Genomic DNA, 72,089 nt, shown 5'->3' on the forward strand with positions numbered 1-72,089 from the left:
CACTGAGTTTAATCACATAAGAGACCAGCCCAAAATAAACTGTGCAGCGTTGTTTCTTTTCTGGGGAGAGAGGTGGGGGAGGGATGGAGGGAAGAAGGGAGGGAGGCTAGGGCAGGGGAGCACGGGGGGGGGGGGGGGAAGGGGTGAGAAGAAACCAGACACTAAAGGGCTCCTGAACACTCAGCATTCTCTGGCTCTAGATTTATTAGAGATTTGAAGACAAGAATTTGCCTGTAGGTTCCCAACTCCCTTCTGCTGTTTTCCTAGCTGGTTATTTTGAACGTCCCTCTCCTGTCTTTGCCCCCCCTCCTCTGTTTTGAAGCCAAATAAAGAGGCAACATTAATGAAATAAAGCCCTGCTTCTCCTTTGATACATCATGATCACATTTCTATACTATTATACAGTAGGAGATCTTTTCCCCCCTATTCATCAGTCTCTATGGATAAGAAAGCCCATCCTCCATAAAGAAATCCCATCAGGTATCTTTAGAAACCCTCCATCAGAGAGATGCTCTGCCCTCATGCTGTGCAAAAGCTAATCTAATTAAGACAGGATCTGCTAAATTTAATAGCCTGCTATGAATTTTTACAGACATCTGGTAGCTGGAAGTTGGAACAGCTCTGGTATATCAAATTCATATTGTCCAGATGACCAATATCAGGGTCATTTTTTTTTCTTTTGGGAACTGATATTGTTTGGTTATGATGCTCTTTCTAAACTGTGATGTCCTACAGGTAAATGCCATGGCAGGAAGCTCTGGGATTGAGGCACCTGCCTCTCAGCTTCCCATCTGTATAGTAAAAACAGCCATGCTTCAATGTCTACACAGGACATATGAGGGGTGCTTCACGCACATACAACCTGTACTCAGATAAGCAAGCCTCCCATTTGCCATGATGCTGTCTTTCCTGACTGCTGAAGTTTTGAGCAAGGGGACCTGCATTTTTAATTTTATCCTGGGACCCCACAGGCAATGTACTGAGTCCTATATCCATAAAACTTTTGAATGTTGTTTGATACATAGTAGATATAAATGACAATAGGTATCTACTCACCATCTTTCCTTTCAGAATAAAATTGTAAAAACAGTATATTTGTCTCTAAAGAGATTGCATCTAAAGACAGTAACTTCCTAACCAATGGTTTTATGTAAGCATCCTGGGCCTTCCCTCACCAAACAAGGCCTACAACAATGTGTGTGGAGTAAGCAAATTATGTATATCCTATATTTTATAAATAACATATGTTAACATATAACTATATATGTGTGTGTGTGTTCAATTTAGTATGTTCCTATAAGTTTATATGTGTAAAACTAACCAGTCATCCAAAAATGACTATTTCTAAAACATAGGACAGTAAATAGAACTAGGGTTATAGAAGAGAAATCATGTTCACCTCATTTTATCCCCTTGTTTTGCTTTTTATTATGTGAATGAATATTCTGTCACATATATATATATGTCATGTATGCATATATACCCATATATGTCACACATGTATATAAGCCTGATTTTGTGACTCAAATCACCAAAATCCTACCAATACACACTTAAGATTATATAATATGCACAATGGGCATTGCTGCCTAAATTTCACCTTGTTGTCTGAAAAGGCGAAAGAATACAGGGCAGCTTCTTCTAAATCCACGTGTCCCACCCCAGACCTGACATTTCACGAGGCCACTGAGATTTTGTTTTCTGGGAGAGGAAGTCATGCAGGGACTCCCCACCCCACAGAACCTCCTGGGGTACCAGACTGTATATATGTATATCCACAGGCAACGTTCCTTGTCAAGCAAGAAAAAGGAGAGCTAGAACAACCCATTAAAGCGTGTCACTGACATTATTTTGCTCTGGGGCTCCTGAAAAACAAACTGTCTAATGGGCTTTGAAGAGAAAAGTAGAATTCCACAAAAAGCGTTTCCTTAAGTATCTGGTGGAGCACTGCTGCCACCCCACACACACACACACACACACAGTAGACCTCAGCATGAATGACCTTGAGCAATGACATATAAGGCAGCCCCTTTCCCTTCAGTCCAGGTAACCACGGTGCTTAATAATTAAGCATGCCACCTAAGTTCCTGGTCAGCACTTCTGCAGAGTGCTGTGCAGCACCCGACAGTGAGGAGTGGACAAAGGCCAGGCTGACTAGCCAATTCTCAAGATCTGATGGCAAGGTGAAGAATTTTAACTCCTTTCACCCAAGCAGTCTGGTCTCCTGCAACAGAGCCTCAGGTATTCCCTAAGTAGAGGGATAAAATTGCTCTGGTGTTGTTTTTTTCCATTGCACGGGGGCAGCTAGCATATTTAACCCAAACAAGAAAATGAAGAGAGAAGAGCTTTTTTTGCCCGCTGGCTGCCATGCAAGCTTGTGTGTTTCCGGATTCTTCTGCGTGACATAAAATGCTGCCTAGGATATTGGCCTCTTTAAGTGCTCTGTCTCCTGCCACAGCTCGACTCCAGTCTGCAGGGGACCAGACGAAATCTCTGTGCCCTAGAAAAGAGCTGCAGGAGAGTAGAGGTTCACCTCGTGCTGGAGGCTCCTGTGACCATTGGTGGATGTGTGAGGATAAAGAGGCAGGTCACCCGCTGACTACCCCGGCCTCTCCCAGCTGTGCTCCAGGGTCTTGGCCATTCTTATTTCCCTAAGCATCCAGCTAAGGGCATCCACTCCGCTGCTGTGGCTGCCAGGTCCTGGATTCGGCTGTGCGCTCATAAACACTATTGTCTGTGTGTCGCTGGTGACACCTGGCAGCAGGCCAACGTCTGGTGCTTTGCTTGGCTCACTGTCTGTTTGTCCTTCCCAGCCATACCTAGAACACAGAAAGGGCAGTGTGCGTGTGTGCGTGTGTGCGTGTGTGTGTGTGTGTGTGTGTGTGTGTGTGTTTAAATGCATAAATCAAGACGGTGGTTGGTATTATCCCCCTGCATGCTAAGTGGCCCGAGAGTCTTTTAACTCTAGGTCCCATCTGTTTCAGCCTGTCCCTTACTGCCACTTGCTCCCTAGTAAGCAGGCACAATTGCTTCGACATAGGCCACATAGTGTTAACTGTGAAGAGTGTGGATTCAGAAGCCAGATCTCAGGGGTTGGATCCCCGTGTGCCACTTACCTGCTCTTTAACCTTTCTGTGCTTCAATCTCCTCGTCAGTAAAACAGGGACCATAAAAGCTCTTAAATCATGTGTTGCAATAGAGATAAAGTGGCTATTATTTTGAACTGTTTGGGATGACACCAGTGTATAAATATTGGCATGTGAATGTTCCCTGAATAAATAAATACATTGCTGTTTCTGAGAAAGGGGTCATGCGACTTCCAGGGTGAAGCTTTAGTCCAAGAGTGCACTGGTGTGTGCTGGCAGGAGACATCTGAAGCCCTGATAGGATGCTCAAAGCCACATTTGCAACCAAGTCTCTAGGATCCTAGCAACCGATGATGTAAGCCGTGATCTCCAATAATGTAAAGGTACACTCCCCATTTCTGCTATATTCCCATACACCTATGAGTTTTGCAATCATTCGTGTTCCAAAGAATCCAGGAAACAGGTCAGAAGGCTAGCAAACTTGAAGAATGACTTTGAAAAGGTTTAGGTACTTGATTTTATGCTGCATGCTGAAACAGGAGAACCAGCAGAACAGTCCACCCCACACAAGGTGTTCAGAAACCAGAGGCCATGGGCCTGGAAATTATTAGTAAAATTCAGTGTACAGCCACAGCGGGTAAAACACCAAGCACCAAGAGCACACGGAGGTGACGGCCAATATGGTCCAGCATGAGGGGAACTCAGAAGGACCCCTGAGCGATTCCTCTCCCTCTGTAAAAATTCTTGTGCTGTCTAAGTTTCCCGTGTGGCACAAACAGCTAGACAAAGAGGCAGAATAATCAACGAGGTGTTTTCAGCTATTGACCAACTTCGTACCTTGTTCTCAGAGAGAAGACAAATCAGTCAAGAGTCTACTGGCCTCCCTGGCCTACTGCAGCCAGACAGATCCAAGGCAAAGCACACGGAAAAGTGTCCCTGAGTAAATGATTCAGATAAAGACACTAAGAAAGTTAATACTGGAGGGCTAAGCCCAGACCAAAGAGACCTTTTTTTTATCAGTGAGTTTTTTTTCTCAGATATTTTTTCAAGTATGTTTCTTCAATTCTTCCCGTGTCATTTAAAATCTCTTCCCCACTTTAGCACACTCATCTTTATCAGTTTTTGTTTATCTTCCTACAAAGTCTCTCATCTTTTCTTCTATAGTGTCTGCTGCATTCCATAACTGATAGGATATCAGTGAGACAAAGACATTGTTACTTAAGTAAGACTTAAAGAAAAATTCTAACTGGCATTAGTAGGACATCACCTCAGACAAAAGACAGAGAAGTCTTTTCAAGTGCGTGAGAAACATTTACCAAAATAGATCATAAACCACAACACAATGATTAAAAATAGATCATAAACCACAACACAATGATGATTAAAAATATAAAAATCTTGTCACCCATATTGAAACTAAAGTAGAAGTAATAAAAGGCAGACGTCTTTAAAAGAAATCTCAAAATACAGGAATTTTTTCAAAACTCAACAAGTAAAGAGGGAAATGTTTTTACCCAATGAAAATGAACACAGGCTACATCAAAATCTGTGGGAAACAACTAGTAAATTGTTTATAGGGAAATTTATTTCAGTAAGTTCCTCCATTAGAATATTTTCAAAATCTCTGATGTCAGTTATTTCATCTTAGACATAAAGGAAGTGGGAAAGAGCCCAAAGTAGAAGAAAAGAATAAGAAGGCGCAAGTATGAAGCACCAAAATAAAAAAATTAAGGAAAATCTTTAGCATAAAAAGCTATTGAGTTCTTTTAAAGATCAATAAGGAAACCTCCAATGAGTAATAAACAAGAAGACAAAACTTGTCAACCTAAACAGAAGTAAAGATACTGTATTAGTTTTTATAAATTTATAAGTATATTATGGCTCATTAATTAGCATGAAAGAATTCTATGTACAATTTAATGTCAGTAGTTTTGAGAAGTTGAGTGAAATAGACCCACATTCCTGAGACACACAAACTAACAAAACACATTCCAAAAGAAACAGGTAAATTGAGTAGTCCCATCTGTTGAACTTATGGGTAGATTTTTTTTTCTTCAAAGGAAGTTCAGGATCTAGATGACTTCCTGAGTGAGTTCTAACAAAGAAGCCCTGAGCAGATCCCTCACACACTTCCTGGAAAGCTGGAGAGACAAGAACGTACTCTTTTCCACTCTACCTCATGAAGCTCACAGCCTTGCTATTAGAAACAGGAGTAGTTCTACGAAAATAAAACTCAACCCCAGTACCAAAGAACCACACTGACAAATAGCTTTAGCAAATATTAAAAACATTGATCTGGATCTAGTTTTGCATGCTATAACCCCAGCACTCAGTGGGGTGAGGCAGGAAGATCTTGAGTTCAAGGCCAGCCTGGGCTGCAGAATGAGACATTGTTTCATTTTTTTTAATTTCTAAAATTTAAATTTGGAGGTAAGTGAAAATTTGAAATACTAAGACAAATTGGGGTTTATATAAGACATCAACAGAAAGGGTAGATTTTATTTTAATCAACCCAGTTTATCATATGAACAGCTGAAGAAAAAATATTTGTTTCTATAGATGTAGTAAAAGGAGACAGAGGCTGTATATTGGTGGCCATTACTGTGTTCTTTCCATAGTATAAAAATGAGCAATCATATTAATAGTCTCAGCAAACCAGTGCAGAAGCACCTTCCTTAATCTAAAAAGGGGCATTTGTAAATCTCCTACACCTGAAACTGTGCTGGATGGGGGAACTGTGGTCTCTCCCTGAGAAGTGGGTACAAGGTCATTTTCTGCTGTCACTATTTGTACTGAATATTGTGTTGGGGGACCTTGTCATTGTATAAGGCAAGAAAAATAAATAAAAGCCATTAAATTAGAAAGAAGAAAGATTGTAACTAACAAGCAAATTTGCAGGAGCACACGGTTAAAATGTCAGTAAAATTTTTTATCACATTTCCACGTTAGTAACAGAGATGAAAAATTTAGAGTAAAGAAAAGCCTATGAAAAGGATGGAAGACATAAGATGGGATGAATCGAACAAAGTGTGAGCAAGTGCCTTGACTTATAAATCGTAAAACGTGGCTTTGAGTCTCATCAAATTACCTGAACAATTGTATCCTGCACATGGCTGTGAAGGCCCAAATGGATCAGAATGCAATTTCTTTCCAAAGTTGTACACAGGCTCAATGGAAAATTAAAGTCTTTTTAATATAATAATTTCATGAATTCTTTGAGAATTTGAGATTTGCATAAAACATGTTTTGATCATATTCACTTCCCACTCTTCCCTCTAACTCCATCCAGATTCCCATCCCACCCCTCCAAACTGTATGTCCTATTTTGTATTTCTTTTTAATGACTTGCTGAGTTCACTTTTCGCTACCAGCACATACAAGGATGTGGGGACATCATTAGAGCATAGCTGACCTACCAGGGGCCACACTGATAATAAAAACGTACTCTTCCTCCCCAATAGCCCTCAGCTGCAGGTGGGATGTGGTCCTCAGTCTCTCCCCAGACCCGTGCTAGGATGTTGACTGGCTTGGTCTCATCCAGCTCTTATGCAAGCAATCACAGCTATTTTGAGTTTACGAGTGAGGCAGTACTGTCATGTCTAGAAGACACTGTTTTGTTTGGGCCCTCCCTCATACCTGGCTGTTACAATCATTGCACACACACACACACACACACACACACACACACACACCTTTATTGATGTTCCCTGAGCCTTGGAGGAAGTGTGTTTGATCAAATTCTAACATACTTATTTTTAACTATAGACGTCAAGATGTTGATTCAAAAGAGTATACAGAAGTAGAAAGCGTCTAAACTACCCCTCAAGATTTGAACAATAAGACAGACCAGAATCATACTCTTAACACTACCTTATTTTACAATATCTTTTAGGAAGGCTTGTTATTGGTATAGTTTATAGATATAGAGATCCATATTGTAAAATAAAAATCCAATAAGGAACCTACAAATATATGGTTAATTAATTTTGGCTAAAGTGATTCAGTAAATGATACAATTCACTGGTAAAAGGGTGATTTTCTTCAACAAATTCAGTCAAGGCAGTTAGATGAGCAGGAGTGAGCCAGCCTCCATGGTAGCCCCAGTGATTTTTTTTACTTTACTTTTGAAGTCTTGTATGGATTCTTCTCACTTAGTTGGAGCTGAAATATGTGACCATCAGATTATGGCAGATGGAAGGTGAGAGATGTCCAGGAAGGAGTGACTCTCAGAGTGTGAAATTAGGTCATTTTTAAAACTTCCCTGCTCAAAATATTTGAATAACTTCTTATCTTACCCAATAAAACTCAAGGTCCACCTTGGCTCTCTGACCCCATTTCCCACCCCTTCTTCCCTTACTCTGCTGGCAAATGGACTTCACTGTCCCTCAACATCTGCCTTGATCTTAATAGCTCAGACTTGCCATCCGATAGTCCTGTGGCCCCAAATCTGTTTCCCTGAAATGATATCATACACTCCTCAACATGGGGGTACACTTACAACTTTACACTATGCTCTGTATCTCATCCTCGATTTCAGTCAACTGAAATAATTATTATTGATTATATTGGGCACACGAAAATGCCCACCACGGGGCTGAGACGATGTCTCAGTTGGTAAATTAATTGCTCTGCAAGCACGAGAGATAGAGTTTGTAACCTCCATACCCCTGTAAAGGCTGGGTGGATGTGGTAGCTCACCTATTATCCCAATCCCCGTGGTGATCAGTTTAGCGATACTTGCCAGCATGATGAGGTACCAGTATAGCAAAAGACCCCGCCCGCCACATTACAGAAGGTGGATCATGACTGAGGAAGATACCTGACATCAATGTCCAGCCTCCACACACAGGTTCACATATAGAATCATGTGTGCCTGTACACACATCTGCGAACACACACACAAGGATATCATAAATATACACATGCGAAACTGTGTCTAGCAGAAGTGTGGAATGAAAGAGGAGAGTGAGGTCTTTGGGTCAATTTATTACTTTGCTCATATTGTCTTTCCTCACTACTTGGGTTGTTTGCTCAGCACAAACCCCTTGATGCTATCCCATTGGTGGTGCCATCCCTGCGTGGTGTCAGCAGGGAGAGTTTGTATGGCCGCCATGAGCTTTCTTCATCTTAGTTAGTTATACGTGGCTATTCTCTAGTCCCACAATCCATTACTGCACGGCGTGCTTTCCCAACGCTCAAGTCCTGTAATTCCCCTTTAGCTCAAAAGGCTATACACTAAAGACAAAGTCATACCTCCATGATGCTCCAAACAGGATGTCTGTGGTTTAAAAGACTCAGTGAGGAACTGCCTGGAAATAACTTCTCAACAGGAACAAGACTGGTGCTGGACCACATCCTCTGACAGCCCCCAGGGATGGGTGTCATCCCCACGCCCTGACTCTCCCCCCTTCAAAGGAATCTGTGCCTTAGATTTTCAGCCTTCACATCAATCACAGAAATCTCCAACAGACACAGAAAAAAAAAACAGTCTTTCCGGATGTGATGTACTGTGATGTTTACCATTTTGAAAGAGTTCCTTCCTAGTCTGCTGCACAGTAAATCATCCATTTGCTTCACTCAAGTCACTTCTCCTAAGACTCCTGTAGACGCGATTCTGTCACTCCCAGGTGACAAGCTGGCACACGACAATTTATCTCCGCCATCCACCAGTATGAAAAGCTGGTTCTGCGCTTTTTAATATGAAAAAGGAAAGAAAACAGGGAGAAAGTTGCAGCTCCGACTTGTGAATTCATCAGGAGCTGACTTCATGAAATCTTCATGAACAGATTCAAGCATGGACTGGGTGTAACTCATTCAGGCAAACAAAATGCTAAGGCAACATGAAGCCTAAAACAAAAAATACCCTAAATTTATATAGTCTAAAAATTTAGTCACCTCAGGCAAAATGAATACTATCATTTCATCATATCCAGGCCTATTTGTAGACACAGAGAGACGCAGGTAGACAGCAGCAGAGGAGCCCCACTGGACGACGGTGACAGAACACTGGATTTACAAACCTTACTGCACATATAACATTCTAGTTTCATTTCTGATGCTGTGATAAAACACCCCAACAAAGAGTGACTTCACCAGAGAAGGGAGTTATTGGGCTTACAAATCCAGCATGAGGTTCTCCACCATGGGAAACTTGGGGTAGGAACTTCAATTGGCTGCTTACATCCATAGTGAAGAGCAGAGAGAAATGAGCATATACAGATTCAGACCTTAGCCAGCTTTCTCTCCGCAGAGAAGTTAAAGCAATCAAGACACCCCCACAGACACGCCTGCAGGCCAGCCTTACACACACAACCCCTCCCAGGCTAGCTTCAGACTATCACATTGACAATTGAAAACGACCGAAGCCAAAAGCTTGTCCTTGGATTTGCTTCAACAAAGGCAAGAGACGATTTGACTCAGGCGTATGATGGGCATCCCTTCATCAGATATTTTTCTAATATATGGAGGTTGCAGATATGTGACAGGTTAAAGGGGCCTAGTGTGTGTGTGTGTGTGTGTGTGTGTGTGTGTGTCTGTGTGTGTGTGTGTGTGTGGACAAAGGTGCTTTTCCTATGCTAATAACTCTAACTCCTGCAGTCCTCTCTCTGCCAGGGTCCCGAGCTGTGCTGTGTGGACTGCAATGTTCTCCTTGGACTTCCAAGAGACTGCTCTGCATCAGGCTAACAGCCAGGAGAGGCCACAGTCTGACTGAGGCCACACAGACAATAGGGGGCCGGGCAATGGAAGGCTGTTTGTCCCAGCTACCATGAGAGAGGCTCTGAGGCAATCTTCCCATTCTTCTCCTTCCTCCAGGTGAAGAAGCTGAGACCTGGCCAGGCAATATGCTTGCTCATCCTGACCTAGTGGTGTGCAGAGCCAGACACAGAACCTAAAGGAAACTCTTCTCCGGCTGGGTCTCCGACATTCTACCCCCGGGGCTAAAATCCTGCCGCTCTGGTCCAGTTCTCCTGTCTATGGGGAAGTCTGATGTACTACACACGGCCCCTCTGTACCCTGCAAAACAGCTGAGACCCCACATGGCAAGGGGGATGCCAAGTCTCGTCACTGAGGCGTTTCTGTGAATGCCAAGGAGGGCTGGATCAGGACTGGTTCTATTTCTACAGACACAGGCACCAGGCTGCCGCAGCTCCCATCTCAACGGTGGTCCATGCGTGCAGTGGAGTTCAGGCTAAGCAGGGCGCTGACACGGTGTTCTGCTGGAGTAAAAGCATTAGCGTCTAAAACACCTCACACACAAGAGAATAGACACAGAGCTGTGGAGACCCCAACTGCACTATGTGAGACAACGGTCACTTTATCTTTCTATAAACATTTTATTATTAATTAATTCAGTAATAAACTTTCATTTAGAAAAACTTGGGAAGCCCCCCCCACCTGTGAGATATGCAACTGGGAGAAATGTAATACAAACATAAGGGATCATATTTTGGTCACGTGTGGTTAATTTTCCTTAGATAAAATGCCAAAGAATATAGTATGGAAATGTCAAAATTGCCTCAGAGTGAAAAACCCAATTTGAATATTTATGTACATGTTTCAAGTTGAGGCAGTTCAGAAAACTGTTTAATAAAGACAAAAGGATTCTGCTGTTTGTACATTTTAATTTGCAAAACAAAGAACATTCCATAAATGTGATTTAATTATATTATTACACACTTTATTATTCATGCATCTTACTTTCTATAACCCAGACAGCAAGACCAGTGTTGCAAAGTTTCAACATTGCCACCAATCAAACCACTTACAGTAAGATGTAGGTTAACCGGCACACCCTGCAAATGGATCAAGGGCAAGTGTGTATACATAGACATGTGTGAGAGAAAGAAAGGATATTTTTACCAACCGAGATAAAAATAAAATGAAATGGACCAGAACTGCAGGATACATTTAACTTTTGAAGCTTTGTGTCACTGCCAGGTACTTTCTTGTTCAATGTGCTTGTTTGTCAACTCTGAAAACTGAGGCCAGGCTGCTTCTATTCCCTCTTGCGCCCCATTGTCTAGGTTCTTCATAGCTGCTTATCTCTCAGATGTGCAGGAAAGTGTTGTTGGGGTATTCCCTCCAGCTCTTTGCATATATGGTCTTGGAATATCATGGCCAGTATAAATGACAGTTCTATACCGCTTTGCCCTAGGCTGTCCCCTTTACAGGTGTGTTTTTGTTTGTTTTAATTGTCACTCTGAGTGTGTGTGTGTGTGTGTGTGTGTGTGTGTGTGTGTACTGTAAGCATGTCAAAATACACAGGTCAGTACATTAACAGTGGTAAAATTATCTTGTTACCACCTCCAACATCTATGGCTAGAACATTTGTTATCTTGCCGAACTGAAACTCCTGTGCCCATCAGACATGAAGTCCTAATTCCTCTCAGCCACAGACAACCACCACTCAACCCTCCATCTCTATGATTTTGAGTAAGCATTTGTACCCATTAGACAGAAATCCACATTTCCTCCCAGCCCCAGACAACTACCACCCAACTTTCTATCTCTATGGCTTTAAGTCTTGTGTCTAGTTCTTAAGATGGCATCAGACCAATCCCACACCTTATTGAGACCGTGTGCTGTTGTTTATCTTTTTGTCACCAGTTTATTCAACTAAGCACAATGACCTAGGCACTCACCCCGTGTCAGGCTTTCCTTCCATTTTAGGCGATATAATGTCTCACTTTATGTCTTTGTGGCATATTATCAATGTGACACTTGGGTCACATGTCTCTGGATGGTAAATCCCACCTTGGGTTTCCATTTGCTTGTTCCCATTTTGACCATCTTTAGGCATGGCAGGTCTTCTCTAGTCCCACAGACCTCAGCAACTTCTTTCTCAGTCTACCGGAGAGCCAGCCTTCCAGTGAACATGATGGTGTGTGAGTCATACACTCCTTGCTAGGGCAGGAACAGGAATAATTAGTCTTAGAAAATGACTTCTAACTCAGATACAGGTTTCTTCTGAACCTTTAGCTAATTTGGGTGCAAATTAAAGAAATAACAACTTTTCCATGTTTAATAGTTTGAACTGAGGAGCATTTAGCTATGGTATTGACCCACAGACTCTTTTGCAAACAAGGGCACCAAGAACACCCTCACAGGAATTAGGTAGGTTCCCTTCATTTGTTCATCCATTCATCTCATAAATCTGTACTGAGAGCTTATAGTTTCTGCCAGGTTTGACAGAAAAAGTAGGAGCATCACCCAGGGCTTTGGTCACCATGGTGCTTGTTATCTCTAGTCAGGTCACAACTAACTAGATAGAAATGTAATTTCAACATGAACATGTGCTGGGTATAATTAAAACTCTGAAGGGTTTGACACTTTAATAGCTAGCAGCAAGGGAGTCTGATAAAGATCCCTTTGCGTATGCTGCGGAGGGGTAGATAATGGGAATGGATTGATCAGGAAGGAGTGTGGAGAGTTATGTGCAGAAAGGGGGAGTGGAGATGGAATAGATGTCCTCATATCTTTCCCTTTACACTCATTCAGTTAGTTAGAGTCTACCAGTCAATGCATTTCTCTGTACACAAACTATAGGAATGACCATATGAGGCACTAGAAATGCAATGACAAAACAAACAGGAACCTCCCAGCATGAAGTTTATATCCCATTGCTAAGACACAAGAAATAAAAACACAAAGTTAAAAAAAAGCAATATAAGATATTGGCATATGCAAGGGATAGGAAAAACCCTAACTCTCAAAATGACCCATAACCACACTATGAGGAAACCACCTTAAGCAGGATTGCCAGATAATGCTTCTTTGAGAAACAAGTGTTTAAAAGGAGCCCCAAGAGATGAAAAAGAATAAAGTGTCTGATGAAAGGGAAGGTAAAACATTGTGACCAAAAGCTGCATGAGCAGAGCCAGGGATGGATGTGGGAGACCACCGACTACAAACGGTGGGATGGAATGTGGGATTTGTGTCATGGGAAAGTCATCCAGGTCTTGGCAATGACTTCAGGGGCTGTTGTTCCTTCTTAGTTTGTTTGTTTTTGGATGTTTTTGGTATGCAATCTGAGAAGCGATTCAACATGATTCCTATCTTAGGAAGAATGTTCTTGATGCTGTGTGGCTCATGGCTCAGGGAAGCCAGAGAGAAACAAACCGAGGGGAAGATAGCATGTCTTCCTGGTCTTGTTTCCTTTGGGTGACCCCCCAGATTGTAAGTCCTCTTGTTTGGTTTTATTCCCCCACTGCACTTCCAGGGCCTAACTGTGTCTGGAATGGGAGAACACACTTGATAAATACTCATTGTTGTTATTCAATGGGTCATTGGCCCTTCGAGTAGCACTCCTCAAGTGTTGTCTTTACCACTTGAGATAATGACTAGAATAGATTTGCTGAAACAGTATCTGCAGCGGGATTGTCTCGTTTAGATAGACTTTAGAATTCTTGTGAACATGCACTCTTATTCAGCTTTCAAGTGAAGATTGAATGTTTGGGACGAGCAGTGAGATAGCGGATCACTACAGCTTCATTACCTTTTCAGAACAGACTACGGGGCATTTACTTGCGTGCTCTGAAAGATCATCATAAAACTAAACCTCACTTGTCAAAACAAACAAGCAGAGTAAATTCCAGGAGGCATTATAGCTTCAATAGCAATTGCATTATTTTTACCAGCTAATTCATAAAGCAGATAATTCATTATGGCCCACCCCTTTGTAAATACACTGTGAGACACTATAGCATTCATACATCACTCTAGGTGTTAAACAACCATACCAATCCCTCAATAAAAGTGTTTTATTCTCATTACTGTTGGGTAAATATGCTGCCTGAATAATTTACTTTTTCTTCTCCTCCTAGGAATAATATTCTAAAGGTAGAAGTTTAGAACCAGAAAACGGAAAAACTAAGTGAGATTACAGTCTTCTATACTTTAAAGATTGAGGTATGTGTGTGTGTGTGTGTGTGTGTGTGTGTATGTGTGTGTGTGTTCTACATGTGTGCACGTAGCTGAAGAGGCTAGCAGAGGACATCAAATCTCCTGGAGCTCGAGTTATAGGTATCTATGTGTCAGCTGACACAGATATTGGGAACTGGACAAATACAGTCTGGGAGAGCAATATGTGCTCTTGACCACTGAGCTGGCTTCCAACTCTAAATGAGAAAGTGAATAACTATCAGCCATTCAATTTGTAACAATAAGACATTTGATACTGAAAGCTCAAGCTCAATACTTCATATTCTTGAGCCCATTAGTCACCCAACATGCAACCATTTCCAGGCTTTAGCATTGTTCAAATAAAGCATCTCAATGACTATGGAGGTTTTGCTTTTGTTTTTCTAATTTAAATGGTTCATATTCTAAGTTATTGCAACTTTTAGAGAAGACAACTACTTTCAAAGGGGTCCTTATGCCAAACATGTTTTGATTTGATTTAACATCACAGAAAAAAAATGAGCCTGATAGGTATGCAACTTCTCTTCCAACTCCAAGTTTCTCCTGGATGCATGGTGTTGAGCAAGTAAATTACTGATGCTAATGTAACATAATGTTTGGTATAAGGTTGACTGGGTCAGTCCCACGAAACTGATTCATCCTCACAAGTGAGTAAATATAAAAAGAGCCAAACTTGATTGAGAATCCCCCCTAGTTAACTATCAATTTGACACAGCCTAGAGTCACCCCAGGTGGGAGTTTCAAATGAAGGATTGCCCAAATCAGATTGGCCTGTTAGCACGTCCCTGGGGGGAATTGCCTTAATTGCTTATAGATATGTGATGGCACAGTCCACTGTGGGAGGGACAATTCTCTAGGCAGGTGGGTCTAGGTGACATAAGAAAGCTAACTGAGCGTGAGCCTATATGTGAACTGGAAAGCAGCATTGCTCCGTGGTGTGTGTTTCAAGTTTCTGCTGAGTTCCTGCATAAATTCCCTCAGACTGTGACCTGAAAGAGCAAGTTAAACACCGCTCCCCTCCCCACCATGTCGCTTTGGTCCTGGTGCTTCTCACAGCAACAGAGCGAAACTAGAACATGTCCAACTGGAGTCCTCTAGAGTATTTTGAGCATTAATAAATGGGAAGAAAAATTCATTGTGAAACAAGAATATGTATCTTGATTGTGATTAAGGCCTCGAATGGGTCATATTTCACGAGCATAAACACCATGCATCAGGCTAACATTATAGCAAAAACAAACAAACAAAGGGTACATGCTGATTGTTATGTTGACCTCTGCACATTTAAAATGATAGTCTATGAGTAAAACTACCTAAGTACCTTGAAATGACCTTTAAACAGGAACGCAAAACCAATGATCTCCCTTCCTATCATTATTTCATTGAAGTAACCTTACTTACTCAATAATCCCATTCTGATAGTTACCTTCCAGGTGCTGCGCTGGGAACCTCAAATGGACAGAGCCTCTGAAGGAAGCACAGCCCTCAAGGAACCAAGAGCTGAATGGGATACTGACATATAGTTAAGATGTTATAGTAGAACTACCACCATTAATAGTGGTCAAACCTCAGCCCAGTATGGGTAAAAACAAGATTGAATTTCTGGGCTTCTTTGTGAGTAGGCAAAGATATTTCTGGAGTCCTTTGATAAGGGTATAGGCCTGGTTTATCATGGGGATTAAGCACCATGAGGCACAGCGGAACAGGCTACCACAAAGGGTCTCTCATCTTTAAGAATTTCTAGATCACCGTCTACCCGTGGTGCTGGAGAGACGGCTCAGTGGGTTAGCACGCACTGGCCGAGTTTGATGGCTTGAGTTTGAACCCCATACACCACCCAAGTAAAAGAACTAAAGGTGGCCACACAAACCTGTAACCACAATGCTGTGGGGGTAGGGAACAGAAACATAGGGATCACTGTTGCTTGTGGATCAGGAAACTGTGCCCAGGTTCAGTGAGAGACCCTATCTCAAGGGAATAATGTAAGAAGTGACAAGGGTTAGGCCTCTTCTGTCCTCCATGTGTGCTCGAAGTCATACTTGCCAGTGTGTACACCATACATATATATATCGTAGTTACACAATACATACATACCTATACACACACATAACACACAAAAATGCACCCACAGGTAAAGTGGCCTCAGTGTACTGCTGGCCTCGGGAATGGAACAGTTCATGTTCAGTGCTTGAGGTGGAAGAAGAAGACCAAACTGGGGGAGCAGACCCCAGGAGAACTTCCAGGCCCACTCTCAACTTCCAGGTGAGTCTTGGGTCTCAACAGACCTAAGAGTTAAGTTGCCACAAGGAAAACAGTGCTTAAGGTTCCACAAGGCCATCTCCTTCCTCACTCAAGTCAAAAAATCTAATCTGAACAGTTATCCTGGGCCTCTCTCAAATTTTAATTCCAGTTTCATCAGCTTGGAGGTTTAAGGGCTGCGGGACAATTCAAGAGAGACTGATTTATCTTATTTCTGCCAGGGGAGTCAATTAGCCTGCGAGCAGGGGCAGAACTCTGGCTTGGGCGCTTCCTGAACACAGTGTGGGGATAGCTGGTGGAGGGAAAATGCAAAGCTGACAACTGTCTTCATGCACCAGCCCAGGTACGGGCGATGAGGACCTCAAGTGAGCCTCCACTGCACTAATTAGGCGACAGTGCTGGGGCTTGGCCCGGAAAAGAAAGGGAAGTTTGGAAAGTATCCAGAGGACACAGCGTCTGTATCCCACAGGCTCCAGGGACTGGCGGTGCTTGCGTCGTGGAAACAAAGCTAGGAGACAGCATTAAGCATGTGTGTGGGCATAATAAAGAAGAGGGCCAGGCAGAGGGGACAGGACAAGGTGAAAGTGTCAGACGTCGCAGAGGACAGGGTTACACTGCTCCCAGACGCAATCACTTCCCCACACCTTGGGCTTGGAGAGGTCAGCGCACTGGAAGAGATGATTCCATTACTGCCTGGCAAAAACAGTCTGGCCTGCTGAGCACAGGGAGAGATGTCCAAAACCCTTGGGAGCCACATGTCCCCTGTCACAGTCCCCTAAGGCAAGAAGAGCATTCTTGTTCTTTTGCTGGTCCTACTCCTCAGCCTCCAGAAAGACTCACAGAGGCCATGGCTGTGTCCCGGAGCCCAGAGGGGAAGCTGACTCTTGGTGAATGACAGGCCCAAGGCAGGTGCTTCAGGAGTTGCCTTTTAGATATTTTTTAATAATAAAAGAGGTGCAGAAATAATTCATAAATAATTCAAAAGCTAGGCAGAAGTACATAAAGTACAGACTATCGGTGTCCAATATCACAGTCACAAGCACAACATGTAGTTCCCAGCAGAGGGAATGTTGCCCAGTGCTGTGAGTCTAATACAGCTGGATTTCAAAGTCTCTGGGGGCAAAAGCAAGATTGAAAAATATACCACACTAATAACCATTTTATAAGACTGTATATAAATGGTAGCATGTCATATAGATCATATTAAAATATATACTACTAAATCCAGCACCATCTATCTTTATTTGCTCTTTTAATATGGCCATGAGAAAAATTTAAATTAAATAAGTGGCTTAGATCCGTGGCTCTGGTTACATTTTTCCCTGAGTAGTCTTGAACCAGAACCCTTCACTTCCAGCATTTCTGTTTGTGGGATAAGCATATGACACATTTCCTCTCTTCTTGGAGATTTTCTTTGTTATAGACACAAATGGAAACAAAGCAGGGCTGGGGCGATGGCTCGATGGATGAGGATTGGGCAAGCATAAGCCTGGACATTGGCTCTGCAGGCTGCATGGAAGCATGGAGTTTTGTAGGTGAGCCCTTGTTAACCGGGAGACTGCCTCAATCTGTAAAGTGTAGGGATGACTGAAGAAGTCACTCCACGTGAACATCAGACCTCCACATTACACAAACGCTCTCATACACATGCACTTTAAGAATCTCATATGCGTTTTCCTGAAAATGAGTCTGTTCTCTCCTAACGGTATGTCTAGGTGATGGTTTGTTGTTGGTGAAACATACACTTCTCTCTTCGTTACGGTTATATGGAAGTTACATTACCACCCTCCAAATTCTCTTTCCATCATCCTTTTGACAGATCATAGGTTTACCATACTTTTTACTTTGCAATAACATGAATGCAGTACACATGGAATACAAGATCAGAGGTAATAAGGACTTTTTATTGTTTATAAGCAGACTATGTATGTTGTCCAGGCTAGCCTATGTAGAACTTCCTATGTAGCACAAGCTAGCCTGGAACTCATGACACTCTTGTTTCGGCCTCCCAAGTGCTGGGATTTCAATCATGTGCCACTATGCCAGGCAAGAGGATTTTTAATTTCAGCAAGAAAATCTTTAAAAAAGTACTCAAATTATATTGCAACCAAGTATGCAAATATTAAATTGTCTATATTTTTGCTGATCTTTGAGATTTTTTCCAGATTCATTCATTGCTCTCTTGTCATTTAGATTCATTTTTTCTTATAACTGTTTGGGTTGGGTGCCTCCACCCCACCAGCCCCTCCTTTCAACTAGTTCAATTTCTAAGCAGAAAAAAATTTCTCCATTCTCCAACTTCAAGTTCAAATCCCAAATTAGCATCCTGACTTTTTCGTATTTTCCTCTGTGTCCTCACTTTTTGGATGAAATCTCGAAATAAGCAAGAAAATAAATAAGAAGCCCCTTTTTTGCTCCAGTAACACAGCTGAGCTGTCTATCTTCTTGCAATCATAGAAGCAGCCATGCTTCAGGAATAAAGATGTTCAGTGCCAACTTGGAGCACAGAGTCTATTCTTTACTCCAACATATTCTCTTCCTCTCCGCCAACTCTCGGAGGCCCAGCTACCCCTTGTCAATCCTCTTGCTCTTCACATAATTTTGTCATTAACTGCATACAGTACTATGTTAGGACCCATAGAGACTCTTTGTATAGTCTAGAAATCAATTCGCTGTATGACATACATGTGTGTCTGTAGATACAAAGATATAAATGACACGTGTTTTAAATATTTTGTCCTAAACTTCCACTTTTTTCAACTTTATATCTTTTACCAAATATAGAGTTTTGAATGTTGATTTATCAAGCTGTTCTTAACTTCTGTGGTTTGTGTGCTTAGCAAAGCTTTCTATACTTCAGAAGTACAGAAATAGACTCCTATTTTTATTTTTGCAAAACCATTATTGAGATGTATTTCACATACATTAGAACCCTCAGACAATCAGTGATCATATGTCTGTGTGCTGTGTGTAGTATGTGTGTTTTGTAGATGCAGAGTATTTGTGAGGGTACTTGTGTGTGTGTGTGTGTGTGAGAGAGAGAGAGAGAGAGAGAGAGAGAGAGAGAGAGCATGCGTGTGTGTATGTGTGTGTTTCAAAGGTCAATGTTGATGTCTTCTTATATATCCTGTATTTCTCTCTAGCTACTTTTTGAGACAGGGTCACTCTGGGACTCAGGGTCTGATGGGGACTTGCAAAGTCAGTTACACTAGTTAGACTCTGGCATCTGCCTGTCTTACCCCCTAGTGCTGAAATTATCGAGTTGTACCATTGTGTCCAGCTTTCTTATGGGTTCTGGGACTCTTATTTGAGATTCTTGTGCTGATATGGCAAGCATTTCACCCACTGAACCAGTTTTTTTTTAAAAAGAAGAGTGAATGTCCTTGATTTAAAAATAGCAACAAAACTAACTAAAATGCTCCCAAAGCCCAAACGTTTGCACCCTGGCATGGTTCACAAGTGGAAAATTCCATAACTGACATCCTGTGGTAGGTTGCAGTGAAAATGCAGGCACTTAGAAATATTGCATAGAATTCCCTTCAAGCAATGTAGATCTAGTACACACAGAACGCCAGAGAATGCTGTCTTCAGATCTGAGGTCCACTCCATGAGAGTTTGTCACGTCAGCCCAGTGCTGCGGTTGGTTTGCTTTTTTTACTCCTAGCCAATGGGGGGGTATTTTGCCATATGACTAAAAACATCCAACATTTTTGCCATGTGCCTAGTATTCCCTAGGATATTCCAGTATATAATCAATTATTCCAAAATTTAGAGCAAAATAACCACAAACCTGTCTGATCATTTGAAATAGGGGTTATTCAGCCTACGTGTTGACAGTTTTAACAATGCTTAGCACAGTTTTAGAACTTTTTTTACCTCTTTAGAAACAAGCACTTCAGCTATCACTCCCCAATGTCCCCATTACCCCTAGTTTTTAGATTAACACTTGTTTATCTGTCTCCATGGTAACCAGTATGGTTGACTCACAAACAGAATCATGGTGCACGGGCTTCTCTATATCTTTCTAAAACTCAGAACTTCTGGTGCTTGCTGCAGCCTGTGTCTTGGCCCTTGTCACTCTCGATGGCAGATTAGTGTTCTGCTGTGTGGACAGACCACATTTACCCACACGGTCACCAGCTGCCCCCACCTTCCTGCTACTATGAATAGCATCACTGTGACCATTTGTGTGTGTGTGCTTTTGGATAGCGGTACATCTTCCACTTTCTTAGCTAGGTCCTAGGAACCAACGGGTCAGATGCTGACTCTGTTTTTGAGGCCCTACCAGGAAGTGTTCCTAGGCAGCTGTGTGCTGCTTTGCCTTCTCGTCAACAGTAAGTAGAATGGAGTTCTAGTTGTTGTTTTTTTCTCCAGTTCTAGTGCCAATGTTCACCCCTAGTGCCAATGACCTGCCTAATCATGGGACCTTTGACCAGGCCCATTGTACGAGGTGTAAGCTCTTCCCTGTATAGAGGGGGCCTTAGATCCAATCAAAAACCAGTTGGCTACCCCACAACAGTTGAGGACACTATTGTATCAGCAAGCATCTCTTGTCTGAAGTTGGCATTATAGCAGGCAAAGTGTAAAAGTAGAGAGGACTATTGCTGACTTGCCTTCTCTAGCTACCTGCCAGTGCTATGGTTAGCCAACAGGGAGGAAGCGTCTATTATTACTTCTATTATTTTGAAGCTGTGAGATAGTTACAGATCTACTCTGTTAGTTTCCAAATATATAGTTGGTTGCTACAATATCATAATTGAAGCATAGATTATCTTTCTTGGCCAACTTAAAAATTTTCTTCATCATACCATATTTCTCTCTGGAGCTCTGATTAAAATGTCCCAGTAGGAAACTTTTAGGTCCAGGTGTTTCTAACATTATTCCTGTCAACTATTGACACAATACTGGTCGATGATCTTGGCTTCTTTCAGTGCCATCTCTGTTATTGTTTTCTGTCTCTATTCTCTTCTGGAAAAGATAGAGATTAGAACTTTTGGATCAAGCCCTATACCTCAACTTTCATTTCATGCCTTCTAACTCTCCATGCATTTCCATTATTCTCTGGGAGAATTCTTCAATTTAATTTTTGCACTAATTTACTGTTCATTTGTGCTTTTGTCTGCTATTTCCAAATCTTCTATTTGATTTTTTTTCACAAGTGAGTGAATGCAATTTCTCTTCGCATCTTTCTGAGGATATTAATTTATTGTAAAAGTCCGTGGGCATGCCTCCGTGGCAGGGTTCTTTTTCTGTGCCCATTTCTCTCCTTATTCTTAACTCAAAATATTCCCGTGACAATTGTCAGTGCCTATATTTCTCTGCCTGAGGGCTTCCTCTGGTCTTATGAAGCCAAAATGTAGGGAGGAATTAATGAGGATGGAACTTGCCCTAAAGCATCCCCCAGCCAATGAATCAGGGAAGTAGGTATGACCATTCCCATCATGGCCATTGGGAAGGGTAACTCCAACTCCATGTTTCTACCCTGGTCCTGAGTTTCTGGATTCAAGTGGAACATGTTGGTTGCACAATTACAGTAATACTCCTTCTTTGTGTCCCATCCTCCTTCTCTCCCCCTGTCTCCTTCCTTTCCAAATGCATTATGTGCTCATGAATTCTTCTCTCAGGATACACTTCCTGGGAACCATGCTAAGCCTTTCTCTCTGCTAATTCTATTCCCCTGGATTTCACTTCTCTCATTTTCCATGTTTCCTACCTAGAGCTTTGGGATTAGTAGGTCCAATATGTTTGTTTATCTTAGTTTATCTTGACATGCCTCCTACCTCGTCTATTTATAATGGGAAGTTCCTCATTGGCACCACCACCCATATTTTCCTGACCTTTCCTCTGGTTCTCCTCTAAACACCAACTCCTTAGCCACAGTTTCTGACACGTTTCCTATTGGAAGTAGCCGACACAAGCGCTGTGAGCAGCATCAAAAGCCAGGAACGTTTTATCTGATTGACACAAAAGTAATAAGGCTCCCTGGGTGGGTGGAGTAACACTGTGTCATTTGGTGGGATCTGCTTGAGCTCCAACTGCAATTCTTTGGCAGTGAAGAACTGTGGTTGCCCATCATCCTGGGGCAACCACACATGCTCTCTTGGTTGGGGTTAGGGACAGTACTGCTGCTTAGGGTCTCTTCCTGGGCAGTGTCATTTTAAAGATTCAGGTCAACCAGTAAACCTAATAAATGTAGAGGATTAAAAAGACATTTAGAAAGCCCCATTCCAGCAAGAAAGCAAACCGTTGCTTCCTCCGAGGGCAAGCATAGTGTCACACCAGCATGAGCACTTTCTGAAGCCCCAAGAGAGCATTTGCGAACCTTCCAGCTTCTCAGGAAATGTTCAAACACTGCTCCCATGGGTCCCTTATCTCCAAATCCCAAGAGGAACACAGCAGAACATCCACTGTCATTCTGGTTGAAGTGAAGCACAAAGCAGTTCATGCTCCTTGTGCCTCAACTTCTACCACAGCTACCTCCACTTGGGGCTTGTTTGAGGGTCTAAGAAAGCCTTCCCCACTCACAGGTCCTAACAGTTGTTAAAGTTTGGATACGGAAAGTTCCCTAAAAGGTGTATGTACTGAGTACAAAGAGGCTTTGTCCTCGAGGATGTCCACAGGACATTTAAAAGAGGGGACTTTAGGTCACTAGGGGTGTACCCCTAGCAGGAATTAAAGCACCCCAACATCTTCCTCTTTCCTTTGTGTTTACTGGTAATGGAGTGATCCATGTTTTCCATCATGTAGTATGTGTCTTACCCAGCTTTTCCATTCCACATATATGCCAGAGATCCCCCAAACGGGGCTTTTTCATCTCAGACTGGAACTTACAAAGCCATGAGCTTTATAATTAGATTATCTCAGCTATTTTGTTGCAGTAAGAGAAGATTTAATAGCAACGATATTCATTCTTTTATTATGAGTTTTAATGTATTCCAAATATGACACATAAATAAATAAATCAATACATCTATATTGAGCTGAAAAGTCACAATGCTTTGAGGGTCGTCCTTCAATAGTGGCTTCGGAAGTGGGTCGCTGCAGCTATGGCAAGGCAATTATTGTTCAGCTCTGGTTTCAAATTGTGTCTTTCAGTGAAAAGGAAGGAAAAGGAAGACAATTGTCTTGGAAACAGGGGTTTGATATCAGAAAGCTAGTTTCCAGGTTCTTCAACCTCCCGTTTGCTTATCAGGTAGAGGCCTTGCTCCCTTAGAGAGTTGCCTTTCTGCTTCAGCAACAAGTACAATAGGGAAAGGGGAAGAAGTAGTCTTGGATGTGGAGAACAGTAAGACACAAAAAAGACAGAGAAGAGGTTAAGGACTTGGTCTTGTTCCTTTGGCTGACAGGGTAAATGGTGAGGGCAGTAGGAGATACCCAGAAGTGTGGACCTCTGCATCATTTCCTCAGGCACAAAGGATGACAATATGAATAGCCTCACATAAGTATGACACATATGCCCTTCATGGCACCAGAGTGGTGACAGAGAAGAATCTTGTCTTAGGGAGGACAAGAGATAGAGTTTCTTGTGTCTCCTCAGTTCCAATAGTACATGGAAATGATTTGGATATCCAGGTCAAAGGTACATACAATGTGCTGCAGTGTTTATGTTTCCCTGAAGCTGAGGCACCAGTGGAAGAACCTTAGAGCCTCAGACACAGAGACATCATCATAAAGCTACAAGCAGGCTCATTCTAAGACGATTCTGTCTCCCTAGGAATTGGTCCTACTTTGAAACCCTTGCTCTGGCCATAGTATTTCTTTCCAGTATCTTTAGCATCATTCATTCCTAGAGTGTTCTGTTTGTTCCAGGGAAAGTGCTCAGAGAACCTAGTGGAGGAAGACCTGGAGGACATAACCTTGTCTGGGTCAAGTCTACTGACAGTGAGGTCAGACTGTAGCAGCTGCCACAAGGAGGTCAGCTAATCTAGAAACTAGACATGAGGCATAGCTATTATCCACAGGAGAGTTGACCAATGTCAAGGTCAGAGGTGTTGGTCATGTCAAGAAAAGGGTGTGTATTACTTCTGTGGAAACACCAGTATGGACTTCATTCTCAGCAAGATACAGGGGACCCTACTCGCCTGAGGAGGATACCCCCACTGTGAGCACAGAAAATCCTCTTTTATCTAAGGGAAAGTAGATAAACTCTAGGGAGCCTTAATCCATTGTCTTTTTGCAGGCAGCTTTCCCTCTAATTACAGAAGATGAGAAGCCACGCTCTGGTTTGAGATGAAAACTCATTCCCACATAGCACCAGCCTCAGTGCTTAAAGAAGAACTCTAACAGACACCTTTAGACACTGCATGGCTCTGCTCTGTTCTCTCTTAAACTTCAGATGGTAAACTGTATCAATATTGACGGTGAAATTACTCTATATCCGGAGTCACAAATGTCATGAACATATAAAATGCGTAGCTTTGCGCCTATATCTAGGGTATGCAGTGGGGAGGAAGGCATAGGGTAGGAACACATGGTTCAGAGTAGAAGACCTAGGGCTTCTGCAGATGAGTAGTTACTTAACTGCAATTATCGTGGGAGACCAATGCGTTTGTCCTTTCCTTAGCTCCCCATTTGTCCTTGCTTAGGATGGGTACTCTTAGATGCTGCTATAGATGGCCTCCCTACAGTAAAAGGCTATTAGTAGGATTGCAGGATGGCCAGAGTTAGAGCAAAGTGCACCTTGCTGGGATGAAGGACATGGAGTCCTCTAATGGAATTGCATTAAGGGCATACACTCTGTGCGGGATTATAAGCATTCACTGATGTCACATGAAAGACACCTGATTTGGCTGGACCCAGCTTCTCCAGGTCAGAGAGGACCGAGGCGGCTGCTCAGCCTGCAGGTGAAGAGATGGTTCAGGCCAATTAAGAGTACTGGGAGAGCTGAACTGATAGAAAGAGATCATAATAGCTAGAAGATGAAACCATTAAAAGCGGGTGAAAGAAGGAGAGCATGATCAGATTGAGGAGAAAACACTATTAGAGGGAAAGTACTCTATTTCAACTCTGTTTCAAAGGGGCCTGGCAATAAAAGCAAAAGAAAATAAAACCAAAAGGTAGCCTTTCCAGAACCTCCCCTGTCCTCATTTATGGAGCGACTGCCTAGGACTTCCGCAAAGAGAATAGTGACTGAGTTTTGTCCCTAGGGACTGGGCACATTTCATGTTGCACCCTTGGGCTCTCTTGGGCTAGATGGCTTTTTTGGAGCTTCAGGAGGGTTTGTTCTGGTCTCATGCAAGTTCAACAAGTATTGGACATCAGGAATCATCCTCTGGCTTATCTTTTCCCCAGCTGCTAACTGTCATGGAATGAAATGTCTTATAAATCCTTGGCTCTTGCTCCCTGGCTTGAATGTGAGATGTCCTGTGTTTGAACTCTTGGGCCTCAGCTGACAATGCTGTTTTGGAAGGTGGTTGGAACCTTCAGAACTGGAGGAAGTGGGTTATACTGGGAGTGGATTTTGATCTGTTAAGACCTGGGACCACTTCTTGTCCACTCTGTTTCCTGTTCCACCAAGGAAGGAGGAGCAAGAAGTGACAACTGCATATTCCTGCCACCGGGAAGCTGTCTGCCACCATGGTTTTTGTTCTTTCCTCCGGGATGGGTAGCATACTTTCAAAATGTGAGGTAAAAATAAGCCTTCCCTGTAGCTGGAATTTCCAGTCTGGTCCCACAGCTGACTGGCCCCAAATAAACACACAGAGGCTACATTAATTATAAAACCGTTGGCCAATGGGTAAGGCTTCTTACTGGCTACTTCTCTCTTAATTATTAGCCCATAACTACTAATCTATGTATTTCTACATGGCCTTATCTTACCAAAGAACATCTGGCACATCCTTTATTCCCGGTCTCTACATGGCACCTCCTCACAGCTTTTCTCTCTCTCGTCTCTCTCTCCAGTCTTCTCTTGATCTGGTAGCCCTGCCTATGCTTCCTGCCTGGCCATGGGCCAATCAATGTTCTGTTCATCAACCAATAAGAGAAACATATACACAGAGGGACACCTCCTATCACTTCCCACACTCAAGTATCACCAGGCATTTCATCACAGCAATGGGAAAAGTAACTGATACATATTTTGAAAACAACACACAAGATTCAATCCTAAGCTACTATGAAAAGATGGCACAACATTAGCAGACCTGCAGAAGGACCAAAGTCTCAATTGGGAATCTTCTGGAAATCCAGAGTCCCCCATGGTAACATCCGCATCTAGTCGTGGAATGGACAACAACCTTCTGCGTTGCCAGGAACTTGACTCAATCCACCAGATAATAAGTTGAATACATAACACATGCTCCCTAAGTTTGGCAGTAGAGTTAATGGGTGAGTTTTAGAATATTGGATAGAAACACTCAGTTCCAGACAAGAGTTTCATACCAGGATCTTTCCAAGAGAGATAGCACAAAACCTCTAAAATGTGCCTTGTCTGGTAGCATTGCATTATGCATTCTCTGAGCCTTTGATTTGTATCTGAGCCCTAGTGAGGGTTTGTGATTATCAGGGCATGACCCAGGCATCACATACGAAACATGACAGGTGCCTTCTGTCTAAAGAAACAAAAGGGAAAGAACTATAGAGTCCGTGGAAAGCAGCCAAAAGGTACAGTTCTGCCTACACATCCGTTATGGAAAACTAGTTCTGTGACAAGACCAATGCTGAACATTTTTTATGTGTAGCTGATCTCGTATCTCACCCATGATATGACATAGTTATTATTTTTATTTTTTCACAACTGGGTGAGGTAGAGAAACTGGTGTCTGCTCACACAGATGCGTTGGCTGGAGCCAAATAACCAACCTGGCTGGTTCCCAGGGACAGGCCCCTGACACCTGTGTGTTGGAACCACAGTCACGCACTGGTTTGTGGGTGGCCTGATACTAATCCTGTCACTTCCCTTGGGTTGACATTCATAATCCAGTATGGCACTGACATTTAGGCATGCGGAACTTGGAGACATTAAGCCAGGGACATGTGCTACACAGGGACGCTGAACTCCAGGTTCAAAAGGGGAGTGATGATAAAACTCAGATACGCACAGCAGGGACCTGATGTCATTCCCGGATCCAGAAGGCTCAGGTGGGAGACGGCATGGGTACCAGCACCAGCACTCTTCGGGTCTGCATGGATGAAGAGACCAGCCAGCAGAGCCAGACCTAGAAGGACACAGAGCCACCACGGAGCATGTCTGAGGATGTCAGTCACACGAAGAGAAGCAGAAAGAAGCCTCCTGGCCTCCTCCATCCCGCCAAAGCTTCCTCCAGCACCAACCATCGGTTTAACCTTCTAAGCTCCGGCAGCAGCTGGCTCTCTGTGTCCTATCATTTCAGCCTGACACTACCTCTGTCCCCAGAGTGTGTGCTGTGAAGTCACCATGAAACTGTTTGTTGTCACAGAGGCCTCCAGTTTTGGACTAATTCTGAGTCGTTCTTACTGGGGTTTGCTTCCTGTGGAGGTGTTTTTGTGAGAGACAAATCTGTTTTTAACTACAAACTTAATCGGTGCCCTTCAGAAAGTAAAGTGTTGCTTCTGCTAACTGTCTCCGCCCGCTCGCTTTGGAGGAGACAACGATGGTTGTGTTCTATCTGCATGGCCAGTGGCTCTCAGGATAGGACTATTTACTCTGTGGTGGTTTGAGTGTGACACCCCCAATAGGCTCTCCCAGGCTCTCACTGGCTCCTGTGTTTGAGCCCTTGGTGCCCAGCTGGTGGTGTAGTTTTAGGGAGGCTGTGGAACCTTTAGAAGTTGAAGGAGGGGTTGGAAAAGTTGAACCCTGAGGCCAGGCATTGAGGGTGATCGCTGGCCTCTGCTTCTGCCTCTTCTCTGTCTGCTGTGGTGATGTGACCATCTGCTAAAACCTCTAACTGCTACACACCAGAGAGATCTAGCTACCGTGTCTTCCACCTTGATGGACTGTGCTTCTAAATTACCCTTCCCTCCTTCCCTTCCCTGTTTCTTTGGTTGGGATCTTTTGCTATAGCAATGAGAAAAGCTATATTATGCCCACTGATTAAGCATATGCTAAGTATATGCTCCACATTGGCTTCTGCACTCCTATCTATGACCTGAACCTCTCCCAGGCATGTAGCATTCTGAGGGATGGGGTCAGTGGAAATACTCTGAGTAACTTATGGCCAAAGGTGACTGTTATAACAAACACTTATTGTTCCTGTTGTGGCTGAAAATAGGAAATGCTCATGATCCGTAAACCTTGAACGTACTGTTAATTATCAGGTAGCAGTGTGACATCAATGGCTTTGTCTGCTTTCCGTTAGACCCTTTCATAAGCATAGCTGAGAAGGCAACAGACGACGACAGTCTTTAATGTGAATTTCCTGGGAGCCCGTGTCTACTCAGCATTTTCCTTTATTCCGGTTGTACTAGGTCACCTGCTGCCCCAGCAGTGAGTCCCTGTGCCTTTGATCAGTACACTGATGGGGCTTTCATAACACTTGATATTTGTAATCAGAGAGCTGCATGCAGGCTATTGTTACATATTCAGAATGTGCCTCTCCTTTCATGGAGAAGGAGAATGTGCCCCCTGATAACAATAGAAGTGATGGAGACGCTCGATGGAAAAAGCAAGGTTTAGAGCGGGACCACCTTGAATTTAAGTGCCTGGGACAGGATCTGCATTGCCCAGAATGACGGACACAGGCTGGTATCTGCGGAGGAAGAAAATGAAGTGAGATCACATGAAATACAGGCAAACTTTTATCTACTACAGAGAAAGAACCTCCTGGGAAAATAGGGCCCTGCTAGGAAATAGTACGGGCATGAAAGGTGATTTATGTTTCCTGTAGTCGGTTCTGAGCTAATTCCCAGAATGGCATGAAGGGATGCCAATTTGAACAGAAGACAAACTGTGCTCTCTGTCCATTTGAAATCATATCACCTACAAGGGTAATACAAATGGCTTGGATTTTTTTTATATTCACTTACTTCTAAGGAGGTCCAAGGGCTTCCTACCCATGAGCTCATTTACTAGCATGCTGGGAACAGTGTTGCCCCGTGTGCAAGAGAAGTGCCACTTCCCTGGGTAGAAGAGAGAGACACGCTTCCTCTATTCCACCCCACTCTATTTAATCCACTCCACACAGGCCGAAAAATATGCTGAGTGGCTGGCCAGATCTAATATTCCCATAAAACAGCAGGATCATTCAGTCCCGCAATACGGCATGACAGAGTAATCACAGCTACTCTGAAGGCAGACAGGGAAGGACTGCCAAGCTTGAGGCCAGCCTGAGCTAAAAGTGAGTTCAAGTCCAACCTTGGAGAATTAGTGAGACTCTGTCTTAAAGTAAAAAAGTTGCATGGAGTCAGAGTTTAATGCGAGGCCTCAAGTCCAATCCCCAGCATGGAGGGAAAACCAAACCAAAGCCAAACCTTCCATCTTTCCAGCCGTAAGATATATGTGAGTTGACTCTGGGTGGACTTCACCAAGCCATTGCACCTTTCCAAGCCTCGGTTTCTTTGTGTGTGAAATGTGTACAGTGATGACCACCTGACAGAATTATATGAAACAGAATTGTCACAGGTACAATGTCCCTCAGATTGGCCATACACTTGATGTGAGAAAGACCGTGACACTTGTTCAGACGTATTTAGTTGAGCCTAAGCCCAGCATCGTGCCTGCTTCTCGTCGCCCATTCTCACTCAGACTTTTACACCCTTTCCAGCACACTTTGTGAGCTAAATTTAGAAATTCAGAGCCTGAGTGTGGACACACACATGAGAGTCCCAGTGTCACTCTCCCAACCTAGCCCTAAGCAGGTGTCAGGGTCCTTCCTTCCTGTACTCTCCACAGACACTTGAGAAGCTGTGTTCACACATTCAGAGTTATTCAGCTGCCAATTCCTTACCCCTAACTGTCCTGGAAAGTACAGACAATTCCAGAAGAAAAACAGACAGTCCTTGAAAACTGCTTGTATGAGGCAGGTAGAACATTAGTAACTGAAGAACCCTCCTGAAAACTCAATCTAAATGCCCTTAACTATTTAGCTGCCCCATCTCATGGGTCCCTGTCATATACAAAGCACCACTCTAGCCCCAAGTAACCAAAGCCTACTCTTGGGAACCTACATCATACTGTAGGAAAGATACCTTGACACACCTAGGATGCAAGTCAAAGTCTCCTTCTAGGAGCGGCTACCTACTCTATTTTCTTTGTTAGCCAGCCCAGCTGGCTTCAGAATTAAGCTAGGGGACTCGGGGGTGGTATTTAGAGCCCTCTGTTGTCATCCCATGTTGAAAATTATATCCTGAAATTATCTTTCAAAGGAGAGGGACTATTGACTTTAGGAGAAAGATAGAGCCAAAAAAAAAAAACCCACTTCTGTTTTTTTCCCCCATTAAGCTCCCCCTTGGCATTACAGATTAGTTATCATACTACTTTTTAAAGTCTTCTGAACTTTATAAATGCAAAGCAAATGGCTTAACTCTCCCTTTTTAAAGTGGTTTCTACATTTTAAATGGCCTTTAAATAAAACTGCATTCTCACACTTTAGAGCCACAAAGAAAAATTGCTGTGTATTTTTTTTCATTGTAAGTTTCATGGATTGTCTTTTCAAACCAAATATATTTATTTTCCCATGGATGAAAATAAGAATCAGTTGTTTTCATGCGCCTTCACTGCAGACAGAGCCCTTGTGCTGCAAATCACTCTGTAGAAATGACTCCTGCAGGTGTGTGGGGCCATTCCCCAAACCTGCTAGAAAATTCCACGATAAACACCCCATCTCCATTCAGATGCCTCTCTCTGGGATCTACCCTGCCTAGTTCTAAGCAGACTATGTGGAGAGGACGTCTTGTCTGCTTTAGCTGGTTATCATTCTTGTTTCCGAAGGATTTCAGAGGAGACCATAAGCTTGTGACAGAGTGAATTTGTGATCTTATCCAATCATCTGGGCTGTTTGCAAAACTTCAGTAGGTGGCAGCGTTTTGTTGATAAATGTTTTGTTAGCCAAGTGATCTCATTTAGTGCAACTGTTGCAATATTAATAAACTGAACTTATGATCGTGTTTGCCAGGACTGGAAATATTGCCATTCTATGCAGCGGGTGCTCTTATCTGAACTGACAGCAACATCCATTGTGTTAGAGATGGAGTAGGGTGCCTCAGAGCGATTGTGTGTGTGCTGTTATAAAGAGGAGTGATAGAGGCAGGGAAAGGAGTTGGTAAGCAAGGCTAGGGAGGAAGAAAGAGAACATGAAGGGATTGAGATAAGATAAGATGCAACCAGCCAGGTTACCCATGACCTGGCTGGTTGCAATGAAACTCTGGGGTGACCCAAGTGGGCATCCACTTCTTGGATGCCCTATGCAACTCCAAATGACCCTGAAGGTGACGCTGGAAAACGCAAAGAAACTGGCCCACAATGCTGGGTCTAGGAAGCAGCTCAGATTCCCTAAACTTGTATGTTGTGAAGCAAATGAGAATGCCTACATCTTCTCAAGGCTGGACCAGTGTTCTGGTTCCTCTCCAAATGAAAACTTCAGTCAGCACATCCCAACTGAATCACAAGACAGGGTCAGACCGGCCTCTGGGAACGGAGGGATGGCAAGCCCTTCACCCGAAGCTGTGGCCTGTCACAGCAGCCTCCCTCGGGTCTCATTATTTCCTTGTGTAGTCCCCCCACTTTGAGAGTTGTGAAGATCTAGCTGAGGATGCCTTAGAAACTGTCCACTCTGAGAGGGTGTGAGGTACCTTCCCATTTTCAAAATGTTCCCAAGTCAGTCCCCCCAGCATTTCAGACGAGTCTTTGTGATCACAGACACCGAGTTCAGAGCATAGACAGGTTCCCCCGCCATTTCTTCTATTCCGCTATCTTCGTATACAAGAAAGACAAGTTTCATCAGCTGACTCAAGTCTTTCCCCAGTAATGGCGCCTTGTCAGTTGGATGGGGCACCTGTATCAGTGTCCACTGCAAGTAATCCACATGCTGTGTGACCTCTGTTGTCTTGAACCAGTGGGTTATCTGTCATCTCTGCTTGGACTGTCCTTTTGTAGGTAGAAGGGCCCAGCCCTATACAGACTCCAGGAGCTCCATTTAAAGTAGTCAGTACAGCCGGGCGGTGGCTCACATCTGCGATACCCTTACACATGCCTTGTATCACATGAGGAATCACCACAGATGCAGTGAGTGGCTCTCTTTCTCCAGGTTGTCAGTCCTTTGCACACAAAAGCCTGTCGCAGTCAACTTTGTTTATCCCCACCATCCAGCACAGTGGTTTGACAAGGAGATTTCTCAGAATTAACTAGTGAATTGATGCCTTTACATTATACATGAGAAGGATAGCTTCAATACTTTGTGTGTGTGTGTGTGTGTGTGTGTGTGTGCGTGTGTGTAAATCTTTTTTTTTCTGTGATACTGTGATTGCATTCTTTATTATGGTGAGACACACATATATACCATTTCAGACACTGAAGCCTAAGATTCGATCCTCTGCGTGCCTAACTTTTTTTGGATAATTTATCCTGCTAAATTTACTTTAGTTTTAATTAAATTATAATTACATCATTTTCTTTCCCCTGTCTCTTCCTCCAGCCCCTTTCATGTTTTCTTCATCTCTGTTGCCTATCAAAGTCATGGGTCTCTTTTTATTAATTACTATTATTATATTCATACAGATACAAATAAATAATCAATCAATAAATAAATAGAATCTGCTGGATCTGTTTAGCATTCCTTGTATATATATGTTTTTAGACTTGATATCATGGTATTGGATAACCAAGTAGGGAACTCATTCTGGGGAAGACTAATTTCCCCCATCTCACTGGGTATTAATTTCCTATCGCTTTTTATCTAGGAGAGAAACCCTGTGAGATTTCCCCCCATTTGTTTTTATGTATGGCCAACACCCATGGAGGTCAGAGATGGCATGTGACAGCTTGAAACCAGAATTACATATTGCTGCGAGCTGCTGTGATGATCCTGGGAATCAATTCATGGACAGCATGTGTTCTTAACCACTGAGCCATTTCCCCTGCCCCCGCTTAGACAACTCTTAAAGCCTTTCCACACTTCTACAAACATTTTTCTAATACTGATTTATTGGCTAGGTCACCATGCCACAGAGTGTTTGGGAAATAAAAATTGTGTAACACGCCATTCATAGCAGGTATCCATATGTACATGTTTCCAACAGTTCAGAAAGAATAGTGACATCTATGATGAAAGTGTTACACAAAGTTAGAAAAGATGGCAAATTTTTTAGAGAAAGGACTAGAGTTCATAGCATTAAAGCAGGACACACTTATTGAGCACCTGTTATTTCTGACCAGTCCTTTAGATATATAAACTCAGACAGGAAGGGGTTTTGGAAAAGGCATTGTGGTAAACCTCCAACTTTGGGGAGCTGTTATGATCTAGCTTGTAAAACCATGTGAGATGTTGGGGAGTGGAAAAATAATTTTTGTTCGACTTCTGTTCTATACCATAAGTGTCATGATTATGACATTGCAATGTGAATGATAGCCTTCCCTCCCTCCACTCTCTCCATACTAGACAATCAATGCCTGCATGCATGCACACTACATGTCATGTATGTCTACAGTGCCATGGAAAGCTTCACATCTGCCAACAGATGCTCATAGCATAGCTGTCCATACCCACACTTAGATAAAGGTTTAATTTGGAAACAAATCATCACTGGTGTTTCCTGCATCTAGAAGATCCAATAAAGTCTCAACCTGTCATTCTGATTCAGCAGTATTCACTCTCTTCTGGAAACTTTGTACCCAAGTTGACACACCCACGGCTCATTTTAGAACAGTCACTAGTGCAGCAGAGCCCCATCAAGTAGTCAAGTCATTGGTCACAAGATTCAGGGAGCAACCCATACCTCCATTCTTCCATGATTTGCCTCCCCACCCAAAATCCAAATTCTAACTGGTTGAACCAAGCAAGTTCCTCCTCCTGTGGAATGAAGAGAAAACACATTACAGAAAACGTGCATCCCTTTATCTCATTTTGTTATATGGATGACAAAAATAGAGTGCATGATTATGGAAGACCAAACAGTATTTTTTGTGGCTTGTCTCCCTAATTATATAGTACATAATAGTATGCTACTCTCCTAATTTCACATCTAATAACAACTGGCCTAATAGAAGGTCTACAATTGGCACAGCTAACTAGATTTGAGTGGACACTGGACATATGAGAAATACTACCCTTAATTTTAGACAGTAGCTACAGAGCACTACATAATATGAAGAGCAGGAGAAGTCTTTGAAGACTCCCACTGCTCAGTGATGAAATTACAATTTGACATCTATGCTAGTTCTCCCAGGTCTCATTATTTAAATGACTTATTATTAGAGCATTGACCATCAAATGAAATTAATTTCAAATCTGACACAAAGTGACATTGCAAAATTCATTACAAGAACCGCTTTTACTTCACAATCGAGAGGCCCATGCAGTTGTCTTAAGTCCAGGAAACCAATGATGCTATGTACCAGAAGGAGCAGTGGGCAGGAGACTTAGATGCGGGTACCAGCTTCCATTCTTGTTCCAAATTAGATGAGTTTATGTAAATTACTTCTTTTCTCTTGGCTTCTGTTGTCTTACTGGCAAGAAGAGGCCAGGCCTTTGCTAAGCACCCTCCAGCCTTAACATTCTACAGTGTTGCTAGCATTCTGTGATACTGGCCCAAGAAACTCCATGGGAACCTATTGGATTTTACTTTTCATTCTTTCCAAATAGACATAGCCAAAGCTGACTGGGTGATCAGAATGCTGGCATGGTATTAGAGTGATGACTACAGATGAAAGTTGGGAGGAAAAGATCTGAACTGTTGAGGATGGATGCATAGACCTTCTTCATCCTTATAATCATTACAAGTAGGGTTTGACATCCACCACTCTACCTCACTGAAGTCATATTCTTGCCAAAGCCAGCAAAACCCTCCACAGAGAGAAACCCAAGTGTAAATTCCCAGTTTCCATCTCATTTGATGCATCTCCTCATCTTTTAAATAATGTCTCTACTTAGATTCCACCACACAAGACTCTTGGTTCCATTTCCCACTTTTTTTCTTGTCATTCTTCCACACTCTCTCTATCACTTTGATTTCTTATGAAGGATATACTTCAAGGATGATCTAAAGATACACCCTTACTTTAAACAAGGTACAAAGAGAGGAGACCCCCCTTTTATCTCCAGCTATATAATCTTAATTCCATACTCAAATATTTATCTGTTTATTGATGTCTGAATACATAGCAGAATTACTGATTTAAAATATTCAAAATTAAACCCTTGATATCCCTACTTAAATTTGTCCCATCTCAGTAAGGGCTTTTTTATCCTTCCAGATGTGGAGCTAAGAACAATGAATACTCCCTTTATCATCCCATAAATAACCAGTTAACAAACTACATTGGCTTTACTTTCAGAATATAGCTTTAATAATATCACCTCTACTACACACATACTCTATCAATTAATGCAATCTCCTTCTTCGGACAGGTTTACCTATTTTCATTTTTACTTTCCATAGATTATGATTAATATCACAACCTTGTGGATCTATCATGAGGTACTTCAAATGAGGCGATTTCTCTGTATAAAAGCCTATAATAATTTCCTCTCACTCAGTTTAGAAGTCAGAATTTTCTTTGTGGCCAAAAGCAGCCACATAAACTCTTCCTTGGTCTCACTTCCAATTATATCTCATGTACTTTACTCAATCATCTCTGGCCATTCACCATCCAGGCCTGTTTGCTCCTGGAACATGTTCAATATATTGTTGCCTTTCAGCGTATTACCAATTATACCCTTTGCCTGGAACTCTGCCTGTGGCTTTCTTTTACCATTTTTCACGTATTAATCAACTCTCACCTTCTCAGGAAGCATTACTATTTCTACTTTATAATTACAATTCAGCCATCCATGTTTGCCACATTGCGCATTCCTGATTCTGTAGACCAACATCCTTCTGACACACAGATGCTGTATTACATATGTACACTGTTAGCTCTACTTAGCTTCATTACAATGTAAGCTAAACAGTTTTTGTTGTTGTTGTTGTTTTGACTGTTGGATTTTATTTGTGTAATGCTGTATCTCTAGCAAATAGGAGATTTTCTGGCACATAATGGACACTCAATTTTATTCAATGAATGAATTTCTCTTTTTCAATATTCCAATAATGCCCAAGTATTATAGTAAATGATGAACTGCTCTAATATAAGTTGTGGAATGTCTGCAGCCATACCGCCCTGAATGTGTCCAATCTCATCTAATATTAGTTGGGGGACTAAACAGAGAAAGGAGTAATACCTTTGTCTCAGTATTTTAGTTACAGTGATTGTGATTTATTTTTGTATTGAACAGTGAAAAGGGCCTTATATTGGAAGCCAGGTAAGACTGATGTCAAATTCTGGTCATGTCACTTGTCACCTAAATAGTCTTCAGAAAATTTTCATAGCCAACTATGAAATTGATGTAATGAGGGAGCTTTGCTACCACTCAAGGTTTTGGAGAAAATGATAAGCACTGATTTATATAGTGTGTAGCACAGTGTCAGGTACAGACTGGTTTCTTGATACAAGTTGTTTTGAGTGCTTGAATTGCATGAATTAATCAAGAGTGCTAAGGCTCATGTAAGGTTCAGTACTTAACCCCTTTCTTCCCAAGAGAACACTTTGATCCAGAGGAGAAAGCTTTGCAGGAGAAATTTCTAGCATCAGCGGCAATGAAGGATATTTTCACTGTCAATGGAAGGAAAGGCAAAGGAGAGGAATGGGTGGGGAGGGCATCTCCCAGGCCTCCCTACACTCTGTGGGAATCCAGTCTCATTAGAACCCCACTTGTCCACGTGTCTAGGTGCCTAATAGAGTGAGAGACTCACTCAAGAGACCATCCGTGACTTCTATAACACCGAGGCAGAGTGTCTTTGAAGATGAAAATCCTAACAGCATGCTCCCCACAGAGATAAATGCTGAAAGGGAGAAAAGACAAGCATGCAGGGTAAGGGCAGGGTGAGGAGAAAGAGATGAAACAAAAACTAGCCATCGTTTCTGGTGTAATAATTGCTGTATTAATACCTGAATGCCTAACATACATGCCTGGTGGCATGTTAAATGAGAAATTTCAAAGACTGTAAATAGAAGAATGATGAGACTACTTGACCCTACCAGTTGGGATTCACAGGCAGCCAGCAGTTGGCATTCATAGACTCGTATTCCCCAGCCCCCACCCGTGGAGAGACGCTGGCTCCTGACATACCCTTCCTTTAATAAGCCAATAAATATTGATTCCGACCTGGTTGCCACTTGTTCCCCTAACATCTTCTTTCATTCCAAGACTTCTGGAAACTATAAAAAGCTCATTTCCAGATTCCAGCTTGGCTAGAAGGACTTGGTGTTTTCAATCAGATCTCCCAGAGGTCTGATAGCAATCGTTATGAATGAGAAAAGGCATTTTGTATTCTTCTCTGCTTGCCAGCAGATAGATGGAGCTGGGCTCACACCACACTAAGGCTAGGTTGGGATTAAAGCTCTTATACCTCTTCTCACCTTGGGAGGGTCACAAAAGGTGTGGGGCAAAAGTGGTCTAATAGCTAAAGGGTGGGCCAATAGGTACTTCAAGGTGGCTTTGAAACCAGATTCATGATCAAATGTTGAGTAGTGAGTCATTTTTTGTTCTTATTAGGCACCCATCCTGGCAACATAGCTATGAAGAAAATGATTTTCAAACAATATTCATGATGATGAAACTTGAATTTTAGAAAAAATATATGGCCATATGAGCATACTTGACCTATGTGTTGAAATAATCATTATTTTCATTTTTCTCAGGATCCTAGTAGTTAATAGGAATCTGTTAAGAACCTACTATACACTTAACATTGATGGTGTAGAGCATCAGCAACAGACAAGCAGACAAGTATAGTTAAGAATTAGTTTCCTTACTCTGAGAGATTTCACTAACTAGCAAAGGGGAGGAGAACCCGTATTCAGTCTCTAGCCCATCACATTTTGGGGGCACACTCCCATTAGAGACTCTGATGACAATAACCAAGAATTCAAGCACACATGTAACCCTATTTCATTTTATAGGTTGGCATCCTTACTGGGACCTCCACATCCCAAGATGAGGGTGAAGCTCTCATCACATTTTCCTACGGCCTTTCCTCATTCTTTGGAAATATATGCTTTGAGTTCCCAATTTGTCTAGAGCTATCTATCTGTCACCTAGTAATACTTTAAGATAAACGAATGGGTTAATGAGAAGAAATAGGGTGTGGGTGGAGCAGAGTACTGTAAAACAGTGTGCTGAGCCTACCTGGATGCAGTGAAGTACAGAGAAGAAAGGTCCATGTAACTAGAAACTGGGATTGCTGCTATGAGAGCGCTTGAACTAGAACTTGACAAATGGACAGGAAGCAAGCAAAGGGTGAGTGACGTCATCAGATCAGGCATAAATGAGGTACTATTGTAGGAGAATAGTGTGATGTCCTAGAAATAACAATGAGGATATCAGTTGTCCTGTCTACACTGGGAAAAGAACCCATATGAAGAAAAACAAATAAATAGGCTTCCTGGAATCAAGTAACACTATAAAAACGGTGATTGGAAAGCATGTAGAACCAGGGAAGCCACAGTATCTCGCAGCTTAGGTCACTATCAAAGCTATCCCGGCCTTGTGATGAAGTTCTCTCAATTGCTTTACCTTGTGTTGCTTTTACATCCCCTCTTCAAAGGACAGGACAGCTGTTTATCCTTGGGAGGGCTTCCTCAGACAGGTACAAGGTGGCTAATCTCCACTCCATTGAGCACTCCATGCTTGCCCTCTAAGCAACCCTTTGAGTGCGTGTTGACCCAGCATCCAACTCAACATAACGGAGCAGGTACAACTGTATTTTAAAAATGTGAGAGTATTCTCTCTGAAACTTCTGAAAAATTCACAAACCCATGCCTGTGAGATGTGCATATACTTCCACACATTATCCCAGGGGGGTGGATATCACAAGGAAGCGGCAGCTGAAAAAAGTCCTTTGGTTGGGCAGGGTTGGAGGAAGGCTTTGCCATGGACACACTTTCACTGACCGTCCTCGTTTCTGATGGCTATAATTGACTCCAGAGAGAAATTCCCAGCATCTTTGTTCCTACATGTCTTCCCTATCTCTAATGCTAGGAGAATACATGACCACAGGGATGAGGGATAGCTGAGAAAACTCATGGGAAACAAGCTCAGTAAACAGAGGAAGTGGCAGAACCTTACCCTGCGAAGGATTTCTCACTTCACAGGACTTAAACCAAGGCTCTGAATTACTCTTCCTACACTTGCTAGAGACAAGCACACTGAATACCAAATTGCAGCCATCCTCAAAACTGCGCACTACTTAACAGCCAAGATTAATTATAAAAGTCCCATCTACTTTTAATAGCCTTCTTCTACAGTGAAACTCTGCATAGAGACTCTGAGGACCTGTGTGGAGGACAGGCCTCATCCGATAAAGTAATCATACCCATTCATCATTTGTGGCTAAAGGAGAGCAGAGACTTAGGCCAGAGTTGGACATTCATGATACTATCTTCCTCTGTACCATCTTCATATGTCTGTATACAGGTTCCTTTTTTTAAAACTTAATCAACAAAGAGGGACAGTATAAAAAATTATGAAATGTCAAGGAAGACATAATCACTGAAGCAGGGGATATTCTGCATGAACAAGGCTCATGATCACTCACAAAGATGTTGATGTCCTGATGTCTATTCATTTATCTGCTGAATCAAAGGGTTAGTGGAAGAGTGGGGGGAGGATGGGGAGCCAGGCATGATTAACAATAGGTGCAAGGCAGGATGAGCTAGATTAAACTGCTCCATATGCAAATTATACAAGCCTGATTGCATCAAGCCATGCACAGTTTAATGAGGGTAGTAAGATGCCTTTATCTCTGCTTGGATATGTTCCTAAAGGGAAGGCTGTTCTCAGATAAAGCACACTTTAATAAGGAGATTTTTCATTACAGAGTCGATGTGCATTTGCATATCTCTCCCTCTGCTTCAGGCCTCCTGTTTCACCCTCAGTCTCTTTCAATCTCCCTCCTGCCTTTTCCTTCTCTTTGTCAAACTCCCTCCCTTCAGATCCACCAGCCTGTGTCTGATCTACAGGGCTATTCTGGGCTCTCATTTCTTTTTGCTGTTGCTGTAAACGGAAATCAGTAAACATTTGCATGTTGTTGGCATATATTTTAAAAGCATGTGTATTCGGTGCAAATTGAGGAGAGTCCTACATAGATGAGATTAAGATCTTCAAAATACAATCTGAGCAGTTATTTATCTCTGAGGAGTTTCAATTTGTTTAGCCTTCCATGTTTCTTGAAATTCTTTAAATGGTTACTTGGATATGTTGGGGGTAATTCTCTCTCTCTCTCTCTCTCTCTCTCTCTCTCTCTCTCTCTCTCTCTCTCTCTCTCTCTTTCTCTGTGTGTGTGTGTGTGTGATATTTACTATATATTCATATATATTAAATACATAGTAGTATGTAATAAATATGTACATATTTTTGCTCTTTGCTTTTACTGAATACTGTGCTGACTTAAGGCACATGTTTAAAATCAAGCCTTGGAGTTGGAGTCCCTGATTTATCTCTTAGTAACCTTATTCACTCTCAGATGAAGCGATATTGTGAAAATCCAACATTTTTCAGATTTCCAAGTAGTACATACAAGTCACTTCCATATGCTTTTTTGAACAGAAAGATTACTAAGAGCAAAGGCCACATCCAATATGGTGCCCTATCTATTGAACCACATACTCCTGATAAATTAAATAGTTTACATTACAATGGATGTTTCAGAAGGATTGCATAGGCAGAGAAAAATGGTGGTTAAGTACAAACAATAAAATTTAAGTTACTTATTTAAGTGTAAAATTATATCCATTTGATTACGTGCACAGCACCACGTATCTTTGCTATTCTTTTGTTGCTATGATGAAATATTATAAAAAGCAACACAAGGGATAAGCTCTGGTTTCCAAGTCACAGTCCATCATAGCTGGGAGGTCATGATGGCAGATACTGGAGGAAATGGCCATGTTATATCCACCTCTGGGAAGCATAGATCTTGATTATATGTATTCTATTACTCCACTTTCTTTCTCCAACCTTATACATTCCAGGATCCTCCAGGAAATGTTACAGACCCACAGAGGGCAGATTTTCCCATCCTAATTAAGCCAATCAAGATAATCATCACAGGCATGCCAAGAGGCCTGCCCGCCTTCCTGATGATTCTAACTTCTATCAAGTTGAAACTAACCATCACACTGTGAAACCATCACTACTATGGAGATGTGTGCATAGTAATTGTCTCCCACGTCCCCATCCATCCATTTCATTCTTCCTTTCTCTACTCTACTTCCTGTTTCTCATGAAATTATTGGTTTGCTTCTCGCCACTGCAGATTCTATAATAACCTACAAATTAAATAATAAATTAAGTACTTTGTATCTGCATTTTCATCTTACATATTTATTTTGACATTCAATCATGTTGTTGCATGTATCTAACTGATTGCTTTCAAGGCTGAGTAACATGATATAAAAACACATATTTGCTTATCTCTTCCCCATGTTGTAGCATTGATGGTTTACAAATAAAGCTACTATAATGGTTGTGTTCAAACCTTCCTATGTTCCCTTTCTCTTAGGTAAATACCTTGTAGTAGAATGGTCAAGGCATAGTCTATGTATCCGATGAAGGTCTTAAGAAAAGATCCTCACTTATTATATATTTTTTTTCAGAAGCAGCTCACCAGAGTTTCAAATCATTCATGTCCTCAGAGATTACTACTGTCAATCTCCTCAACATTAGTCATCATGATAGATGCACAATGGGTCTTAGTATTAAGCAGGGTTCTCCAGAGACAAAGAGGCAACAAAAAAGATGGATAAATAATATATAGACAGACAGATGGGTAGACAGAATGACAGTCAATGTTGTCAGTTTTATAGGTTTACAGTCACCTGGGAGATAGGCTATTGAACATGTCTATGGGTATAATCTTGATTATGATATTTGAATTGGGAACTCTCAACAAATATGGGTGCACCATTCTCTGACGGGGATTCTGGACTGTGTAAAATTTACCATAAATGGAGTAGGGTTAGAGGCAGGGGAATGCAGCATCTATTCATTCATTCATTCATTCATTCATTCATTTATATACTGGTCACTTTTTCTGACCATGGACATAACGTGACAATATGATAGACTATTCTTTGAACTGTGGACCTTCTCCATTAAGTTATGTTGGTTAGAGTATTTTATCAAAGCAACAGGAAAATAAACCAAGACAAAGAGATTATAGATAAATTGATGGATGTTACATGAAAGATATATATATATATATATATATATATATATATATATATATATATAGACAGTTGCAGTTGTTAGATGGTAGATCAAAGGTGATTTGCTCAAGGGATGGTCTCAGAATATGGAAGCTGAGAAGTTTCATGACAAGGCATCTCAACATCTAGAATCTGCAGGACTTCTGCTATAAGTATGGTTGTCCAATTACTAAAGAGTCCAGAATTATGATGTTGGGGAGGCATTCTACCTCTAAGAGTGAGTAAAGAAAATTATCATTCTCTACTTTTTGTCCCATTTGGGCTGCTAGACGATTACATAGTGTCCAAACATCTTGAGGGGAGCTCACTCAGTCTCAGTCCACTCACTCACAAGCCAGCCCCATTTGGGAACATCTTCCCATACATGTTCAGAAATAATGCTCTACCCTTTCTCTGCATAGTTATTGATACAGCCTATGTTGGCAACTAGAATTAACCATCACATACACTTCCTCTCATCTCCAAAGATGAAAGTTGAAGCTTTTGACTTGAGGCTTTCTTTCCCGATTGAAGTACTTAACATGATAATTTGTAATATAAACACAATTTTGTATCTCACCAATATTGATACTATGTTTTAGATATTTTTAAAGTCAAACTATTTTCTAATTCTTTCTAATTTCACTTCTGCTTTCATCTCTAAACCACAGTTTGTTTAGAGATGTGTTATTTGATTTCCAAATATTTGAGGATTTTCCAGAGCTCTGTCTGTTACTTCGTTCCAGAGTAATTCAAGTATGCAAGCAAACCCACTTTATATGACTTGTGTCCTTTCAGATTTATTAAGGTTTGTTTTATAGCCCAGAATATGGTCTCCCTCAGTAAATACCCTGTGCACACTTGAAGATAATGAACACGGTGCTGCTATTTGGTGGAATTCAGCAAATATTAATCTGACAAAGTTGGCTGATGGAGATTTCTAAGTCTTCTGCTTCCCCACTCATCTTCTGTCTACTTATTCCATGAGTTATTGAGAGAGAGGCATTGTACTTCCTGCCTTTACTTAGTGATCTGGTGATTCTTCCCTGAAGCTGCCCGGTTTTTCATCATGCATTCTAAAGGTCTGCTATTGCACAATAAGCATTTAGCATACTATCCCCTCTTTATAAACTGATCCTTTACTATTATGAAGTGATTTTCTTTGTCCCTAGGAATCTCTTTGCTTTGACAAATTTTAAGTGATAATATTAGTCACTCTTGGCTTCCCTTATTTATGTTGCTAAATATTATTTTAATGTTTATTCATTTTACATTTTATCTAGTTAGTCATTATATTAAAAATGTTTCTTGCAAGCACCACTAACCCATTGGCTCTTACTTTTGTATCATATTTGACAATATGTATGTGGTGTTTAGCCCAGTATTGTTTATTATCATTTTTCCACAGGTTATAGTATTTCCTTGCTATTTGCTTTATACTTTTTCTGTCTGACTTATTTTCTCTCTTTCCTTCAATTTTATAATTTTATTTGACCTCTCTGATTGACTTATTAGCTATTGATATCTAAACAGTGGTAATAATTAAACTACTCAATTCATCATAGTTTTATATAAAATGGTAAAATGTTTTTAAATGATATTTTACAAAATTCTTTCAACAATTAAGCTTCCTCAATATGTCCCATCATAGTTGAATGGATTCAATTTCATTTACATTGTTGTTGTTTTCACATAAGCACTCTATTACATTTTTTAGAGGCTTAAATAACCACATTTTTAAAACTTGGTATTTATCAGTGTAGTTACTCTTTGAGGTAACTTTAATTTCTTCGAATCAATATATCATTCAATATCATTATTTTGTTATAGATCATATATTTATTTCTGATGGTGATGAATACCTTTAGGTTTTGCACATATGAAGAACTCTTTATTTTGATTTTGAAAGATATCATCAAGGATGGAGAGATGACTTCATATTAAAAGCACACAGCTCTTTCAGCAGATCTGAGTTAAGGTCCCAGCACCCATATTGGGAAGGTGATAACCACCTTTAGCTCCAGCTCCAAAGGATATTACATCTTCCTCTGGTCTCCATGGGTACTACACACACACACATGCTCACACACACACACACACATAAACAAACAAATAAATCTTGAAAGATATACTATTGGACATTGATTTCAGGCTGGCCCTTTTCTACATTGAAGGGAGCTACTTTCCAATCTTCCCAAGTGGTTCGTGCCCCATGAAGCAGCATATGAATCCAGGAAAAGAATGTAATCCTGTGAAAATACACTAGCAAATGAACTACCCAAATGACCAGCATGGCAAATTAGATAAGGATCAGGTGCCAGGAATATTTCAGGCAACCCTAGCACTGGAGACATCAAGTCTGGAGGACGAAGACTAGCTGAAGATCAGAGACTGGCTAGAAACGAGAGTTGAACTTCTGCCATCCTTGGCTTGTGTCCCTGTGTTTGTAAACTACCCATCAGTACTGAAATACACAGAATTTTTTAAATGTTCAAGACATGATATATCTTCAATAGAGTATGAGGACTTGGTCAGCATATTTCCAGTCTTCTGAGGCATTTATGAAGATTTTCCTATGTGAGAAGATGATGAATTACCTCATATAGTTTATAATTAAGACTTCTGTGTACTCAAAGAGAAAATGCAAAGAAAATGTACTGTCTGCGGCTGTTTGTCTGATTTATGACTAAGGCGTGTTCTGCTATTGTTGTCAGCTGTGCTTATAAAACTACACCCAGAATTTTGACTGGGCTAAGCAATTCTGGAATACAAGCATGGTCATGACCTTTCTCCACCAAAATCCTTCGCCATCCCTTGATGACCAGAGATTTGGGAAGCACAGCTTCATGTGTTTGCAAGGTGTTGGATTATTAAAAGTCATTCCTTACTTTTGTTTGGTAAAGATCTCCATAATGATGTGTTTACTGAAGTTATAAACAATTGAACATACCAATTCCAGTCCTTAACATATGGTAATAAATATTTAAGAAAGTAACTGCATGCCAAAGAGATATTTCTATGTAGTGATCCTATCAGAGCTCATGAGCACATGGAAGGTTATAAAGAAACAGGAACTCTTACCCATGGCAACTATATGTTCTGGGTGAATGCTGACCCTTGGCTTCAAGTCCAAGACATGGTAAAGAAAGACAATTATATTCAGGCATGCATGCATTCATTTTATTGACTTCTGCATTTCAAATAAAGTTTGCAGTTTTAGCAGCTTCTCTCAAATAATTTATGCTGCTTACATATCTATAGATACTCACATTTATTACACAGAAATCTATGTTGCTCTCAGTCTGTGAAGGCTGTGTTCTGTTTTCTCATGTTATTAGTCATGAAAGGCCCCAGTGGCTTAGAATCATAATTCTTCTACATCTATTCATATAGGTACCTAATTTTTAAGATGACAATTGCTATTTAAAATGAATTGTTGCTTTAATGCTCTTCTTAGATGGATCAGAGAATATAGGAGTCAACAGGGAATCCAACTAGGATCATTGGACTTTTGTATGAACCCAAACAAATGTTCAGCCCTCCTTCTTGTGAAAAGTAAATAATTCTTACCATCAACACCAAAAGTTTAAATGCCAGCTCTTCTAAATGTTTATAACCCCAACCACTGTAAACAAATGTATTCTTTGCTAAAGTCCACAAAATCAAAATTCCATGTAATCCAGCAAATAAAGAGTACAAAAGTAAACAGTATGTTACCTTTCACTTGTGCTGTTATTCTTTGTATGGTAAATTAGATAGTTATGAAAGTTATACATCTGAAGTCTTACATCATATTCTCTCTGTATAGAAGCTTAAAGAAATACAGTCAACCAGCTACAAAGTAAGTTTAGGATTAGAAAGAGGGCTCTGCAAGGAAAAGCACTTTCCATAAGCCTAAGTAAATCCCTGGGACCCATATGGTAGGAAGAAAGAACTGATTCCCAAAAATTGTCCTGTGACCTCCACATATACATGGTATCACACATATGCATACACACACACACACACACACCAAAAATGCAATAAAATTGTTAAAAGTAAAACTTTAAAAAAGAAGTTCTAATATACTTATGTTCCTACAACATCAAAAAGTGAACAAATTAACTAATTAATAGTACCAAACAGCATTATTCAAATTCCTTTCTTCCGGTCCTTATTTCTCTTCTACACAGTTTCTCAGAGCCTTATGTCTAAAACCAACTCCAAGTTCTCAGCCATAGTAATAACCCCTGCCACACAATGGTGCAAACACACGCACAAACACACACACTATCTCACACCCTCTCATCTCAGAATTTGTTCTGCTTTTCTCTTTCTTCCACTCCCTAGGTCTCTGCGACTCTATCTTTCTCCTAACTCAAAAGCATTAATAATTCAGTAATCAGGCTAGGGAGGGACTAGATGAGGAGTTTGGTGAAAATGTACATTCTTCCTTGGCATGGGTGAAGCGTGTCTCCCCCCAGTTCATGAGCTGGAAACATAAACTATCAAGGCAGTGTTTGTGAAGCAGGTCCTTCAAGAGGTCAAACACATGTTCAATGCCATTGTTCCAGGAGTGGGGTTTTGAGACTGGATTTGCTCTCCCCCACCTCCACACGCCTCTTTTACACCCTTCCATTTCTCCTCCCCATACTATGACTCAAAATGGGACCTTTGCCAAATGCTGGCACTTGAACCCCCAAGCCCTAGGACACTAAGCCAAACAAATAGCTTTCATTTCTATGTCACTCTATCTGTGGAATTCTGTTCAAGAGGCACAAAACAGACTAAGGTGATACTATACAGAGTAACAGAATGAGAAGTAAGTGATAGTGGTCAACTTTGTAAGTTTTGACTGCCTGTTGAAGGACATCAAAATCCTACGAAGAAGTCAATCTGATTATCTAGAATGTTCAAAAGTATTAATACTTCATGAGAATCAGTACTGTCACTCTCCAGTTCACACCATAATGTGCCAGATCCTAAGGACAATGATTCAATCATGCATGCCACACAAGCTTTACCCCAGAGGAAGATAAGCAAGAGGCACAGCCTGTTTGGTGGCAGTCCGTAAGTAAGGACTATCTTTTACAGTTTTTAAGTGCTTGAGTTAAAAGAAAAAAGAGTCAAAAGAAAAGTAATAGTTTGTGACACATTGAAAGCACATTTCAATTACAACCCAAATGTCGGTAGCCATAAATAAGTCTGATTGGAACCCAGCCATACGCACCCTTTCCTGAATTTGCACTCTGACTGCAGAGGTGAGTGAGGAGAGTCACGGTGACTTGCAGAGCCCGAAATAGCCACTATCTGGCCTTTTATAGAAAACGTTTGCTGACCCCAGCTTGTTCCCTAACACTCTCATCTCATCTGGTCCAGGAAGTTACACTAATGTCTGTTTAATATTTAGACAGCAAAAGGTCACTGGAGGGAGCTAACATGAACTTTTCCATCCTAGGGGAAAACAGGATGCCACAGCATCACTGTCCTGAAAACTCCCAAGCCTCAGAGTGGCTGGGTATATGAAGAGAGTGCATATTTAAAGGAGAAAGAGTGAGCCCTGGGTGCTCTAGTTACTAATTTTGTCTTTATTAAAACAGAGTCAAAGACCTAAAAATTGTGATTTTTTTTAACAGCAATTTTGTCAACAGCAAGGCCAGAATTAACTTGCATGAATGACAGTCTTCATTATTTCAGCTGGGTTCCTGATGCCCTTCTGTTTCTCACTGAAGACGCCCGGTTATTTCCTACTGGATGATGGTCCCATCTCACCCTTGAGACACAAGTACTGCTTGAAATGGTGGAATGAGAAACAGCAGACACGAAGTCAGCCACCCTTCTCAGAGAAGACAAGCGATGAGTGCACCAGGAAATACTGAAATCCTGCATTACGTGCATCTCAGGTTGCCCAGTCATTCCTCTGTTGTTCTATCCTTGTGTCTGCTCACTTCTGGGGTGAGAGTACCCTCAGCCTGGATCTTTCATGTCTAGCTCATTCCCTGGGCGTGCTCACCCTCGCTCTGGTCTTCTCAAGCCACTTGAAACTTTTCACTTACCCCACCTTGGTAGGAAAATTGCTCTGAGAACATCAGAGTTACCGATGCAAAGGCTGCCTTTTATTCATCTGGCTGTTACGAGACTGGAACACAGGAGGAAATTGCAGTTTTACAGATTTCCCTGTGCTTAGCAGCAACAGTGGAAGGAAAGGTACTAAGACTTAAGACATTGCCTTTCAAAAAAAAATACTATTCGGCTAATAGTCTTGTTTATACCAGCACAACAGACAGAAATGCATAGCAAAAGCTGGTCTTTTTAAAAGATAAACATAAAATGCATTGCTATTAATGCACTCAAGAAGCCACTGGCAAATGGCGAGTATTTGTATGGAGAAAACATGTAAAGTTAGGATGTTAAAAAAGAAAATGAAAAAATAAAAAGCTCTATTTTAAAGAACTGTTGAGGTTACTGCATTGAAATGGAATCAGTTCTGCAATCATTGGAAGAGACAAGGGTAAAACCAGAGAATTCAGAGATGAAAGCAAAAGGGGACGGGATTCTTAGTGAGACGTGAGCACTGTAAGGAGAGTGCTCACTAAGTTGCTCTCCAAGTCCAAAACTACAGACTCATCCTTTCTCTAAGAAGTTAGGTCATAGTAACATAAAAACATACCAAACACACGCATGCACACACACATGCGCACACACACACACACTCATGCATACACGTGCAAGCACACACACACAACCAGACGATTTCTAGTCTGACTATGCTACATGGAAGACACATTGTGTCTTTTGATGACAGATCAGAAAGGCATAACTCAATCATGACCTGACACCGGCCACCCACTTCACCGTAGACAAGTGTCACAAACTCATCAGACATTCAGGGAATATAGGTTCAAATCTCAGCTCCTCACCCTGTGACTGTACTTGAAGACAGGACCTTTAAAAGATGGGAAAACTAAAATAACTCCATGGATCCTAATAAGAAGAGACTGGGCACATTACTAAGTCTCAGGGGAGTGTCCTTGCAGAGGACATGTGGAGAAGATCTGAAGGAAAGGAGTCTTAAGAGAAACAACCCCTGGGACATCTTGATCTTGAGTATCTAGCCTCTACAACCATGGGACCATAGACACATAGTGTTTCATCTCTCAGTCTTGTTATAGCAGCTTACACAGATTTATAAGACAAATGACTGGAGAACAAGCTCCCCAAAGCAGACATTGATGTGACAAGCCCTGGTCTTGGGTACTTAGACTATCTCTGGCAGGAGATGGGCATACACTTGACATTTCCTGGACAAATAGTGAAGAGGTGAGTGATCTACAGGTCCTATAGGAAGGAAGGCCATCTTACTATGACCGCACAGGGTCCTGGTCAGTATCAAAGGAGACATAGGTGTGCATATTTTCCTTTAACTAAGAACCACATAAGGAAGGGCTTTTTCATTATTAGCCCCCATGGTCATGGTCGTAGTAGTAAATGGCTCACAATTACTCCAAATCTCAGTCTCCTCATAAAAATAGGAGAGCCGTTTGTCCTAGTGAGTGGGTGGGAAAGGGACCTATCAGTCACTGTCTGGGAGGACTGCAAAAACACCTGGTGGCTGTCACTGAGCAATCATGGCTATGTTTGTCTGAAGCTGAATATGCATGAATTCTGGGTGTGTATAGGCAATGCACCCTGAAGCATATAACAAGTGCTTTGGAAATGAGTCAAAACTCATGGGGCACAGGCTATGGGAAATCTCCATACCTCAAGGACCATTTAAAGAAATATATGACCGTGTTTACCATACCCTAATATGTTTTCTATAACTTGCAATAATGCAAAAATCACATCCTATTTCATGGGTAATGATTCATCCTTTTCCTTCCAGCATTCAAAACTTGAACCCAAGAAAGATTATGATACTTTAATTGCTTCAATATCATATTTTGAAACATCCAGTTTGTGATTTCAGTTCGTAAATGACTAGTTAGTCCTTCTTCGGACTCTCATGTTTTTGACATCTAAAATGACTCGATCTATCTTGGATTTTAATAGCAGAGTGGAATTAAAGAAGATCACTTGAGTTTAATTTCCTTCCCCATGACCCTTGATTTATCTGGGACGGGTAAATTTCAATACTCCGAGATCAAGTCTCTTTATCTTTCAAATTGTGTGTAACGATGCAACCACAACTGTGGAAAGATGGCCAAGCTTTGAACTCTGGCTCTTCCCTCCCTCATCAGCTAGGACAAGCTAACTAATGACCACATGTGACCCTCAATGTGCTCATTGGAAAGATTGTCAGACACATTGTATGAGTTGGCACTGCACAAAGACATCCAGCACAAGAACCGAGTAAGAGTGGAAATCTTCTCCCCATCTGGCCCTGGGGAACTGGCCAGCTCCCTAACATGGTGTGGGCTTCACTCACTGGGAGTAAATGATGCCATGTCCTCCAAAGTCATATACCCACACCTAGCAGGCACACGTCTGTCTCTATGCAGTGGTATGTTTATTATCTGCATCCTTGCTCATGGCTAATTTTGTTTCTAATTCTATTTTGAAGATTAAATAATGTAAAAAAATTTCCGCATCTAGGGTTATATCCTTATAAACATCCTAAGTTGAGAATATCATGATGACTCATAAAACACATCAAGTAAATCTAATATGCTAAGCAAATCACAGTTTATCCTTGCTTTCCTTAACATGCTCAGAACATGGATGGTAGCCCACAGACTGGCAAAGACACCAATCTCACACGGTAACTTGCCACACCACCATGGATACCGTCTGATAGGCATACTACGGACAATGGGACCTGAAAACCAAATGGGCAACACAGCACAGAGACTATTTCCCACTGCAGATGTGAAGATGAAAGGCTTCTACGTCTGTCCAACAACGTGAGAGAACGCATGAAATATCACCAACTTGAGAAAATGTCCAAATGTGTGATGCCATCACGCCATCAAAGTCAAAAGATCATTAAGTGGGACCATCCCTGGTTATAAACTAGGTTTCCATGGAGAATTCCTCTCGCCCAGTTCAGCCTCTTCTCTGCTACAGAAATAGAAATAAGAGATATGTGTGAAGCTAATCAGAATCCATTGTGATGTTCAAAAAGAAGCAGACAGCATGAAGGGAACAGAAAGGGCTAGGTTGAGAAGCAGACAGTTTGAGGTTCAAATTTGAATTTAACATACTAACTGTATGTACGGAAAAAAATTATTTGGGGGTTCAGGATGGGCAGAGGTCAAAAAAGCTGGTGTAGGAAAAATGCCGGGAGAAGATCGACCTGCGTATGTCAAGCGCATGCCCAATCTGTTATGCCTCGCATTCAGAAGGCACTAAATACTTCCAGGGGAATTCTCTCCGCCTTTGCTGTCTATTCCCAAAGTGGCCCAGCCTCTCTCTCTCATTTCTGCCATGAAGGTTCCTGCAGCCTCTCAAGAGGTCCCCTTTCTCCAGACAACCTTCACTGACTCAAGTCCATTACGGAGTGTTGGGGTAATGGCCACAACTGCAGGAAGCCTGCTGAACCTGATGTAGGAATTCTTTTAGCTTGACTTAAAATAGTTTAGCCTCAGTGCCTACCAGCTCTTCTAACCCAACACTCTACCCTAAATCCACATCCCAGCCCCAACACACTCATCCCTACTGACCTCCTCAGCTTACATAGCAAGATCTATCCTCCATTGACCCTATCATGAGTGTATCATGCCAGAAATATAGGCAAACATGTTTTTGCCTTCCCACAATGCCAGAATGTATTGAATAACAGTGAATTCACAAACTATGATCATCTCCATATAGAAACTTGCGAGATACCCTTGCTTTCTTTGATAACCCTAGTCAAGAAAATACAGTTGCCTTTTCAATCTCAATTACTAATATCAACTCTCAGATCACACATTACATGTCACATAATAAATAGACCTATGCAGGCTACAGAGTGACCATGAAAGGCTATGAGACTGCAGAGGAATTCATGAGGGTTTGGAAATGCAAGTTTGAAAAGCAGGAAAGCTAAAAGACATGTACTACATAGTCTTCATTGATAAGGAAACCAACCTAGAATGGAGAATCCAGAGAACTGCTGGGGTTGTTGGCTGCCGACCACAGACTGAGGCTACAGGTTCAGAGTTGAACTGCAGGAGCATGGAGAGGCAAAAGGCAGGATGGAGACCAAATGAATGAGTGCTTGCATGGATGGATGGCTAGTCTAAATTGGTCAACAAGAGGATGGGCAAATGGCAATATCAACAGTAGGGAGCAAACCAAGTTGAAGACCCTGGGACAGTCAGGAGTTCTCTATCTCTCAGTTCCTGACGTATATATTGGCTATTAGGTGAGGGTCAGAGGAAACTGCTGCTGGCTTGGTGCTTAGGTGTCTATCCCCCACCCTATATGGGGCTGGTATTAGGGATCTATCTCCTTTCTTTGTCTTGTATATCCAATAAGTTCTCAGACTTAGTTTTCTTGGTGTGATGTAACAGTCATCTAATGTCCCAATTCACCCTGATACATTTGCCTGCTGTCATTCTTTCTATTCCTAGGAACAAACCATTTATGAGTCTGTCTTGTATGGGTGATTCCAGACAGATAGTGGCATTTATACATCAATTCAAGTATAGAGACAACTTCTATCCTAGAACTGGAGGCAAATATTACCTACAAAACCTAGTCTCTCTGGTAAGGTCTGAAAAAAACAGTCAATGGCTTATACAATATGGAGTTACTTGGAACAAAGCATAGCATGCTCTCAAGAGCTCCCTCCTCTAAGTATTGCCCCCACATGAGCTTTGTGACCTGTGCCTACCCTGACCACCCTATGTCATTTTCCCTAGAGCACACAGTTAGTGACTAAAGTTCAAAATTGAACCTTGAGTGCCTGCCTCCAGTTCTAGTCCTTTCTTTTGTAGCCATGCCACTTTGCCCTTCCTCACTCACCATGTTGGATTCTGGTTGGTTTTATGTGCTTGACCATTCTTTCTGAGAAACCTGGTTCTTAAACTCTAATATCTAGCCTAACACACACTGTTGGAATTGCTGGTTTTTTTCCTTTTCCTCTTCTACTGGATAGTGCGGTGACTGGGTAGGAGTTCTGCCATTTGTTTAACCCCACTCTGAGAACCTATAGGGTAGACGCACACCACACTCTATAGGTGGAAGCTAGCGGTGATGCATGCTTGTGTGGTCACAGAAGAGCTAAATGAAAAGGTGTGATGTCAGCGTGAGACATGGTGCTTTTACTGAAGGGAGTTGGAAGTGCATATCTCTGTAGGTTGCACTTACAGCTAAAGCTGCTCATCCTGTTAAGATGGATGACCATGTCTTAAAACATCCCCTTGTCTCTATAAACATCCATTATAAAATAGAATTTCCAAAAACACTGGCAGCCCTTTCAGAATCTTGAATAAAATTCTATAGTCCATACAGAAAAATGCAGATTCAAGAACTAACTGTAACTATGGCATGGAAGAATATGAAGAAGATGGATGAGGTTTTAATGAGGAGGGAAAACCTAGAAGGCATCCTCTGATGCTCCAATGATATAAGGCAAAGGTGGAGGACAGTAACCACCATTGTAGAGACCTCCTCCACCCATCCCATAAGGTCTTTCCATCATCATGACACAAGGAAAGAAGCTGTGCTTCTGAGTCACCTGCTCAAAGGCACACAGCTAAACCCACCCAAGTCTGCTTGCACCTTTGGCTACCTGACTCCTCTTCTCACCTTCCTGCCCACTGGGCTCCTGTCCTCCCTCATATGCAGATCCTGATTCACTTAACAGTGCCCCTTGTTTTGATTCCTTAGTCAGAGCTGAGACTAATTGAGCCCAAAGTTTAGCTTCAGTTCTTCATGGTCAATTCACCATCTGCTGGCAAGAACCATGAATGTTTGAAGATGCAGACATCCACTGCCTCTCATCCCCATCACTCTGTTGGCTGTCTTGGCTTCCCCGCAGTTTCTCATCAAGTCTGTTAGAGCTTTGTGTTTCATCTTCTGCCTGCAGCCCCACTGGAGAGAGCCTTGAGGTACAACGCCAACAACTTCAATTGGCTTTCTTCTCCTGGGGTAGAGTAACAATCACAAAAATAACAATGGCCTCATGAATCCTTTTTGCCTGTATGTATTCAGAACCACATCAGCCTGAGTGATTAAGAAGAACTCTGAATATTTGCCACATTTTAGATAACATTTTTGGGATGGGGGCGGCAATGGAGGAAAACATCTTCATTTAACATACAAAGAGCTACATTTCAGTTCTTTCCAATTAGCGGTGTTCAATATTATTAAAATCTGTTGACAAAAAAGTAACAGATGCTCCATTTTCCTTCAAGCTAATTAATCAAGTTTTTTTTAACCTCTACAAAATTTGGAGAAACTGGATCTTTCATAATCAAATAGTTTTCTCCTACACAAAATCTACATATGTCTGGAACAATATGTATGTCAATATTCAAAAAGGATAATTATCCTTTAGGCTCTCTGCATCTTCTTTTGGAGACTTCTGACTACAGATTGGTGGATGGTTCTATGGACATGAACAGTGGTACTAAGTGTCTGTGGGAGACAACTGGCTCTTTAAGTCAAGGACGACTCATTGCTGCTGCTACCCAATTAGAAGATTAGAATAATTCTAGTAAGGTAATCCAACCCCTTTCCCAACCTATAAATAACTGTTTGTGAGAATGCCGGTCATTGTATTTCCCTTTGTTTTAGAAAAATATGTAAATAAATACAAAAGAAAAACACAGTGACCCTTGATTATCTATTAGGCAGTGTTTTTTTTTTTTACGAAAGTTCAAATTCTAGACTTTCTTGCTTCACATGTAGCATTACCCACCTCCCTGCCTTCAGATGTCATTGCCTCGTGTGTTAGTATTTCGATGTGCACCGTTAAATAAAAGGATTACTTATGTAAACACCAGAGAAAGAGTTTTATTACATCCCACAAATATGACACCAGTTCTTAATGCCCATATATAAATTCCACTCATTATCTCTAATTGGGGGGTTTCTTTGTATCAGGAGACAAATTAGGTTTGTAGATTGCATTTGAGTATAATAAACTACACCAAAGCCTCTTTTGTTTACCCAAAGCATTTGTCTCTTTCTCGTGTCACATTAGCACTACACCGGTTCCTCTGGGCATGCTGAATGGCCAACTGCCCCCAGGGCTATGTTGTTCTCAGGGCAGAGAGAAGATCAGCCACACAAGGGCGCTGGGGAGTTCTGCTTAAACTGACTATATGAGCTTGAACTCAATGGCCAGAATAAGTCAATGGTCATAGCCACATTCAGTATGGCTTCCACACCAATGCTAGTGACTTTTGTTTCTTTGAAGGTGGGGAAGGGAGTTTTATGTGGTCCACTAAAGGTAATGTGACCTAATAAATGAAAACATCCCTGAACAGGGAGGACTCATTCATCCTGATAGTAGTATGACACCACCACTCTTATGCAATCAACTTTGCAAAAACCAAAACACCAAACTTTGATTCTGGGTTCTAGATCGCTCTACCACCTATCACTAATAAGGAGCCTCATGCAGGTCCAGGACTCATTCCTTTGACCTTGAAATGTGTTACTGGAGCTTCTAAGGAAGTTAGCTGGTGTTATGTAAATGAACATAAGGCAAGAGGTCAGTGACCAGAAAAAGAAAGTGTATACTTCAAATTCAAAACTTCCTGTGAACACTACTGGATTAAGCCAAGTTAGCAGTTACATTGGAACGGGTCTGCCCACACACCCTGCATGTGAGTATCAAGGCTGTTCTCATTCACTCACCTACACAGAAACATGTATCCACACACGAAAAACCAGCTACCCGCCCCAATACATACCACCTCTCCCAGGCTACTCCATTGAGTCTTGACCTTGCATTCCTCTGTCCACTCAGCTGAGGCTAGCTATCCCATATTTCCAGTCACAAACTAAAAGCTTTAAACCACCCCAGTGGTTTTAATATTGCTTCCCAATACCACTGATCACCAAAATTAACAAAGAACTGTTTGAAAAACGCTGTTTCTGAGCTTCAACTCCAAACATCGTGACCTAATAGATGGAAGGTGGAATGATTCCTGGGAGTCTTTGCTTGGTTTGGGGTTTTGTTGTATGTTTTGTTTGTTCATCGTTTGGGGTTCTTTCCCCCAGAGTTTCTCAAGTTTTTGTCATAACAAGCTTTGGAACCACTGGCTCACCCAGCAGGGTTCATTTTCACCTTGTGGGGATGGCTAGAAGGCCAAGTAACTCTAATTCTGGGAGTGTCCAACATTGGAGTTTAGGACATGCAGATTTTGTTCACATGACTCTTTAGTTATAACAACAACAACAAAAGAACAAAACTCTAAGCATGCTATTCTCCTGAATAGTCTGTCCCTAGTAAACACTTCAGGATGAGGCATCATGATAACTGTTGACTTTTGGCAAATTGAAGGGAAAAACATAGCAGCAAAGAAATATGATGACCCCATCCCTTATCTTTTTCTAGTGGATAGTTAAATAACTACCAAAGTATGCTGCCTCATAAGACAGTTGTCCCAGGAGCTGATTTCATGGGGAGTGAGAGTCTTGGCACCCTGGAAGTAACAGCTACACCACCAACATTCACAGGAAAGTGATCCATCGAGTGGGAGCCAGGATCACAGGTGTCTCATTCAGATTGCAGAGTCAAGGCTTATGCCCCCAAGCAACTGATACTTGAAATGACTTTTAGTATACACAGGACTCAGCTTCATGAAGGGATAGCAATAGAACTTAACCTAATAGGAAAGTAGGAAAGAGGAAAATTGTTCATTTAACACAAAGGGTGGCACCATTGTGTGTCATGCCTCTTGCATGATATTAGCATGAATGGGGAAAGATGCAACTACATTAGGTAGGCATCATGTAAATGACAGCCTTAAATGCTTTGTTTTTCCCCCTTTGGAAGTTGATGCCATTGGAAATAGAAACACAAACATCAGGAGACTGTGGTCTATGCCGTTTTGAAAGTTTAAACTTTGCCTTCTATCTGATGACACATCAGTCTGAGAGTTCAAGTCCAATCCATGGCATAAAAATGACATTTGATATGCATGTGATCTACTGGGCCTGAAGAATTCGAGTTAGTGTCAGTGAGAACTTACAGCTGGGGTCTTTTCCTGCCTGATTCAGGGTAGGGGGGGAGGAGTGTGGAGGCCCGGGCTATTTGTGCACAGGCAGCAATTATACTCTGAAACCCGGGACCTGACAGTCGTGCTTCTTGGGAAATCAACACTGCTTCCTGAGCTGGCTGCTTAATGTCTCCGAGGTGATGGGACCTGAAGGGAGCATGCGAACAGGTGGTAATTATGACTGACAACGGTGTTGGCTTGTGCAGACATGCAGCCCCGGAACAAAACACCGCAGTTAGCTAACAAGAACTCGAGGAGGTGTTCTGCTGGCACTGTGTCTCTCTGCCTGACACTTCTGAACCAGGAGGGAGGGCGGGAGGCACTGTCAGGCAGGGTATTCAGGGGGATAATAGGCCACCAGAGTTGAAGGGAGCACGCATTTGTTCCCGTAGCAGTGATTAGATCGGCCACTGCTTCCGTGTTGATTCCTGTGAGGTGCTCTTTGCTGGCCTGTTTCCCCCTTTTGGAAATGTGTTCTTTGACTCCTTCTGAGTCTGTGCATAGCATTTGTGCACACTCAGCATTTTGCACAATTCTCGGACTGTCTCTGTAGCTCTCCATATTGAGGCTCACACTGTATACAAAGACGTCTCAGCACACAGACCATCTTCATCACCCTCTGCTTTGAAGGGCTTGCAGGGACACCGTGTCCCTTCCTGAAGATAAGGGGGAGAAACACCTGGGCATGGTCCCCCCTCCCCCACCTCCCACCCCATTATGTCATAATGGCATACCTTGAAACCCACAGATGGCTGGATTTAGAAAAAAAACTAAATCAACAAGTTCTAGAATATCAACTGAGGGTGACTGAAGACATCTTACCAAATTCCTTCCAAATTTCTAGTTTTTCTTCAAAACCACACATCTGATTCCCAGTGGTAGCTAATCTGGCTGGCAAAACTTGGGGGACTGTGTGCCTGGATGTCAGCTTGTACCCCAGAGTCCTGCTGCCCTTCAGCTTCCAGTCACGCTACTATTGAGGAAAGTGGCTTTCATTTCTTCTCCGAAGAAGTAGATTTAGTTCCTCTCACATGGCATTACACCAAGCAGCTGTTAGAGGAAGAACACTGGATATGTCCTTGGGTTTGGACAACGTTCTATTAGTTCCCTTTTGACATCGTTGTCTTGCTTTAGGAGTACTCCATGAAAAACTCCACTTGAGATATTTAGCATATGCTTTCCAAAAAGTTAAAAGATAATATAGATTCCCTGGGAGAGTGCTTTGCCTAGCACGCACAAAACCCCAGGTTCCATCCGCAGCACCATATAAACTGGGCATGGTGGTGCTGGCCTGTTGTACCCTCACTTGGGAGATCCAATGTTTGAGGTCATCCTCAACTAAATAAGTTTGAGGCAAGCCTGGGCTACATGAGATCCTCCATGGCACAAAACAAAAACCAAAACACCAGATAGGATTTGTGTCAGTGGCTCTGTGAGGTTGTAGTAACAAGGGGGTCACACTAACCTGTGGCTTGTGAATAGCTGGAGGATTCAGCCAAGAGAAACTTCAACTTCTTACCGGTAAGTACTGATGCTTTGCTTCTGCACACCATCCATGGGATTCTTTCTTCCTTATGTGGCTGTTTTCTCTGAGTCACTCCCTTATCCCCGTCAGTTCTTTCAAATATTTTTCCTTCCTATCCACCAACTTCCAACCCCTTCTCTAATACTTTGTTTTATTCTCTCAATGCAAACTCATTATCTACGTTTTATCACTCCTATGAAGATAATCCCCAGTTTTCCAACTTGTACTCGACAGGCAGACAGGTCTCTGATTGCACACATTGCCCTGATCTCAGATAACATGTTTCCAGAAAATTCCTCTCAAGTCTTCCAATTATCATTCCTAACTGAAAGTCACCCCTCCACTGTTTCCACTGTGTTCGCAAAGCCCCTCAAACTTACAAGCCCTGGCATTGACTTCAATTGTCTCTGAAATCTGACTCCTCCCCTTTTCTGCTTCTGTCTCAGAAATCCACAGCTGATAAGTGTGTGGGATTGAGACAGTTCTACGACTAAGGAAAAATCCCCAGCCAGATGGGGTCAGTTTTCAAAGAATGGCCTAACCTTAACCCCTGCAGAACTGGGGCCCATCTGTCCCTGTGATGAGGTATTCTAGGACTGGTGGGCTAGGAGCTGTCCCAGTGCTGAGAATACAATCAGGAATATGGCCCCTGCTGTGTCAGCGCTGAAGGTCTATTGGGGGTGATCAGTTGTTGTCCAGGAACTCAAGAGCGTTTTTTGCTACACAGCAACTATTCAGGTAGAGGATGGTCATTGGAACTCCACCCACAGACATTCATGGGGAGAAGCAAAAGGAAAAGCGTAGGAAGAAGCAAGAAGTCACCTTTCTCGCCCTCGTCACACATCCCTCAGACCTCTAGAAAGACACGGCTTGAGGTGGCAACTCCAAGGATTCTGGGGAGCAAACCACTTAGACGAAGCTGGAGCAGTATCTTTACTCTCACCATATCCTTATTTGCAGGTGATGTGAAACCACATTCTGTGTATCTTCTCACTCCGTTCTGTATAATGTAAATGGAAGTCATCCGAGTCTCCTCTACCCTAATGCCTTCGAACGACCTCTCTGGGCCTACGATCCCTAAAGGAAATAGCCGTCCTTACTTCATTCAAAAATACTATGGCTTGGCTCACACAAGTTGGCCCTGATTTTATCTGTAGTCAGGTCTTGACCATGCTATTGTAGTATACTGATGCTTGGGAATACATACACCACACTTCTGCATCACCATCCAGCATGTACCCCCAAACCTTGGAGGGCATGATGTGCTCCATATTGCTTTTCTCTTTAATAAGTCCTACTTATAAAACCAGACCTATACATCCACCTTTTGTTGTTGATATGAATCTAGTATATGGTGACCAAACACAAAGACTGGTATCTTTCAAATTTTCTACCTCCCAGCCAGCTGCTCAGAGTTGCCAGGGAAGACTTAACCAATTCAATAATTTGGTGAATTTGAGCAGACTTTTTCTAGAACACTTCATTTAATCCACACATTCAAAAATAGAAAATTGCAGGAAAGTGTTTTAAGGACAAGACTCTTAGCACCAGGATTCTAAGGTCAACCTTGAGGACTATAAAAGCAAGAATACATAAATAATCAACAAAGTTAGGTAGACCTGATACCATTAACATCAGGTAAGTGAGACCGAAATTCCCACCTGTTTTCTTTTTTAGTGAGTTTGAAGTATACAGAAAGTCAGCTAGAACAGAACAGTTTGGGTAAGGCACCAGAATATGAGTCTTGCATTTCAAATTAGTTAAGAAGAAAAGAGTGAGGAGCAGCAGCAAAGGTTTCAATGCTTTGGGATCTGAAGTTCAAACCATATATCGAATGCCTGGCTAGTGTGATGGCTCAGCAGGCAAGGGCACTTGCTGCCAAGCATGATGACCTAAGTTCGATCCCTTAGACCCACATGGTTCATGTTGAGAACTCACTCCTGAAAGTCATTCTCAGACCTCGATATGTGTGCCATACGCACACAAGGTAAGACCCGGAAAAAATTCAAAGGGGAAAATATATTAAATATACTAAATTCTATACAACAGAATACCAGAAAAGACTTTACAGAAACATCATAATTCACGAACATTCATCACCAATCCACATGCGTGTAGCTCTCTCTTGTCCTCACTCTGTAGCTGTTCACAGGGCATCCACGTGGCATGAACCGAGCTGATCTGAAGCATCCCAGGGATGTGCAGAGATGCACACAGATCTGTGCCATCTTATCAAAGGGACTCAAGCATCGGTACATCTGGTGTTCATGGAAAAGGAGAGGAGGCCACAAATCCATCGATGAGTCCTCATAGCTTGCTTTACAAACTCTATCGGTGTTACTGGATAGTGTTAAACCGAGGGCTACTGTCCTCTATAAGGCCTGTCAAACTTGCATTCCTTTAAAATCGTGTCCCCCTATTGGTTTACAATCTGTTTATAATTTGAGACCAAAATACCAAGTGACTCTTTCTGGACCTTCTGGGTACACTGAAGACAAGAGAACTGTGTAGGTCTGGGGACTCCCATTTACTAGTAGACACATGGGATACTTTCATTGAACTAAAAGAATGAAGATACATAATTATATTTTAAGTGAAACATTAAACTTGATGTTTTTGAATTTCTGTTCCTACCTTTTGTGTTTTTCATCTAAATAGTGTTTCAAATCTGTTAAATATCGAACAACTAACTCAGTGATTATTAGAAAATGAAATTACATTTGGAGACATTTGTACTGGAGTGGAGAAGAGTCACCGAGTGAGGATTACCCTGTTCTAATAGCACCTGCATCTAATTTCTGCACCCATTCTCTCCTCCAGAGAGCTGCACTCAGGAACTTCTCGTGGTCACGTCTGAAGTGTGTTTAATCTTACCTGCTAACTCCTTTGTCATCTCTCTTCCAAAAAAAAAAGTGAAAAGAGAAAATTATTGAAGGCTAAGCCATCCCCTCATCCCTCATCATTCTTTAACCTAATTTGCCTGGAAGAAGATTTGAATGGTCAAAAATAAGCCTGGATTGTAGAGATGGGATGTTAAACACTGACATTCAGGGACAAGCCAGGAGCTGTGTCTTAAGAAGAACAGTGCAGGCATCTCTGAAAATTCTTGGGGATCACAGGAGGCCTAATTGCCAGACACCCTGCCTGCCATGGGGTGGCTTCAGCTTTTTGGCACTCTGACACTCTGGTGGAGTCTGGGCAGCTGGAGTTGGCCACCATGGCAGATAGAAGGCACTGTGAGCCACAAGTGAACATTTCCCAGGGTAATGAAGACAAGCAATTCACAGGTAACCCCTGATGCTGCTGAGATCACAATCTCACAGGTATCCGAATATGCAAATTAATAGCCAGAAAACAAGAAATGGATATTTGGGGGGTTCTAACTCACGGGAAGGAAATGGAGTGGCAGAAATAGACCTTATTGTACATTAATCCTAAGGGATCTGCTGTCCACTGCCATGCTTATCAAAGTCTGTATACACAGTGACTACACAGGGACAGCAGGGCACAAAAATCCAGCTTTACCTCTATTCAAGATTCTGCCACAGAATCAGCTAAACAGCACAGAACAGGAGCTAAACACGCAGGCTCCTCCCGGAGCCTGTCCTGGGTCTGAGATGCAGCTGTGCCATTTGCAAGGGGCGGGGAGCTCTTTGGGAAGCCGCCTTCCCTGAGTGTGGTTTCCTCGCTTGCTGCCTGCATCTCCTGTAGCTGTGGATGGCACAGGCAGAGAGGATGTGTTGATCTGATACCCAGTAGATGGGAATCACTCAGTCAAAGCGTATGTATGACTTTAATGACTATTCCTGTCAAGCGGGTAAGCACATCCACAGTTCTAAGTGTGCAGTCTCGCCTGGCCAGCCTGCATGACTAGATGCACGCATCACTGCTGGTGGTTTTCATCCTTGTGATACTCCTGAAAGGTAGCCCTACCCTCTGCCTTTCACAGATAGGTGCGAGAGTCCTTAGACACTGAGCAACATGCTCACTGTCATACTAGTTAAAACACAGAGAGCCAGGGCTTCTACCCCAAATCCAGTTGACTCTAAAATTGAGTCTTTCTGTACCATACAATCTACTTGAAATTCTTAGTATTGAGAAAGAAAAAAAATCCCACTATCGCTTTCTGTGGATGGGGGGAAGAAGATCATTTTCAGCTTTATAGATAGAAAGTTTAATTTTAGCCTGAATAAGTAGAAGCGCATTCTGTACAGGAATTAGTAAAGGTTTTTATTCCGTTCCTATTTGGCGACTCTGAGAATCACAGTCCCATAGCTCTGGGCTGATTCTGGATTCTCTCTAAGAGCAGAAGGGAAAGTGTTCTTGAGATGTGGTGTGTCAGAACAGATGCCCAGTTGCATATACATTTAGTTTTAACAAATAGTTTTTTTCATAACTATAGGATTCTTCTATATTTATTAAAAAAAATTGGCACATGCGAAAATATCAAATTGTGCTACTCCATATGTGCCCGTTATCTATAAATATAGAAACGCAATAATTATCACTAGAACTGCTACTTGTTAAATTTTCAAAAACAGATAAATTATGAATATGGATATGAAGAAATATCTTAAGGCGAGGGTCTAGAATCACCACCATCCTGATTCAGATGTGACCTGTGGCCCACCTCCCGCAGGGACAGGCAAGCGACTCCACCCTGCCAAGTGGCTTTTAAGCCACCACTTAAACACCTCTGGTGATGCCATGTGCACTTCCTAGAAAGACATTTTTCTGCAGCTAATAACTCTTCCTGTTGACAATACCTTTGTTATGCTTATTCAAAGTCTGCTAATACCCAGGCTACCTTGGGTGGACCCAAATGCCATGTTCAGGGCACTCTACATACAGCAACCCACCCATTCCTTATCTCGTGGAATCATTGATGCAGCCATGCAAAAACACTTGGGTGTTCATGTAAGACATTAAGCAAGGTGCCAATCACGGCAGAGTTCATACACAGGCCGCTCTGTCTGTCACTAGGCCTGTGTTCCTTCCCCTGCACAGCAGGGCTTGCTGATGAAAAGTCACAGGCATTGGAGGTGACACAGGGTGGCACAGAGCCTCCTCAGCTCCCAGCACAGACACCTTATGTGTCTCGCGAGCAGTGTCTCCTTTGGGACAAATATTCCCAAGTCTTCATTAATTCGTGCACGCCTTTCTTCACTGCTCCCAGAGCACTCCTGTTTCTAAGTTGTTAACATCAGTTTTGAAGCACGATGACAAGGACCAAATGTGGTGAGAGCTGACCTGACCAGTGAGGAAGAGACAGCGTCTTCCTGTCATCTCTTTGAATACTTTCTTTCCACCATGGAAGACTTTTAGCTCTGATCAACGTCGTGTAGCCATCCACTACTGTCACCTCTAAAGTCAACAACCCCCTGAGTTCATCTCATTTTACACACTCCAATGGACGTCTCCTCTTGTTCTAGACAAGTTATAACCATGGGCTGGGGTGGAGGTGAGAGGATGGCTCAGTCCGTGAAGCACTTGTCATGTGAGCATGAAGATCTGAGCTCAGATCCTCAGCAGTCCCACAAACAAACGGGTACAGCATCATGTGTACGCTGTCATCTCTAAGGAAGCAGAGGCAGGGGGACACCTGAGGCTTGATAGACAGCCTTACCAAATCAATAAGATAGCCCTTGATGACACAATCTGGTGGCAAACTCTGGTCTCCATATTTACATCCACACGAACATGCATGTGCACACACACATTAAAACATATGCATAAGTCACTGGCCTTTAATCTGTCTACTTCCTGTCTCTAGCATCTTGTTTCCAGTGGCACCTGACCAAAGACAATTACACTCCTGGGAACTTAGTTCATGGAGTGAAGAGAATCCTTCTCTATACTTTAGCTGTAAGTGGGAGTCATGATGAGAGGGCAGAGTTTCTCTCTTGTAGGGAAAGCAGGAGAATCAGAAATGGGAGCAGGAACCAAGCACAGTAATGATCAAGCTCAGAGGCGCCCTTGGTTTGCTCACAGGAGCCCAAACCTCCCTCCTGAGTGTCTAAGCTATGAAGGTTCAAGTGCAGATGTTTGATCTAGGCTATAACCTCCCAGCTCCACCACAATTCTCTGACTGAGTGTTCCTGCCTTGGAAATATCTCCAGGATTGTAAAACATAATGGAAAAAATGACAATGTAATTCACAAATATCAAATATTATGCTGACTAGCAGAGAGTGGGGTGGTTTAGAGCTCATTTTCTAGATGACGTGTCTATGTGAGGGAGTTGGCTACCATCATCCCATTGATTAAGTGTCTAAGCTCTTTGTTATTTTTAAATAATGAATGGGAGGAATTAAAGTGTTTCCAAGTATTCATTGAAATGGTCAGGTGTTTCTTTTCTTATTCTGCTATGCCAGTCTTCAATAAATGAAAGTGCTATTTCCTTTACATATGCCAGACAAGTGCTGATTTAGATGATGTGTAACCTGGAGAGAGGGTGGGGTGTATTAGAAGTAGGAGGTAGTAAAAGCGTAAAGATGTCCTTGGCAGACGATGAAACCACGGTGGAACTTTCCCTGGATGCTCTCCACACAGAGGTGAGAGTGGTGAATCATCTCTGTGGAGACATGAGCTGAGGTCACTTGACTGCTTTCCCGGATCATCAGGGCAGTGCCTACTCACAGAATGCTCCACACCGTGATTATGGCAACTAAAAGGCACAAAAGTCATTTCTCAGTGAAGGCTAGTTCCAGTCCCATCCAACTTTACTTCTCCTACTGATAATACATTGCAAAAAGTTTTAAAAAATTCTCAATTTGTACAGGTTCATAAGGCCTCACCTTTCCACAAGGGACTATCGGCAGTTACAGGTTGCTGGGGGAGGAGTACCATTCTCTTCAACGTTGTAGCCACTGATGAATTGCCCTTGTTCTAGTAACTAGCTCCCTACCCATGCTTGTACAGGAAACTCTGATTAAACTCCTTGGGCCACAGACGGAAGGCCTGGCCTGTTGAGGAGAAGCATTTCAGAGGGCACGGGAAAGAAGTAAGGGAGGGACATAGGACACAATGACTAAAATGTATTATGTCAATGCATGAAACTGTTAGACAAAGGAAATATAAAGAAACGTCCTCCCTTTGCCCTGGAAAGGCAGGGATAATCTTTAAGTTCTATGAATGGATAAAGAGAAAGTGATATATACATATATATATATATATATATATGTACAGTGGAGAATTTGCCAACCATAAGAAGGAAAGAAATTCTGACAAGGGCTGCAGCATAGAAGAAACCTGATGGAATTCTTGCTATATGGTATAAGATAAACACAGAAGGGTCAACCAATGTCCAAAGGACAGGATTCTACCCATACAGGCCCTGGGGTCATAAGACTCGGAGACTGACAGCGGGGTGGTGCTTTTCGAGGTCCAGGAAAGAAGAGAACAGAGAATTTAGTGGTTTACTGAGTAGAGACTTTCAGTTTGAGAAGACTGGAGAGTTGGTGGTAAGGGAGGCACAGCAATGTCTATGGGCTTAATGTCTTGGTGCTGCACACCAACAAAGGTTAGAGTTGCAGCTTTTACATAGTGTGTCTCTTACAGCAGTAAGCAGTGTCCTTCTAGAAAAGATATACCTGGAGCTTGGGGAGATGGATCAGCAGATAGAGGCAATAGCCTTAGAAGCCTAACATTGAGAGTTTGATCCTCAGAAGCTTCATAAACAAAACAAAACAAAACAAAGAAAAAGCCCGATGTGGTAGTGTCCATCTGCAATCTTGGGGAGATGGTTGACCAACACCTTAAAAGCATCCACAAGCTTCAGGGCCAGTTTGACTGACCCACCAAGCACGGCAGTACAATTAGCAAGAGAAATCCTGCTTCAATAAGGCAGAGGGCAAGAACCCATTCCATCCTCTGGCTATCAAACACACGCTGCAACAAGCATATTTATGTTTACACATGTTTACACACATGCATGCATGCATGCATGCACACTTGCACACATACACAGAGTAAATAAAAAGTTAAAATAAACTTTGTGGTGTTTCTGAATACTCCCGGTTCCAATTTGAAAGTCTCACCTGAAGATTTGAAAGCTCTGCAGCCTGACCGTCGACAAAATCTTCAGGCTCAGTTCTGCTAGGGTCTTGCAGTTGCCTCTTGGCAGGTGTGTTGCCCAATGTAAAGGCAGACTGACAGCTCACGATGGGTTTAGCCTGAAACATGCTGTGTCCTACATCCCTGCCTCCATTCGGAGCTCAGCTGTGCTAGCATGTGAGGTTTCTAGCTTCTCTCTCCTCAGTAGAGACAGTAAAAAATGCAAGCTTTATCCTTTATGTGTCCTCAGTCAATTTGCTCAAAATTTACATTTGTGATAACATTTCTATCATCATAATAAAAATCACGTTGTCCTAACATTTTAATATTAAGGGGAAACTTTTGCAGTAGGTCTGAATCCTGTGACTCATGGTAATTGTCTGATCCTCTAAACTCTTAATGGCTCCTATGTTTCCTATCCAATTGGCATTTGTCATCTAGGGCTGCATGACATACCTTTTTGTTTCCTTGTATTGTCATATATCACTGAGTCAGATTCAGTAAATTCACTAACAAAACTTGACATCACTGTTGCCTTGGGGTTGATTGAGCACCTCTTGGCTACAGAAGAAAAACACAGGCGACTTTTGCTGTTACTGTTCAGCATATTTTCCCTGGATTTGCTGTCTAAACAAGTGTGATCTAAATTACAACCTGATATTTGACTTTCACTCTCTCTCTCTCTCTCTCTCTCTCTCTCTCTCTCTCTCTCTCTCTCTCTCTGTCTCTCTCTCTCTCTCTCTCTCTCTCTCTGTCTCTCTCTCTCTCTCTCTCTCTCTCCTCCTTCCCCTCCTCCTCCTCCTCCTAGAATGACCTTAAAATATGAATATGGTCTTGTCATTTCTATGCATAATATCATTCAATCATTTATTTGTTTAGTATATACATTTTTTGAGCAAGGACTAAATGGAATTGTGCCAAGCCCTGAGTTTGTTGCTAAAGACACAGACAAGATATATCTGTCTTCAAGAAACTCAGTTAACCACAGAGGTGGACATGACATCAGCTGCAAAACAAATGTGACTTTGGGGCATAATGGATGTAAGTGCAAGTCACCCCAAGATAGAAAGGAGCAGAGGGCCTGGGAAGTTTCAGAAGGCTTGCCTCTCTAATGAACAACCTCAGTGGTCAGTCCTATAGCTCCTTGGATTCCCATTGATTCCCTTAGACTTCAGTGCTAGAAGGTTGATGTGGGACATAACCTTCGACAGTAAAAAGAAAAAAAAGAAGCCTCAGGGTTGGGGAGATGGCTGAATGCCATGATAACATAAGAACCTGAGTTCAGGTCCCCAATATCCAAGTTAAAAACAAACAAGAGGTTATCTTGGGCTCATAGCTAGCCATCTAGTTGAGTTAACTAATAGGTTCTGTAAGAAACGCTGTATCAAAGAAATTAAGAAGGAAGGTGATTGAGGAAAATATACAACATTGACCTCTGGCCTCTGCATATAAGTGTAAACATGTTCACACACATACATACACACAACTTCTGAGACAACTGACAGTCTGGAAGACGACATCTGTAACATCTATTTGACAAAAGAGTCTTAGCATGTGCACACCATTGCTGCAGACCTGTGATGACTCCAGTTTTCAAAGTGAGCAAACTTTTGAATAACTGCTTCACAAAGGGCCACCCGAGTGGACAGTGTGAGCAGGAGAAGCTTGAGGCAGAGTGACTATGTTCATCAGGAAGACGGGCTCACACTGAAAGCTAAAGCTGAAGATATTGACTGTAGTAAGACATGGTAAGAAACAGTGAAAAGGGAAGATAAGAGCTAGAAAATGCAATCAGAATGTTCTATTCTCTATTGCTGGAAGCAACAAAGCTTATTACAAACAATAGAAATCATTCTAGATTGTGAATGAGACCCATAGGTGTGATCAGAACAGGATTTTTTTTCTGGAACTGAGAAGCCTGCTCGTCGACAGTCTGATGGGTAAATACGCCTGCTGGATTCACACAGTGGACCTGTACTGTACAGTGATTTTAAAAAAATGAACAAACATCCTGAGGACGGCATCCCTGATGAGTCTCACAAACACAATACTGATCCAGGAAAAGAAGGCAAAAATGCAAAACAATCAAAGCTAATCTTCATCCTAAGGATCAAAAATAGTGGTAAGCTTTGGGGGGGCATCTTCTGGCAGATGGCAGGGGTTAGCCTTCTGCAATGCTGCAATCAACAGCCTAGAACTTGATTTGTGTGTGGATAGGCCCATGACGATATGTATTCAATAGTTATGTACTCTATTGTACACATCAGTCATCAATAAAAGTGGATTTATTTCAATGGCTTTAGTACCTGCACTAGGCTAGCTCTTTGTCAACTTGACACACACAAAGGTCATCTGGGAAGAGGGAACCTTAATTGAGAAAATGTATCAATCAGATTAGCCTGTAAGCAAATCAATGGAGCATTTGTGTTACTTATGATTGATGTGGGAGACCCAGCTCTGGAGGTGGTACCACTTCTAGGCAGGAAGTCCTGGAGCTATACCGAAGGAAGCTGGATGCCAGCCTGGATCAAGCCAGTAAGCACACTCCTCCAAGGCCTCTGCTTCCTTTTTTTTTACTCCAGGTTCCCCCTTGAGCTCCTACCTGGCTTCCCTGGATAATGGACTATGGTGTCAATGTGTAAGACAAAATAGACCCTCCCCCCTCTTAAGTTGTTTGTAGACATCCTGTTTTATCATGGCAATAAAAAGTGAACTAGAGCAGCCCCTGGGAGTCATAGGTATGTTAGTGGCCCCTGGCCTCTGGCCAGGTACTCTTAGAAACTGATCCATTCACAGTGACCGCCGAGACATCCTGAGACTGTGTTTGGGCGTGGCACACCTCTGATGTGCATTTCCCCCTAGTGGTAGACACAAGCTGGCCAGCCATTTCCCTGATGAAAGCAAAATTTAAGAATTTGGGCTGAGTGCCTCTTCCCAGCACACAGGAAGGACAGTGTGTTCTCCACTACGTGCAGTGGCTTTGCATATTTCTAACACTGGGCATCAAGTCAGGGGATAAGACCCAAATTTCCTCTTATAGAGTAATTCTGCAGCCAGATTCAGTTGGGCTGAAGTTTATTACAGGAATTCTAGGCCTCTGACCAGCAATGGTTGAATGGTCTCCATCTTCTTAATTGAATGTGAAAATATCTGCAAATCTGAAACATTAAGACAGTGTCTCCAAGAATGGTTCCTCACTTAAAAGTAGCTAGTATTGATTGGGCTGTGTCAATTCCAAGGCCTTCCAGATCCAATTAGAACCATGTGAGTTCAGGACAGAGTGTTGTGGTGACATGACTGCCTCATGGGACTTTCTCGTCTCCATTGACTAAGTGGATGTAAAATAAAAGCCTTAGTTTGAGGGACCGGCAAGCACCCAGGCAGAAAACCCTCAGAATGGACAAGACTCCCTGTATCCTATTACAGTGTCTTCTAATCTGTGAGGACAGCACACATCCCTTCCCGTATCCTCTGCACGTCCACGGAGGCATGATCCCCTTCTGATTCCATGGGTCTCTTTAAATCCACTTCAAATGCAGGTCTGAATAAAAATATCAAAGGCAGATTCTAAAGAGAGGACTCTGGATGAAGCACTTGCCAGACGAGCATGCAGACCTGAATCAGAATCCCTAGGACCTGAGCAGGGCGGCAGGCCTTTGCAATCTCAGTGCTCCAATACCGAGAGAAGTAGAGACAGGAGCATCTCTCGCACATTGGCGAGTGGAAGCACACTGTAAACAAACAAGAAACTCTGTTTACAGCAAGGTAGAAGGACACCTGAGGTGGTCCTCTGGTCTCCATACTTACATCACAACCAAGGTATACACATGCAAACCAAAGCAGAATTTAGGTCACAAATCACTCCATGTTTTAATCTCTGTCTGAATTTTCTTCCCATGAACACGGGCAGGTCTCTGAAATTCAGAATGACTCCAACATCCACTGCTACCCAGGTGAGACATTCAGGGGTGCCATGAGCAAGAGCCCTGGGATGCCATCCACCAGTGTCTTTTACCAAGGTGCAGCAATGCAAACGTCCTTTGATTATCTTGAGTATTACACTCATCTGATGGCAATCAGAGCTTCTCCTGAGGGAGGATGAACCATTTCTCCACTGATGCTGTCTCCACTGCCCACGGTACCACAACAAGAGGACTCAGAAATCTCTGACTGAGTTTTCTGAGCCTAGTAAAATACTATGTCCCTAAATGACTCATGTGTCTTTCCTGGCCTAGCATTCCCCCTTTATATCAGGCATAATTCTGTTCTGTGGAGAAACTACAGAATACTTCAAGTCATCAACTGAGCACTGTCAAAACTTTTAATATGAATGGATAACAGCTGATGCTACTACTTGTGTAATTACATTCTACAAGAGATTGGGGTTGCCTGGTGGCTTTAAGACTCCCTCTCCTCTAACAGCTTTCTTCCACTCTGCTTTCTGGATCGTGTCTGATGACCCCACTAGAACTACCTCTGACTGAAGTTCCCTGAAGGCCAGCCTCTATCAGAGGGGATAATGGACTTCAAATAAAAGAACATGAATAAAATACATAATAGTAAGTAATTGGTCCAGACAATCCTTACTACATGGCATTGGCCCCTCTGCAATCTCCATAGCAAGACTGAGGGCTTCAACTTCTAGAATGTCTTCATTCCTACCCACCAAGAAACTAGTAGGTGGATTGGGATGATGACCTAGAGTGTTCAAGCGCTTGCCATGCACATATGAGAACCTGAGTTCAC

At 42.1% G+C, this 72,089-nt stretch overlaps 1 long non-coding RNA gene across 1 annotated transcript; it reads right to left on the bottom strand.

Moving 5' to 3' along the window:
• Positions 1-11,284: 11,284 nt before the first annotated feature.
• On the bottom strand, positions 11,285-47,894 carry LOC121132851. Its single transcript, XR_005869523.1, has 3 exons — positions 47,834-47,894; positions 27,308-28,933; positions 11,285-11,990 (listed from the first exon to the last, which is right to left on the bottom strand). It is a non-coding gene; the product is annotated as an uncharacterized LOC121132851 (long non-coding RNA).
• Positions 47,895-72,089: the final 24,195 nt, after the last annotated feature.

This window comes from Mesocricetus auratus, unplaced genomic scaffold (genome assembly GCF_017639785.1).
Source record: "Mesocricetus auratus isolate SY011 unplaced genomic scaffold, BCM_Maur_2.0 Super-Scaffold_100018, whole genome shotgun sequence".
NCBI lineage: Eukaryota > Metazoa > Chordata > Mammalia > Rodentia > Cricetidae > Mesocricetus > Mesocricetus auratus.